General features: G+C 41.2%; 2 protein-coding genes across 2 annotated transcripts; one reads left to right on the forward strand and one right to left on the reverse strand.

Annotated features, from left to right (window-relative positions):
- Positions 1 to 3,371: 3,371 nt before the first annotated feature.
- kat80 (katanin 80) lies at positions 3,372 to 48,041 on the reverse strand. The gene is made up of 6 exons (XM_065234369.1): positions 47,749 to 48,041; positions 38,365 to 38,492; positions 36,812 to 38,296; positions 33,791 to 34,503; positions 33,655 to 33,729; positions 3,372 to 4,229 (listed from the first exon to the last, which is right to left on the reverse strand). Exons 1-6 carry the CDS (start codon positions 47,786 to 47,788, stop codon positions 3,992 to 3,994), a joined length of 2,679 nt encoding a protein of 892 aa, XP_065090441.1. The 5' UTR covers positions 47,789 to 48,041; the 3' UTR covers positions 3,372 to 3,991.
- An 8,048-nt stretch (positions 48,042 to 56,089) lies between these two features.
- Positions 56,090 to 57,612, forward strand: SerRS-m (Seryl-tRNA synthetase, mitochondrial). The gene is made up of 2 exons (XM_065234382.1): positions 56,090 to 56,664; positions 56,731 to 57,612. The coding sequence occupies exons 1-2, from the start codon at positions 56,161 to 56,163 to the stop codon at positions 57,550 to 57,552; spliced, it is 1,326 nt and encodes a 441-aa protein (XP_065090454.1). The 5' UTR covers positions 56,090 to 56,160; the 3' UTR covers positions 57,553 to 57,612.
- Positions 57,613 to 72,089: the final 14,477 nt, after the last annotated feature.

Consider the following 72,089-nt stretch of genomic DNA (forward strand, 5'->3'; position numbering starts at 1 on the left):
GCTGGGTTTAGACTAGGCAAGTCAAATGATCAACTCAGTTGAATTCAATTGACTTGAAAAGTTGAGCCTGGTTCAACTTTTTTTTCAATTCAAGTGAGTTGATCAAGTCAGTTGAATGGCATGGTTTACACGTTCAATTCGCGTTCAAGTCAGTTGAATTCTAAACCCAGCTTTAATGAAGAAAATTCTGTTTATTCGGCAACAGTCATGCTACCCATATAATAATACCTGTCCCACGTGAATAGGAATCCAAACAGGGATTGGATATTTTCATGGGAAGCATGCCTTTGTTCAAATTGTATGAGTAGCCCCAATAACGGTGAAGTCTGTTCTCCGGAAGATATCGCTGGAGAAAATTCGTTAAAAAAAAAAAGAAGACAGAAACGTATCTGACTCATTACAGGTGCCGTGCGTGACGCGAGGACCGTTCGAGGGGTGCGCAACAACGCGCGAGTTGTGTCGACCGCGAGATGGCAATCGGAGTGGGAAAACTCCACAAAGGGGAGGTGGACTTACCGCTTGATACCTTCCGTATCAAGCTGGGTCAACAGGCGCCATGGGGAAGTAAACTTCCACCTGACACAGTTCCTGTCAGGCCATGGCTGCTTTAGGAGCTACCTGCATAGGTTCGGACATGCAAGTACTCCCATCTGCCCCACGTGTGCTGGCGTCGAGGAGACCGCCGAACACGTTGTGTTCGCCTGTCCACGCTTCGAGCCAGTATCGAGCGCTATGCTAGCGATATGCGGAGCGGATACCAGTCCGGATAACATCGTTCCTAGGATGTGTGGTACCACCGATAACTGGAGCGCGGTCACCCACATAGTTTCGGAATTACAACGACAGTGGCGTGCCGAGTAGCAGTTGCCTACTGCCCGACTAGATCGATAGAGTATTGCTAGAGAGGCGCCATACCCGAGCAAAGTCGGTTAACAAAATGAAAGCAAATCTATATTAAAGTTTGCAGTTCCTATCATAATGAAAACTCATTTTGATTTCAATTGTCACGACATTAGTCTGATATCATATTGTGTTTTCATTATGCAGTCAAGACTTTTTAAATGAATGCAACTTAACTTGAAGTTCTGTTGTTAACGTCTTGTTTAAACTTTAATTTAAGCTCATCTGTCGTTGAACTAACGCTTTTAGTTCTAACACATTTTAGATCATTCTTTATTTTCCCGGGGTGAGATTTGAGCTCAATTCTTTCAGCGTGAGATGCATGGAAGGTTACGATTTACGCCAGACCCGTATTCAGTTAAACATTATGAATGCAAAATCAGACATCAAATTGATTTCATTGAAAGCAAGATTAGTTTTCCGTTTGATTCAACAGTGTAAAAGTTTGCTCTCATTTTTGCTGTGTTAACCGTTAAGTCAACCAAAATTAGATCAACTGGAGTATTCAAAATAAGTTACATCATAACAGCACATTTTGATTTCAATTTGATCTCCAGCTTTGCTTGGGTAGCGCTACAGCGGCCCCTCCCACGAAGTAATGCCTTCGGGCGGTTCCGGGGAGGTCAAGGGCCAAGCGCACAGGGTAAGGTTTAGTGGGTCGGGAGTGAAATTCTCCAATATCCACACCCTGAGTTCCTTCTCAGGTGTCTGTGAGCAGATTCCCCCCTGTATAAAAAAAGGTGCCGTGCGTGACACGCAAATTTTCGGCCCTTGATTCCTCTTTTCGTTTACAACTAATAATAAACTTCAAATGGTATGGCAATGTTACGAAAGTAGAAAGTAGGGTAGGGTGGGGCAAAACTGCTATCCCCAATCATTTTGAAAATAAATGCTTTTTCAATGCTTAATCACCCTTGAAACTATGAACGGTGTTACTATACAGCATTATAGAAAGTTCTGTTCGAAATGAAGTGTGTGTTTACAATCTACCTCCGACTGTCTGGCAGTTACATTATGGTTATTTCTTATGAATGCAAGAAGCTTGAACCCGGGAGTTAGAAGGAGACAGCTCTACCACCAATAGCCCAAACGATAAGCCCCGCTATACATTGCACTAGTTTACAAATAAAAGGAAAACAATGAACTTCAATGTTTGACCGATGATTCTTATGTAAAATTGTGCGCTGAATCCAAAAATTTAGTCATGAAAAATCTCAGTAGGATAGTTTTCTAGATACAGCTAAAAAATGAAATTTCACTTAAAAAAAATGTGTTTACTAAAACACAAATATCTCCGGCTGGTGGCCGGTGGTCGATGAGTTCGTGTATTTGGGCTCACTGGTGACCGCCGAAAATGATATCATGACGCATTATGGCAGGGAATCGTGCTTACTTTGGACTCCGGAGGACGACCCGGTCGAATAAAATTCGCCGCCGCACGAAGATGACTATCTACCGGTAATCCTCTACGGTCACGGGACTTGGACTATGCTCGTGGAGGAACAACGCACCCTTGGTGTTTTCGAACGGAAGGTGTTGCGTACCATCTACGGTGGAATGCAGAGGGATGACGGAACGTGGAGGATGCGAATGAACCACGAATTGCACCAGCTGCTGGGAGAACCATCCATCGTTCACTTTGCAAAAATCAGGTGACTACGGTGGGTTGTGCACGTCGTAAGAATGCGGCACGACGACCCAGTGAAAATGGTTCTCGAAAGCAACCCAACATTGGCAACGAATCCAAACACATAAAGCAACCAACTATACACACAAAACGGTTGCAATGACTACCATCACAAAACTCGCTCTGTAACATAGCTCGATCGGAGTGGTAGAAGGATAATGATATATTGCTTGCCTACTTTGTTGCAATATACTTGGATGAGGACATAGCTTGATCTCAATCGAGAAAAGACAGGGTAGATTGACAAACATGAGACGGACCGAAAAGTTGTGGTTCACCTGTGCTACCATGCTCAACACCCAAAGGGCTCAGTAGTTAAACAAAGTTCTAAAAGCCGGATGAAATTTTAACCCCAAACAACCAGACTAATCTGAAACAGCTTCAATTCATCAGTTTTAGAAAGTTACAAAATTACCATAACGTTTATGATTTCCACACTTTTGTGGTCAGTCCAAGGGCGAAAATGATATGAAACCGAAAAAAAATCTAATACTGGAAAAAGAGACCGAAAAACCGGGATACTGATGCTGTAGCAAAAATCGGTAGATTACTGCTATTCATATACATTCACGTTACTACTGGGATAAATGCATTTTCTTGTAATTTTGTAATACAATACTCCTCGAAACTCGGCAGTTCGCAAATTTAGAAAATGAATTTATTCGATGATGAAACCGGTTAGGAAAAACACAAAGGAAAGGAAGCGAATGGTGTGTTAATCACAATTATTGCATGTCGCTTTGTAAAGCACTAAGTAAATCACCATTTCGTAGTTTTTCGTTAGTTCTTCTTTCGCTTTGCTAATGCGCGGATGGGCGAACATTCTACATAATTGAGCTGAAATGTTCGTCCAATCCAATTCAAGCCGTAAATTTGGTTACTTCGCTTGCCTAGGATGATTTTGTATCTGTGTCGCTTATGTTAATAAAATCTATTATCGTAGCATTATTATTATTAGGATGATTTTTTGCAGGTTCATTTTTTTATATTCAATTAAAATGTTCAGTCTTATTATTAATCTGTATCGACGTAAATGTGTATTTCTCTTCTTCTTGCTTCAATGTTTTTCATTAGTTAAAACAAAATATTACGTTTGACTCTACAGTAAAACCAAAAAATAAGTTTTAAAATTTAAAATCATACATTGCTGCTATTTTATCGCTCGCAAATAAATTAGTGACGTTAGCAGTGATTTGTTTTTTTTTTATTTAACTGTGAACAAATGGTCCACTGTTGATCGTCCAAGCTACGACGAGTTTAAAACTCTCATTTTTCACATAAATTGGAAAACACGATCGAATCGACCAAAAACGAAAAACGGATAGAATAAATTAAAATTACACAAGCAAAGGAAAAACTCGTCGCTCACCTAACATTCTCGCAGGCGCGCGCGCTCGACGCGGTTCACAGATCGACCATCAAGTTTTGCAGCTGCTGCAGATTGGTACCGATTTTAAGATTCTCCGGCAGGGTCCGTATCCTCAGCAGCCACGTTTTGCATTCCATACATTTGCTGACACGTTCCTCCCGGCTGACGTCCACACCGATGGTGCAGGCACCCCACGGGTCGGTGTTTTCGCGGATCACCGGCAGGAACGTGGTCAGAATCACTCGCAACGTATCGCAGGCACGGGTACAGTGGCTGTAATGGGAAGGTAGCAAAATGGAAAATAATCAATATGGTGGCTGGAAAAGTTTCACGTAAAAGTCAAATTGCAGAGAAGGTCTGAATCACCCGAAAACCATATCAAGCATGTTTGTAGAGGCAAACTAAGGCTAATATTTTGCAGGGAATCTGGAAAAGTCATCCACTCCCTAACATTGCACATGAAGTTTAGTTTTTTTTATTGATGAAGGTAAAAGGAGGTACCTTTCTAACTGGATGAACATAAACTTCATAGATGTTGCGGTACTATTAATGCAATTTTGTCATGATTTTGCAAGGTTATATTATCATAAGTTTGGGTACCCTTTTAAAAAACATGCAATTGTTTTTTGGTCACTTCTGCCATTTTACGAGCGATTTCCAATCTTTATAGGTCACTGACTGAAATTTAGTTCGTTGTTAATTGGTTTATTATACTTTACAAGTTTTGAATTTCTCCTAAAATTACAACATATTCAAAATTCGTACTGAATACTCATGACAGAATTGGTTCTGTTTTTCTATACCCATCGAGATACGTTTGTTAAAATTTAGTTGAAAATTTAGAATATACTTTTTAATCAATAAACTAGTTATTCAAGTCATTGATCAAAGGTTTGAGGTCATGCCACAAAAAAATGGCAGAGATATAAACAAAATAACATTCGAAGGTTTTGTTTTGAGGGTGACCCCATACTCTTGAGCGATTACACCTTACTGTGACTGACCTTGGTTGGTCTTTTTGTTCAGTAGTTGAAAGGCAATGAATGTAGTAAGTTATGTTGGGATGTGGCTCAACATATTTATTCCATTTTTGTAAACTAAAACTACAATGATACTTACAACAGCGACAAACCATACTATGGGTAGGCCCCAGACTTTTGATCGATGACTTGAATTACGTTTTTATTGATATAGCGTTAGCGTTAGCGTTGTTATGATATACTTCGTAGATTGGATACTAGCGACACTCACGTCTTTTCTAAAATTCTCAGTTAGACTACTTTCAGGAATAATGCTGGGGAGTAAACATTGGTTCCAATCTAAACAAGAGTAACAGAAGCATCACTGTCGCTATTCCCGGCCACGCCCATCTTTACCATAACTAGGGATAGGGAAGGAAATGTTGATGTAGTACTTACTTAACGAGAGGCCACCGACTTAGCGACACCCTCATAAGTGCTACGGAGTTGGAGGGTTGGGTAGGGTATTCGGTTAGGATTCACCTCAAGTTGGCGATGCAACCAAAAGTATGTATTGTTTATTTGTTGTTTATTTAATCTCTCGATAGCCGGCTATCGAAAGAACATATTCATTTTGTTTAGTGATCATGAATTTTAAGAGTCATGACGGAGAGCTTGGGATTAAACCCATGATTTTCTGCTCAGTAAGCAAACACGATCCCTCCAGGGTCATCGAGCATCTCATAATCCACAGCGCTTCGCGTCAAAGTACGAATATATGGATGAACTATCTATTATTGAATAACTATTATTTACGATAATTACATGAAAGAAATAAAATATAAACTACAAACAAAACGTGACTACTAAAATCTCAAAAAGATATTCTCACAAATATATTTCACGCAACCAAGAATTTTAAAACCATTAGACAATGATACTTTGCACATGTTAGACACAAGAAGAGGCAAAAAAACAAGCGTCCGACACACAAAATCCGCCAAATCCACTTGCAGTCACAATCAACGATTCTACGAATCGCGAGCGCTCACGAATCATAAAACCGCCGACTGCGGCACTCTGAAATCGAAATTGACAGGCGCTATGCGTCAAACACCCGCCCTCCAATCTCCTCCCGCATCCAACATCACAAATCTCCATTACAACATCTAACGAATTCAAAACTCCGAAAATCACTCATCTATAGCAAGTGAGTGGAAGCAACACTGCATGCAACCATTCTTCATGATACACTTTTTCTGCCTATCTTTCTATTGGGCCTGTGGACATGCGTTAGCTTCGAAACTTCTATCCAAACTGGGAAAATTTTCAGATCACAAAAAAAAAACTTGAAAATAAAACTTTCAAAGGTAAATACAAGCAAATAAATATTGATTATTTAACGCAAAAACGAGCAAGTAATATTAAATCTCTTGTATCGTATGCTAATGCTAATTGACTGTAACAAAAATAATATGCTTAAATAAAATAAAATATTAATAAAATGATATGCAAAATTTACTAGAAGATCATTACTTTATTAGTGAGAGGTTTGCTCAGTCTGCATGAAGCAGCCGATTTCATCATAAAAATTGTATGGTTAATTTGCTTAACGACGTGTTCTGGATATCATCCAAACCATTTATGGAATAGTTCAATGATTTGGGTTATCGTTCGTTTATGGTTATTTTTTATTAAGGGAGGCATACTGAAGCATTAAGAAGGTGATATGTGTCACTATAGGAAATCATCATCGTTGCAAATATAAAGAAATTAAATATAACCCTTTGCTTCAGTATCGTCAACCTCCATGTCCATGGGGAGGGGGTATGCAATTTCAGCCTCAGCGTGCTCAACAAAAACTCTTCAGACCCACCATGATCACAGATAAAGGGAACTTTAAAGTACAAAAACAGAACTGAAGACATCAAACGTCTAAAACCAGAAACAAAAGCACTTGGATGAACTATCTTGACGTTCCCACTCGATTTCAACATGTGAAAATTGTGCGCTCGATAAATTACAGTATGAACGTGGCTCTTCGAAAAGATGTCCAAGACAAAATTGTAGAAAACTGATACATGGTATCGAAACAAGTGAAAAAATAAACAGGAACGAACTCACCAAATGAACGATGGTTTGCACGTGAAGCCAATACTTGAAAGACTGTTGCATCTCCTAATTCTAGCTTAACATTTCACAACATTCCGTCGGATCTTCAAAGAAGCTCTTGCACCTGCCTCCAATCAGAATCATCTGGCCAGATTGCCAATCGCCTAATAAAAGTTCTGATGAAAAGGATTATGATAAACGAAAACACTTTCGAATGCATTTCCAACCAATCACTTTCACTTTCTTGCACTAAAATTAGAAAACGCCAAGAAAAAATAAAACCGTAAATTTGACACTCGGAAATTTTTCGCGTCCACACAGAAGCAGAGCACACTTCGATCAACTAGTAGAAAAATAAAACTAATATATAACTAAAAGTGCAATGGATAAGTGTTAGTTCCGGGATCATTTTAGTGTTAGTAGTTATGTTAGTTTTGATCCGTATTCAGCCCTGCCGGCCCCTCCAGCACTATTTGCAGCAATTGTGATAAGATTATGCGACACTGCTACTACTACTATGTTAGATGTATGACTTGTCAATTTTCGCAACGCAATGTCTTTCAATAAATCACTCAATCAATTTGATGTTTGAAAATTTGCTCAAAAGGGCTTTGTTGACACATCATACCTTACCGAAAACTAAAGCACAACAATCCTAATTCTTATTTCAAACCTATCAACATATTTAACACATCTTTCCTAAAACTTCACTTGTTCGTAAGCGCCTGGTTGAAGATATGACTTTCGCTATTGACATTGTCTGTACTTAACAAATACACTAAATAGGAAGATTTATTATACAACTTCATAGGCTAGTCGCCTCCCTAAGCGGACCCCCCGCGTCCTATCTCTTATGTTAATTAACTTTCTGAATTCTATAATTGAAGTTTATTTAATAAATAATAACTGAAATCTCTAATCTACCTACACAATCATTACCCATGCTTTTAAACTACAATTTAACGTGTTTCAAGTACTTCTGGCTTTTACATGTATTAATTATATCTTTTTTCGTCCCAGATGACACCTTCAAGTGACTCAAATGCTTCACTTTGTTAGTTTCCAAGCTAATTTTAAATTGTATATTGTATAGGGTAAATGTTCCAACTACGCTCTCACGCTTCCACTATGTGGCACCACAAAAATACATATGGGTATGTAACAATAGAAGCACACCACAGTGGGAATCCCGAGCCATAGTTCAAACACTTATCCCAAATCAAAATGAAGCACATATAAGATTAGTTACAATACCATGTACAAAAATGATGTTTAACATTGTTTCCTGAGTAATAATTAAATGAAAACAACAATGAAAGCTTGTCACGCAAATAGAAGGAGCACTGCTGGGCACTTTCTGAAATATTTCAATAGTATAATTCCCTTGCAAACCCAAATGAATCTATCTGCGTAAAAATAAATAAAATAAGAGTGATTTGCGGCAAAACCCGCCAGTATCACACCCAACGTCAGTGCCTATACGTAAGCGTACTACGACGCGGCTCTCAATTAAAGGAGTAACAAGTGTGATACTATCACTGCTAGACTAGATCTTTGGTTCTCTCATACAGTGGTTTATCAGAGAGGGGAAGCTCAGTAATCTCCATTGCCTGCCCATGACGCCATTCTATCGCGGCATGAGCCAGCAACGTTGAATTACGTTTTTATTGATATAAAGCTAATTCTAAAATTTTCAACCAAAATGTTGTAACTTAGGCTCAGGAAAAGTTTTAGTTTTGAAATGTCAGTCAATACCATTCCAATGACCTATAAAGATCAAACACATGGGTCTTCCGGGCATGTTGCAATGCCCCCAGAAATGTCCAACAAGAACCGTATCAATATTGATTATGCTCTCGCATTCAGAACTTGCGTCACTATCCATGATAAAAAAAACAGCTGAACACATTTGGCACACAAGACTAAAACGTCGTCAATCTACAAACAACTCGAATGAAGTCAAATTTCACATAGATCCCTACGCGAAACTAACCCTAAATCTCCCCATCTCTTTTCCTCACCCGCAAAAATAGACAGTTATGCCGGGTTTGTTTTGGTATCCATTTGTTCCTATCTCTTTTATTCTCATAGAGAAAGGAGGAAAGAGGACGGCAAAAGAGAGGTTAGTTTTTGCGTGCAGTGCTTTATTGAAGTTCTGATGCTAATTTGACAACTCCTCTGGATCGTTTACGACTATGCTTGGTTTATGTCGCCCGCAAAACGTTAATTAGACATAGTATTCTAGAGTGATTCACGCAAATTTTACGTGTCAACTCTTACAATTTAATTAACTTTTAATTACCTTTGCGGACTAATATGAGTGCTTTTGAGGGGGTATACGACTTTAGGCGTAATGAACATTAGGCATAAAGGACGTTAGGCATAATCTATTCGATGAATCGCAGAAGGATGATAATGGGGACCGTCTATTGATTGCTGACAGCGGTGACAATAATGAGAGAACCTTAATTTTTGGGACTCATGAAAACTTGCGACGTCTTGGACGGAATCCCTTTATGAAGAGCTTTGAGTGGGTTGGTTTATTTCCTTTAAATTCCGTTATAATTGCTTATCTTTTGACAGATACGCGTATTTCGTCTACTACTTGCAGACTTCATGAGTGCCAAGTACTCAACACCATTGCCAGATTACTTAACCGCTATCGCTACTAATCTTGAATCTAAGTAAATATGTAGCTATGTCACTTATGATATGATAAATAATAGATTCCAAACTGTGTTTGTATACCTTGTATTATCTTTTATTCAATGTTTAGCCTAATTTAAGCATTGTTTACCATGCTCGAAACAGGTTTCTAGAGTTGCACAGCAGCAAGGTATTTTATGCCTAACGTCCATTATGCCTAATGACTTTATGCCTAACGTCCGTATGCCTAACGTCTGTATGCCTAACGACCGTATGCTTAACGTCCGTATGCCTAACGTCCGTATGCCTAACGTCCGTATGCCTAACGCATTTATGCCTAATGTCATTTTGACGCTTTTATCCCTGCGCTTCGGTCAGAGAGCGTATAGGGCGTCGATGTGCCAATTTGGTCGTGGCACATTTCGAGTATGAGATAGTAATTGCAGTTAGATCAAAAGTGCCTGAGAAAAATGCAAATACTTTCGCAGATTACCCGAAGTTGCGATAGTGAAGGTATGATCACAGACAAGAAGACATAACACTCTTAAAACCTTCATCGAAATCGTTTATAACGGTCAATTTAAATGTTTCTTAGTTGTTAGAACCGCCACTTGTGGTGCACATAATCAATTCCCTTGCGTTTGACGTTTACACACTACAGCCTTCTGTAGATGGCGGTGTGTTTACAATGAGAAATGTTCAATGTGTTGTGTCTGTTTGTCTGTGATATAACATTTAGGTAACGTTAGGATAAAATCAAAACATTGAGAAATATAACGCATCACTTTCAGAAATATTTCACTTCGCAACCGATGAACCATTCTGACGGCCATATGAGTACCCAAGTAACCATATATTCGCAATATAGCTTGTATATTCTTACTTTGCTTGACTATGGTTAGTTGGGGAATCTGATGAAACTGTCACTTCTTGAAACTGATCCCTTTCGAATTTCTTTCATTCTCTTTTCGCACACGGAACGCTCGGTGGAACAGCGACTTTGGACGTGAGCCTCGTCCCAGATCACCATGGCAATTCATTTCAATTCAATGAAACCGACCAAAAAAGGCGGAATCATATTAGAACCAACCAAGGACGATCTACGGAAGGAAATTGCCGGTGAAGTACGGAATGAAATACGAAGCGTTACAGAAAAAGTCCAAGGGAGTCCAAAAGAAGTAAGGGGCTATTCATAAACTACGTAGACAGTTTAGGGGGGGTTGGCAATCATCCACGACCCATACAATTTTTTTTTGTATGGATGACTGTCTACGCAGGGGGAGGTGGGTTAAGAATCCCAACAAAATTGTCTACGTAGTTAATGAACAGCCCCTAATCAACGACGGCGGAAGAGCAGAATATGGTGAGAGCTTTCCAATTATTAAAAAAAATATATCAAAATTAAACTAAATACATGCCAGGTTTGAAAAAATATATTTTCAAACCTGGAAGCGTGTATGTAATACCAATACAGTGGTGACCCGATTTTGTCAGCCCCCGATTTTGTCAGCCCCCGATTTTGTCTACCCCCGATTTTGTCTACCCCCGATTTTGTCAGCTTTTTGACCCGATTTTGTCAGCCTATATGATTCAATTAGTTTTGGTTGAGGTGAACTGTTTTTTACAGTCGTATTCGTATTTTATTGATTGTCTAGCTCAATAATGACATTTTTCGAGAATTAAATGTGCAGTGGTGGCAAAATCAAAGCAGGGGAAGCAGGGGTTGAGGGGCTAGTTGAAAATGATGTACGTTATGCATGTGTTTTTTTTTTTTTTTTTTATAGTAAGGTTTAGGAAAGCTTCAAGAAGCCTAGCCTGTAGTGAAGTTGGCACGGTGTGGTATCCACTAGTTGCCTAGTACAGCTTCACTAAAATCCATTCCTTACTCTCTCCTCTGCCTGGATCCCCACGGGACCACTGTAAAGCGACTACTTCGAGGGGTGGCTGTGCTCATGCACTTGTCGTACTCTCAGCGCTAGCTGACGTTGCTAGATCGCTGCTCTTCTCTCCATTTAGGCTGCAGCTCCGACATAATCTGCGTGACTGCCCTGCTGACCGTTCTCCGTCGTGTTCCACTCCTGTTGCCACTTAGCCAATGACTCCACTCTCACAACTTTCCGTACTCTTCCGGCTTCTCTCCGCCTGTAGCACTCGCTGTCCTCCGCCAGGGTGATGCCGATTGGGATCATACCGGCGATAACGCATACTGCTTCCGACGAGATGGTTCTGTACGCACTCACGACTCGCATGGCCATGAGCCGGAACGTACTGCTCAATTTCCTTTGGTTCTGCTTCGTTTCCAGCGCTGGAACCCAGGCTGGACCTCCATATCTCAGTATCGATGATGACACGCTGGCCAGAAGACGCCTCTTGCTGCTGCTGGGACCAGCGTTGTTTGGCATGATTCTAGCTATCGCGTTGATGGCCTTTGAAGCCTTCTCACAGGCATATCCGACGTGGCTGTTGAAGTTTAGCCGGTCATCGATCATCACTCCCAGGTATTTTAACACACGCTTCGAGGCTATGGTGTGCTCCCCGACGGTGATTTCTGCCCCCTGTACCGCTTTACAGTTACTGACCAATAACACTTCCGTTTTGTGGTGGGCTATCTGCAGCTTCGCTCCTTGCATCCAGTTACCAATCATGTCGATTGCCTCGGTTGACAACACTTCCACCTCTTCCAGCGTCTCGCCTGTTACCGTCAAGACGACGTCGTCCGCAAAGCCAACGATCTCAACTCGTTTGGGCAGTTTCAGCGTTAGCACGCCGTTGTACATCCCATTCCAGAGCGTTGGACCAAGGATGGAGCCTTGTGGAACTCCCGCTGTGATCCTAATCGATCTCAGTCCCATGTCTGTCTCGTAGACCAGATCCCGGTTCTGGAAATAACTCCTCAGGATCCTGCACAGGTAGTCAGGGACCCTCATTCTATGCAGTGCTTCGGCGATGGTCTCCCAGCTGGCGCTGTTGAACGCATTCTTGACGTCGATCGTTATCATGGCGCAATATCGATCTCCTCTCCGCTTATGTTTAGACGCCTTCTCAGCTCTCTCGACCACTATCCGAATTGCATCCACCGTCGATCTCCCTTTCCGGAATCCGAACTGACTCTCCGACAATCCGTGCTCACTCTCCGTGTATTTCGTCAGCCTGTTTAGGATGATCCTCTCCAAGAGTTTTCCGAGTGTATCCAGCAGGCATATAGGCCTGTACGATGCTGGATCCCCCGGCGGTTTTCCTGGTTTCGGCATCAACACTAGCTTCTGTATCTTCCACCTGTCAGGGAAGTGACCCTCGTTCAGGCATTTCTGCAGCACCATCCTGAACATGTCCGGGGATGACTGGATCGCCGCTTTCAGCGCTACTTTGGGGATTCCATCTGGACCGGGAGCTTTCTTCACCTTCAATCCTTTCGCCACTGCTACAAGTTCCTCGTTGGTGACTTCGACGTAATCTCCCTCTCCTTCTCCGTACGGTGTAGGTGGCCAGGTTGTTGGGTCGTGCTTTGGGAAAAGTCCTTCCACGATGACTTTCAGCTTCTCTGGACACATTTCAGCGGGCATCGTTGGACCTCTGATCTTCGCCATCACGACTCGGTATGCGTCGCCCCAGGGGTTGGCATCAGCGTCTCGACACAGTTCGACTTGCTCTGCTTAATCTCTCGTTTAAGTGCGGCCCTGGCCGCTCGAAACACTTCTCTTCGTTCCTCTCTGTCTGCTTCCGTTCTTGCTCTCTGAACACGTCTTCTGGCTCTGAGACAACTAGCGCGGAGAGTGCTAAGTGCCTCGTTCCACCAGTAGACTGGACGCCGTCTGTAATTTGGCTCCAGTTTCCTCGGCATGGTCGTGTCACATGCTCTCACTAACGTTTCTGTCAGCTCGTCCGCATTTAGATCTGCGGGACTCCTGTCCACACGAAGTGCCTCAACGAACAGATCCTTGTCGAAAGCCTTCGTCTTCCACTTTCGGTCACAAGTTCTAGTAGAGCCTATGGCAGAAAATGCAGAGCAAAAGAGAAGAGTGCGACAGTAGAGAGCAGAACCATTCATTCTGTGAACAATTCCTCGAATTTCGTGGCTCGAAATGTTGGTAGCGTAGTTAGGGACGATTTTCGCCCATGAGATGAAATGGTCAATTGATTATTTAACCATATTCAATAACTTTATGAAAATTTGTGTGTGTGTGTGTGTGTGTGTGTGTGTGTGTGTGAGTGTGTGTATGTGTGTGTGTGTGTGTGTGTGTGTGTGTGTGTGTGTGTGTGTGTGTGTGTGTGTGTGTGTGTGTGTGTGTGTGTGAGTGTGTGAGTGTGTGTGTGTGTGTGTGTGTGTGTGTGTGTGTGTGTGTGTGTGTGTGTGTGTGTGTGTGTGTGTGTGTGTGTGTGTGTGTGTGTGTGTGCAAAATCTCTACAAATTTCATTCAGAGAATTTTAATATGGGGTCCATGGGACATACGCAAGTCTTTATTATGCACTATGTATTATTATTGTTGTCCTTACTGAAAATGCTTAACAACATATGCATTGAGTGGCCATTCAATTCTTACCTAAGTTCATTTAGAACCACCCCCCCCCCCCCCTCCACACCATCATTGTAAGAATGTCTTTCCTTATATGACACTTACGAAAAGTTTGAAATTCCAGCTCCCTCCGCCCCCCTAAATGGGCTCGTATATATTTAATGATTCCTAAAACATAAATCTTGCATTATCAAACAGCATTTAAAGATATTATGTTAAAAAAATTAAGCGAAAAAAAATGTCCCGATTTTGTCAGTGTCCCGTTTTTGTCAGCCCTAAATTCATCAGGGGGCTGACAAAAACGGGGCATTACTGTATCCATTTGATAACGGTGATGTATACATGCGGGGCTTATTGTAAGTGAAAGTAACCTCGGAATGGGCGTGACTCTCCAGAAATTCTGAAATGGGTTGCTTCTAACTCTCGGACTAAAGCTGTCTACAATGATCATAAATGCGACATTGTAGAGAGAGTTCTTCCATAATAACACTGCCGGCCAGTGGGGGTTAGATTGAATACACACACACACACACACACACACACACACACACAATGTCATTTTGACGCTTTGCATGACATTATTCAAGGTCTGACCCAACTAGGAACAAGTCCAATTAGGTTCAGTGGTTGTTGGGCTTTATATCCTAGGCACGGTATTACCAAGCCGAAGGCGGCTGGTTCGATTCCGGTCGAGGGAATCTTTCGGGTGGTAAATTTTCTCGACTATCCTGGGCATAGAGTATCATTGTGCTTGCCACACAATATACAAATTCAGCCATCGGTATTGGCATCGAAAGCTTTCAATTAATAACTGTGGAAGTGCATTTAGTAGAACTCTAAGTTGAGAGCACGCAATAAGCTAATATGCACTAAGCAATAAGCTTGAAATGCAAATAAGAAGAAGAAGGTTGTCGAGAAATGTGGACTCTAAATAAGGCTATTACTGGCTGAGTTCTTCAAAATCATGAAGTTTGATGTGTTGCACGACGGGTTTTGGTTCTTGTCGAGAATCGGCCATCTCCTCGGGGGCATCAACGTATTTTTCTAAATTTTGTGTTGTTTTGCCACTGTATGTTATTCAGTCTACTGTAAAATCAGAAACAATTGCAACAACGCTTGGGCGTGACCTATGCGAGTCTGTGAACACTGAGTATTCAATAGCCGTATGAAATTTTTCATTCTTCCATAATGGAACTGCTGCTTCTACAATACAAAAATCTTCTAAACATAAAATCCAAATATGAATTGAGCTCGTTACGAACATGGTTAGTTTGATGAAGTCCTATTGTGCCATTTACGCGAAGGAAGAAATTTTCATTGGACAACATAAGATTGAAAGGCACACTTTTGGAACTTTCTAATGCTGTCAAATGTCTTGGAGTAATCCTTGATAGTAAACTTAATTAAAATATGCATCTAAAGCAGGCAGTAAACAAAGCTACTTATGCTCTATGGATATGCAAAAGAACAATCGGTAAACAGTGGGGACTGAAACCGAAAATGATCCATTGGATTTACTCTGCAATTGTGAAACCCAGGATTACTTATGGTGCATTGGTCTGGTGGCCAAAAACAAAAGAGAGTGTTGCTCAGAGAAAGTTAGAAAATACTCCAAAGGTTAGCAACTCACTCAATAACAGGTGCAATGAGAAGTACACCATCGAAGGCATTTGTACAATTAGAAGCCAAAAAGTGTGCTCTAAGGATTACAAGGTCAGTAAAACTCTTTGAAGGAGACCTTAGAGGACATCTTAGGATTCTAAAAACGGTTAGTATCAACTCTCTAGTAAGGAACAACGAAGACTGGATGGAGAAAAGATACAATTTCAATCGACTTTTTCAAGTATTTAACCCTGGGCGTAATTCATGGCAATTTGGTAGCCCGGTTCTTCGTCCAGGATCGATTGTTTTTTATACAGATGGTTCAAGATTGAACAATCAAGTGGAAGCAGGAGTAACTGGCCCAGGGATAGAAATATCCCCAGACAACCAGAAGTCGTATAACAATGTACAGACAGTATCGTAAATTGCTACAGTTTAAGTCAAAATCGCATATTAGAATGGCATACCTCGCATTATGTTTAAGTTAAATCGTATAGAATGCAAATTTCCGACTTATATGCGATGACTCATTTTTCCGTCGTACTGTATCACAAATTTAATCGGATTACATCGTAAGACTTTTCAAAATGGATTTGTTATTACAGATCAAATTACATATGATGTTAAATCAACTCGTTTAAAATCAAACGAAAATATGCACGTATATGGCCTCCACTTTTGTACGTATAAGCCATTTCTTTGCATTCTATACGACTTGTTTGTTTGTATATATGTTTGTATATCACGAAAACAACTTTGAATATACGTGCATTCTGGTTGTCTGGGTCGGTTCTTATGGGCAGATGGCCAACTGTGTTCCAAGCTGAAATCCAAGCAATTTTAGAGTGTTCCATTATATGTTTGCGTAAAAACTATAAGAGTTCAAATATATGCGTCATGTCCGACAGTCAAGGTGCTCTAAATGCTTTAAAGTCGGCGACATGTACATCAAAACTTGTCTGGGAGTGTGTTCAATCACTTCAAAAATTGTCTTGTCATAATCAAGTCAACTTATATTGGGTTCCTGGTCATTGCGGGATTGAGGAAAATGAAAGAGCTGATGCACTAGCAAGACTGGGATCTTCTCATAAGTTCATCGGGCCAGAGCCCTATTGTGGATTAACGGCTGCAAACCTTAGAATGGAGCTAAAAGCATGGGAATCTTCAAAAGTGGAGGAAAACTGGAAGAACACTTCTATTGCTAGACAGTCGAAGCGATTCATTAATCCGAAAATTTCTGTGACCCACAAAATCCTGGAACTTTATAAGAAAGATCTTAGTATGTAATCAGGTCTTATAACAGGTCATTGTCCGAGCCGTTATCACTTGAAGCTGATTGGAAAACTTCAAGATGATGTATGTCACTTCTGTGGCATAGAAAAGGAAGACTCGTAACATTTGCTATGCCACTGTCCGGCAATTTCCAATAAAAGGCGTAAGTTCTTCGACAAGGGGCTGATAGAACCCTTTGACATTTGGAGAACAACTCCCAGTACGGCAGTGCACTTTATTCGAAGTATAATGCCGTGCTGGGATAATGCTTTTTTTATCTAGTTCGTTTATTTGGAAGGCTCAATCGCGTTAGCTTTACGGAGCCGATAATTCATTGTTCACTGTGTGTAACAAAATTCACTTAATTCTATGTCTAGTAGGAGTTGGGCCGATTACTCGCGGCTTACTCGAGGTTAGAAGGGTACATTTTCGAAGGATAGGATCAGGGGAGGAGCTTGGGGTAGGGTTTCGTTGTCTCATCAGAGCGTTGTCGCCAGTATGAACGGTAGTTCTGTTCTAGCTTCGTCCGGAGTTCGACCGGCTATGGTGGGTGACCAGTGGGCGACGATGAGACTCATCGAGACGGGGGGACAAGACAAACAAAAACTAATAAAGAGAGACAAAAGACAAAAGGAATTAAATTCTTATACTAGACATTTGAAGAAAAACATAAACGGACTGCATATAGCAGAGATCACGGGTTGCCAACACGTCTCTGATAGGAACATAGGGTTGTCTTCCTTGGGCCTCGAGGGTATTCAAAAGTCGCTCTCTGGCGGCGTCATTATCCGTACATTGCCAAACTGCGTGTTCGATGTCATCGTAACCGTTTCCACACCGACAGATGTTGCTGTCCACGAGGTTTATTCTATTGAGATGAGCATCTAGCGAGTAGTGGTTGGACATAAGTCTACTCATCACGCGAATGAAGTCACGACTTAAGCCCAAGCCTTTAAACTACGCTCTCGAAGAAACATTAGGAATAATTGAATGTAACCACCGTCCAAGATTTCCAGTGTCCCAATCGGTTTGCCAACTCGAAAAGGTACTCTGACGCACTAAATGGTAAAATTCATCGTGTGAAATTTGCCTGTCATACAATTCGCCTTCCTGCGCGCCCACCTTTGCGAGAGAGTCCGCCTTCTCATTGCCTGGGATTGAGCAATGTGAGGGGACCCATACAACGGTAATCATATATGATCTTTCGACCAGTACACTCATCTGCTCCCTTACCTTTGAAAGGAAATAAGATGAGTGCCTACCTTGTTTCATCGACCGAATAGCCTCAATCGAACTGAGACTATCCGTGAAGATGAAGTAATGGTCTGCGGGCATGTTGGAAATCATCCCCAATGCGAAGTTGATTGCTGCCAGCTCAGCAACAAAAACGGAACAAGGTTCCTGAAGTTTGCGGAAGGCGCTAGAGTTTTCATTGAAGACACCGAAGCCAGTGGATCCATTATTGAGACGGGACCCGTCTGTAAAATATCTTTTCATGCAATTGACTTGTTGGTACTTTTCAGTAAAAATACGCGGAATAATAATAGGTCGAAGTTGATCGGGAATCCCATGAGTTGCTTGTTTCATGGTCAGATCATATTCAATTGAGGAACTGCGATTGGTGAAGTGAACACGGTCTGGAGTATAACAAGGAAGACACATATCTGATGATATGTAGTGGTGGTAGATTCTCATAAATCGAGATTGTGTGTTCAGCCCAAGAATTTCTTCAAAATTAGCAATTATAAGTGTGTTCGTCACTCCGCATTTGATTAGTATTCTGAGAGAGAGCTCCCAGAAACGGTTCTGGAGGGGTGTTACTCCTGCCAGAACCTCGAGACTCATGTTATGCGTTGAGTGCATACAGCCTAGAGCAATACGCAGACAACGATATTGAATTCGTTCCAATTTTATTAGGTGACTTTTTCTTGCCGAGAGAAAGCAGAAAGAGCCGTACTCTAGAACAGAGAGAATAGTTGTTTTATAAAGCGTTATGAGGTCTCCCGGATGAGCACCCCACCATGTGCCGCAAATTGAACGGAGAAAATTGATCCTCTGCTGACATTTTTGCTTCAAATACGTAATATGGGCATTCCAAGTGCACTTTGAATCAAACCAGACCCCAAGGTACTTGAAAGACAATGATTGGGTAATGTTTCTGCCCAAAAGATTAAGCTGCATTTGGGCTGGGTACCGCTTTCGAGTAAACACTACCAGTTCAGTTTTCTGCGGCGAGAATTCGATCCCTAGATTCATAGCCCAAGAAGACAAGTTATCTAAGGAATTTTGCAATGGTCCTTAGCGTGCATTGTTCTGCCAAACAGTTGTCGATATATTTGACATAAAAGTTATAAAGAAGAGGACTGAGACATGAGCCTTGGGGCAGGCCCATGTAACTAATTCTGGAAGTTGTCAGTTTTCCAAGAGAAAAGTTCATTTGCTTTTCTGACAACAAATTGTACAAGAAATTATTTAAAATTCCAGAAAGTCCACATCTGTGCAGATTGTCTGACAGAATTTCAATGGAAACTGAATCAAAAGCCCCCTTAATGTCCAAGAATACTGAAGCCAATTGCTCCTTGTGCTCAAAGGCCAGATGAATATCTGTGGAAAGCAGCGCTAGACAATCGTTTGTTCCTTTGCTCTTGCGGAACCTAAACTGTGTATTTGATAGCAAGTTATTTGATTCGACCCAGTGATCGAGTCTCCGAAGAATCATTTTCTCCTAATGCACGAAAGCATAGCAATCGGACGGTATAAGTTATGGTCAGACGCTGATTTGCCAGGTTTTTTTAATGGCTATTACTTTGACCTGTCTCCATTCAGGCGGTACAATGTTGTTTTCTAGCAAGGAATTGAATAAATCTAGCAATCGTCTTTTAGCGATATCTGGGAGATTTTTCAGAAGATTGAATTTAATCATATCGCTTCCCGGTGAGGAGTTGTTCGATGAAAGAAGAGCCATAGAGAAATCCAGCATTGAGAATGGTCTATCCAGAGAGCCGCCGCTAGGAGACGCTTCTCGAAGAATATTTTGTGCTGGAACTGAGTCCGGACAGACCTTTTTAGCGAAATCGAATATCCATCGGTTGGAGTATTCTTCACTCTCATTGAAAGATGAGCGGTTACGCATGTTGCGAGCCACCCTCCACAAGGTGTTCATTGAGGTTTCTCGTGAGAGTCCCTCGACGAAATTGCGCCAATAACGCGCGTTTTTTTGCTTTGATTAATTGTTTCAGCTTTGTTTCAAGCTTTGAATATTCCTCGAAGTATGTGGAGGTTTTGTGTCTACGAAAAGCTTTGAAAGCATCAGATTTTTCTACATACAATTTTGTGCATTCTTCGTCCCAACCAGATGTGGCTGGTCTCCTTTTAAAGGGTGCACTTGGAACTTTTCTTTTTTGTGCTTCCAGTGAGCTTTTGTAAATCAAATCGGCTAGGAATCGATATTCTTCCAATGGTGGAAGCGCATCTATTGATTCGACACCGATTGTCACCGCCGTTGCATATTTCTGCCAGTCGATGTTCCTTGTAAGATCAAATGGAACCCGAGATGGTTCTGCAGAGTGAGGGCCACACTTTATTGAAATGATGATTGGCAAATGATCGCTACCATGGGGATCATTGATAACCTTCCACTGACAATCCAATGATAGCGATCTTGAACACAAAGATAGGTCGAGTCGGCTTTCACGAGCCGGAGGTTTTGCTATACGTGTCGCTTCACCAGTGTTCAAAATAGTCAAATTGAAATCGTCACATAAATCGTAAAAAATAACCGCTCTATTGTCGTCATATAGATCGCCCCACCCAGTACCATGGGAGTTCATATCACCCAGATTTAATACAGGGGATAGATTCCAGAGTTGATTACGGCTAATGGAGGTTCTTGGTGGAACGTATACTGAAGCTATGCAAAGATCTTTGTTCTTCACATTTATTTGGCAAGCAACGATTTCGACGCCGGATAGAGCAAATTTTGTAGAAAGGGTAGCACTTTTTGATCCCTAAAAGTACTCCTCCATAAGAATCGTCTCTATCCAGGCGTATAATGTTAAAATCGTGGAAGTTGAGTTCTTTATCGGAAGAAAGCCATGTTTCACAGAGAGCAAATATATCACAATCAGAATTGCGGAGTTAAAATTTGAACGAGTCTAGTTTAGGCACTAGACTACGGCAGTTCCACTGTAGCACAGTGATCATATCTTCAACCTCGTTCGACGAATTATCCATCGAAAGATATGATTGATGCAAGGAGGGATAATGCTATTAGTCAAACGATCACTCCTAATAATAGTAATACGGCAGAAAAAAAATGGGGAATATATCACAATAGATCAGAAAAATGGCCGCAGTGATAAAAATACCCGACAAGGAAAAAAAAAAGTGGTTGCTTTTATCAAAGGTGAATTGAGTATCGTTTTCAGCTACAATTGGTAGCAGCAGAGAATCATTATCACTATCCTGTATAAAATAAACAGTTTTCAGGTTAAAATAGGCTGTAGTATAAAAGAAAATGATTTACTTAGTTTGGCAGTTGCACCATGACGAAGCGAAGTGGCAGCGTATTCGTGATTTGTCCCACGCGCAAATGTCGCAAAAAGACATTTCAATCGCCGTGGGAGTGTCCCGGTGGACCGTCAAAAGGGTTTTAGACCGAGAAAAGAAAGGACAACTATCCGCGAAGGTGGCCACAGGTCGTCCGAGGTCAGCTCGGGTTCCGAGGGTTATCGCTGCTATCAAAAGGAAGATTCGGGTGAATCCAGTGCGTTCAATAAGGAAAATGGCAAAGGAACAGACTTTACGGCACGGAAGATCGCACGAAAAAAAAACTCACATGATTACCAACCGCTTCCGGGAGGTACGAGTCGAACGATGCAAGCCTGTTCACCGACGAGAGCATGTTTACCGTCGATCCCGTATCAAATTCCAGAACCGACCGGTATATTAGTTCTCTTCCGGTAAAAGACGTGACCGACGATCACAAGAACGTGTATCTAACCAAGCATCCTGCTAGCGTTATGGTGTTAGGATTGGTGGCTTCCGATGGCAAAAAAAATGGACCTGGTGTTCATTCCAGAAGGCGACAAGGTCAACACGGAGGTCTATATCGGGATCTTAAGTAAGTATGTTCTTCCGTGGATCAAAGAACAGTACGGTCCGAAGCCAAATGTTGTAATTCAACAAGATGGGGCTCCGTGCCACACCTCGAACCGCACTCAGAAGTGGTTGCATATGTGGCCGCCATCCAGCCCCGATCTTAATCCGCTGGATTACTCAATATGGCGCGTCATGAAGGCCAAGGCCTGTTCTAAACGCCACCCGAGCCTCAGACAAACATTGATCCGTACCTGGAGAGAAATGGATCCAGACTACATTATTAGAACCTGCCGTGCATTCCGGAAGCGTGTGGAGGCCGTAATTGCAGCAAGTGGAAACTCGATCGATGATTAACATAGTTTAAGACTCTGAGAAACATCCCCCTTTTGAATAAATAAAAAAAAAAATCGAAAACGAAATTTTTGAGAATTTTTTTAAATTTTGACATTGCTCAATGGTGCAAACTTTATCACGCATACGGTAGTGACGAAAGATTTACTCTTTCGAACACGTGCAAATGCTTGCCAAACAAGCTATTTTTTTGGGAAATTTCGCTGTATTATTCGTCCTGAAATACTCAGCTGTAGCATTGTATTTATTCATTTCGTCAAGCCAGTGTAGACTACATACAATGATTATTACAATGTTTACTTACATCCTATGCATTAATTCTATTCTGTTTTAGCTTAGTTTTTATTTGCTGCTTGGACATAGTGATGTCAATAGTTCCGCAATGCAAATTATACAGGCGCATCTTTCCATTGATTAGGCTATTTTTTGCATAGTTTGTTCTGTACGATTTTTCAGAAAATAAATTCCGTGTTCTAAGATATCGACAAGGTGTGTAAACGTTTAATAGTGCGAGAATTTCTGCCGAATCTATGCGTATTGAAATAATGTCGTTGATGAAGAAAAGCATTGCTAATTGACGGCACTCCTTAAGTGTTTGTATATTGATGAGCATGCAGCGCGCTTCATAAGATGGTCATGGAAATGCAGTCCAATTCAATTCAATTGCATCTTTTTGGCCATAGCAGAATAGAAAGCCACTGAAATAACTATTTATGCAACAAGTTGCAAAAAGAAGATTCTGTTCAGCACGAGTCGTAATTTAGCCAACAAAACTTACCGAAATTTTGCTGAAAAAAAAAACGAATTTTGCAACGAGTTCCATAAAACATTTTTGCACTCAAAAGAGTGTCGAAAAGTAGAACTGTTCGACACTGTTATTTTAGTTAGGAAAAGTAGGCCATTTTGTCATTAAAAACAGTGTCGAAAAGTGATACTTTTCTCAGTGCCAATAATATAATCTCTCTAATCTCTATATTCTCAAGCAAGTCAACATCAAAGATGCGTGTATTTATGGTCGTTTTAAATTTTTCCCATCAAATCGCATATAATTTGCAAATCCAAGATGGCTGCCTCGCGACTAGGGGGCCGTCACTCAAAAATGCTAATATAGCACTTTCAGGCCAACCCCCGGGAAGGGAAGGACAGCAGTAATAACAGCCCGTTGTTCACAACCCTCGACGGTGTAATAGATACGTTCTCGTCTAGAAACACAATCAGCAACAACGAAATCAAATATAATCTTTCATCGCCACTCGAAAATGTAGGGAGGAAAAAAAACTAACGTAACACGTTTTTTCTTCTTACTTCTATTTGCCACGAAGGCACTCCAAGCATTATTCATGAATGAAACGGTTCTCAAGAGGAACACCCTTCGGAGCATATGACTGTTAATAACAATATAAACAAGCAGCTTTCGCACCCGGCGCATAACTCTCAATTTGATTTGACACTCTTGTTGCGCCTAAATGCCTCCTCTACCTTCCTGGCGGCAGCCGATGATATGCCCTTCAAACGGATGATGACGGACGGTTCAACAACTAAAGAAGATCGAACAGACAGTATGTAGGCATAGCACAGCAACAATAAAGAAAGGGAAATTCAAAAACAGGGATAACAAAAATATATACAAACTAGATCATAATCGCATTAAAAGTGTCTGCTTTGAAGCTGAAGCATGAAACGAAACGTATCGAATGTCAAAATCACGCTTGAACTTTTCCCTGCTACTGAATAATGTTAGATGAACCGGCGGAAATGTAGGAAAAAAAAATCAATAAAATTTGAAATTTTGGCAATATGTTTTTCTGATCAAGATGTGTATCACAAAAAAAAATCTATAAAAAATTAATAACCTGTTAAACAACTTTCATCCAACTATTATAAAAGAACAGTAAGCTTAAAAAAGCAAACAACCTATCATTCCATCGCTACTGGATTTATTGCATAACACCATTTGGGAGAAGCGCCTCTTTGTCCCCTTTTACAAAACTAAACATTGAAATAATAATTAATTTCCTTCAACTGCCACCATCATGCATGAATAACCGACTCACATAAAAGCTCCATCGGAATTAACGCGAGCACCCCTCTTCTTGTCTTTATATGTAGCTTCCCATTCTACCGTAATGATCAATGGATACGGTGAGTTTGACTGACTAGTTGTTAAGTATGCATTTAAAAGTAGGGACAGTAAGTTAACTCAATGCTGTTATGCTGTATATAACACAAACGCGGGGAAAATTGAGCATACCGGTGGTACATAGCGAAAGCAATAACAACAAGCTCCGCCCATCACGATGCACTGATGCATATAAAGGGAATACGGAAAAAGAGGGGAAATGTGTGCTTATGTTTAGCTGATGTAAACATGCTTATAAGGCAGATTGTATAAGCAAACAATACAATATGACATGTTATTGAAATTACAGAACTAGGAAGCGTTTGAGGAGAATGAGCACTATTCAGTGAGCTGTAAAACAATATTTAAGAAAAAGGCAATACTGGGACTAGTCAGGCGTACCTTGTATCCGGATTTAATACGTAGGAAGTTGTTCATAGACTACGTAGAAATTTTAGGAGGGGAAAGGAGTTGACTACCCGAGCAAAGCTGAAGATCAAATTGAAATCAAAATTTGCTGTTATGATGTAACTTATTTTGAATACTCCAGTTGATCTCATTTTGGTTGACTTAACGGTTAACACAGCAAAAATGAGAGTAAACTTTTACACTGTTGAATCAAACGGAAAACTAATCTAGATAGAGCTGGAATTAGGGCGTAACAGCTTTTGTAAACAATGACTTCTCTTGTTGATTTCTCGGAATTCAAGGCACGCCTACACAAACCAGCATATCAATCGGGTAGGAGAAGTCTTCCTCTACTCGATGGTGATGTCGATTTACTAGGGAGAGCCATGATTTCCGAGAAATCATCGAGAGAAGTCATTGTTTACAAAAGCTGTTACGCCCTAATTCCAGCTCTATCTAGTAATAATGTTTAGCTGAATACGGGCCAGGCGTAAATCGTTAGCATCCATGCTTCTTACGCTGAAAGACTTGTGCTCAAATCTTACCTCGGGAAAGTAACGAATGATCTAAAATGTGTTAAACAAAACAAATAAACAATAATCGTTAGTTCAACGACAGATGAACTCAAATTAAATTTGAAACAAGACGTTAACATCAGAACTTCAAGTTAAGTTGCTTTCATTAAAATGCATAATGAAAGCACAATATGATATCAGACTAATGCCGTGACAATTGATGATGTTGAAAATGAGTTTTCATCATGATAGAAACTGCAATCTTGAATATCGATTTGCTTGCATTTTGTTAACCGACTTTGCTCGGGATACGGTTCATACATATGGGCAATTCCGCGCCAAATGACCGAGAAAAAAAAAAGTTAAATGGACCACTTCCGATTTAGGGTGTCCTCGGTGATCTTCTCAGCCATAAATCCGAAGTACTGTTCGCTTGCCATCTCGAACGACTCACCCAGCTGCTTCTTGCGGTCATTGAACGGTAGTCGAACCGTATAGCGTCCGTCTTCTTCTCGTACGTGTGTCTTCTCAAAGTGTTCCTCTACCAGCGCTTCAGCAACGGTCATGCTTGACTCCGTACCAACGTTCTCGATCGCCCAAAACCGCATGAGCGTCTTGTTCCAACATCTCGCCTTGGTGGTTCAGTTAACACACACGCAAGCATTCCTTGGACTTCTTGGTCTGTACTGATCCTCCAACGACTCATCCTTATTCCGTCTCTATCAATGTTGCTTCGTTCTTACCCAGCTTTAGACGACCTTGCTTGATCAGATCGAAGAAGATCTCGTTGCCGATGATGAGATCAATCTCACCGGGGGTGTGCAACGATGGGTCAGCTAGCTTGACGTTTGCTGGTAGCAGCCAGGATCGGCAATCCATTTCAGTGACGGGTAGGTTGGATGTCACCTTCGGTACAACGCGAAACGATGTTCGTGCTAATGATATACAACTCGTGACTGGATATCGTTGAGGTCACTGATAGGTAGATCGACTTGATTTACTATCGGACCCTGCATTTAATAGCGCTCGAGATTTGATAGTGGTATCAATGGTACCTACTTTTCCCACCACCAACGCCTCCGCTATAGACAAAAGCACGTGTCGCTGAACCGTACCGCCGTGAGTGCTCAACGTGGTTACGATTTCTTTCTGTGGACTGTTTTCTGACGACTCCGGTTCCTCCATCGACTTTGATGGCGGCTTTTCTGGTTTGCTGGATTCTTTCTGTACATCGCTGGGATAAAGCAAGCTGTGGAGCTTCCTACCGCACCCTCGGATTTTGCATCCTTGTTCGGACGGACAATCAGCAACTCGGTGCTTGGAATTTAAGCAATTGAAGCACAAATTCGCGCTGTCCCACATTAAGCTCGTGCACTTGTATATAGTATGCTCTTCTCTGCAGCAAGGGCAGTTCTCCTTGGTGGTCTGGACGAACGATCTCGACGAAACTGACACTGACTGCATCTGATTCAACGCTTGGCGTTGCTTGTTTAGGATGGTTGACTGCTGTGAGCGATTAGTCCGCTGCAGAACGGCTCCCATTTCCCTCAGGAAATCCATGAACTCGTTTAATACTGGCATCTTACCGGTGTCCAGTTTCAACTCCCAATGTTCTTGAGTCTCTCTTTCCAGCTTCTTATACAGAACGTTTACGATGATCAGCTCGGATAATCCTTCCAGGGCGTAACCATGGCCCTTAAATGTTTCAGCATACTTAGCACAAACTTCGACCAGCTTCGAGATTGTCTTACCACGATTTTCCTTACTGATCTTCTTTTTTTTTTTTTTTGTTTATTAATTTATTTGATAAGGCTCAACCGAATTAACTTAACAGAGCCGAGGATTCTTGGTCACTATACAATACATCTTAAAGCTATAGTCAAAAGGTACAACACAATAAACACTTTATCTTCCGCTATCCAAAAAGCCTCCTCCATCAGAACTGGAGCCGCTTCCAGTAGTTTCATTGTATGGCAAATTGTTGTACGCCAACGAGGGTCAGAGCGCGTCCATTGCAGCAATGGACGCAAAATGTGGTCAACACTCACACACTCATCACGAAACGGTTGCTTTCCAAAGTCGACGACGCATCGACCGAAAGAACTGCTGATGAAGAACAATGAGGAGGACCACACAATGGTTGCTGCCGAGTAAACAGACGATCGCGTAGCACACATCGAGAGTGGCCTGCTTTTGTCGACAGCCGAGTGAACACTGTTACTGATCTTCTGAAAGTCGAGAATCGCATCGATATGCGTGTCCATAATCAACCTTTTATCGTCGCTTTGCCAGAATCCAAGCGACAGATACAGTAGCACTGCGCTTGAGTGAAGGTGGAAGCAACGCATAGACAACTGAGCAAATACACAAACCGTTTGTCAGCGGCTGTAATCTTTGCTATAAAATTCGTTCGAAGCATTTACTTTTGAGCGGCAGATGACGCGATTGTACCTGTCTCATAGCGTTTGTATGAGAAAATAGAAAAGTTGCCAGTCTTCTTGATTTGTTGTCTTCGCTTTTATCCTCGTACGCATCCTTGAGGGTTTTCCAGGCCATGTCGTAATCGTTGTTGTTTACAACATCCTGGTCAATCTTGTCCTTCGCCTCACCAGTCAAGCAGTTTCGCAGATGCAGGATCTTCATCGCCGGGGTTTTGCTCGAATACTTATCCATGATACTGAAAAACAGGCTCTTGAAGCTATACCAATTTTCTGGATTCCCGTCGAAAGTGGGAAATGGTGCATGTAATTGCGGAACTTGATGTTGCACGTACACCGGCGGCTGCGGTACAGCAACCTGGGTTTGGCTTGTCCCTGGGGAAGCTGCATCGATCTTCGTGTTTAGACAAATATACAGCTGATTGTGCAGCTCTTCGAAAATAGCGTACTCTCTCCGTTGCTCTGCACGTTCATCCCTAGGAAGCATGGTACAAATATCCGCATTTATCCTCTCGTAGCCGTCAGCACACCTACGAAGTGTTTCCAACTGGAGCTGGAGCAAATGAATGTCAACATTATCTACCCACAGCGTCACGTTCATCCGCAACAGCTTATCAACCAGGATATCGTGCCGATCGTATAGCACTTCCAGATTTTTCTCCATGATGCTATTCTCTTCTTTCTTCTTCTTCGCCGTTTTCTGATCGGCAACCGTCTGCAGTAGATTTTTGCTGCTGCTCCCCGTTAGAGCATCCAAAATATTCCGGCGAGATACTCCCGAAACGTTTCCACGCGGAGTTTCCTAATGGGACATTCGCGTACTGTTTTTGTTTTTTCCGACGGCAATATGAATTGCACTAACGCACTGTTAATTTTCTTTTTGTTTGCAGGTTCTATTATTGTTTACATCGTTCGATTGCGACGTTGTTTTCACTAGCCAACAAAATGGCGATTTTGTTCTCACGAAACGTGCTCACACTGTTTTGATTTTGATTTCAGCCAAAATGGCGTCACTTTTCTTCGTGCCTCGGACAAACACTTTTATTGGTGGCGTAGCCTTGGGCCACCTTCCACCGTTCTTCTTGGCCTTGCACCTAATTTCGACGCGTCACGGACACTCGCTCTCACTAGTGACGTAGCCTTGCGCTCAGTACCACTGTGCAAACTCATGCGCTTGTGCTCATATGGGAGACGGCTTGCGTAAAGGGCAGACGAATTAGTTCCTTTACCTACTATGAGCGCTTCTTATATGCCTTTAACCGAAGACATCAAATCCAGAAGACTGGCAACTCTGCCAGAATCCAAGCGACAGATACAGTAGCGCTGCGCTCGAGCGAAGGTGCAAGTAACGCATAGAGAAATAAGCAAATACACAAACCATTCTTCCAATTCGTTCGAAGCATTTACCTTTTAGCGCGTAAGTTCAAGCTGAACATTCGCTTTGATCTTTGTGCACAAGCTCAACAATGGTAGGTTTTCGTGAAGACTGCTGAACAGAGATTAATAATAAATTTATTTTTACCGAAAAACCGGTTTTCAGAAAACATACCTGCTAATGACAGGTTCATTACTTCAACCAAATGATTTGCGACATTATGAGTGAATTTGTACCTCTTTCTCGCCCTACGCCGACCATGGTCATGGTAGATCGCCTTTTCGTGGTACATTACGGGATGCAAGTTCTACCACCAATTCCTAGTCCTGCCTACTTGAAACTAAGGGAACAGGATTTTCCAGTAATCAAAGGAACACATCTCAATCCTTGTTACTTGTTATGCCTTGTTAATAGTGATAAGTCCTCGGGTTACCTGGACCGAGGATGATCTTGAAACAAGGCAATAATGAGTTAGTCTTCGCCTATATGATTCCTAATCTTCTATTCGTTGTTGCCTAGTTTTAAGTGGTTAAGACTAGGGTTCTGGTGCATGGTCATTATCGGTGTCATTGCTTAATTTTTTATGCTAAGGTATCCAATTTGGACTTTGGAGGGTCACAGGTAACAATTTGATTCTCGCAGGGAGCCGAGGGTTGTCCGCCGGTTCTGGTTCTTGAATGACGTCCGCACCGACCGGGGCACTGCTTCCCCACGATCCAACCGGATAAGTCGATACAAATCGTTTGTTTTGATTTCCAGAGTTTACCAACGAGTGCCGGGGGTTGTCTGCCAGTTCCGGTTCTACATTGACGTCCGCACTGACAGGGCCCCGACTGCCCGAGGCCTTATCTGGTATGGTAGGGGTGTTTGGTAGAGAGACAATGATTGGCGAGCTGGTTGTATGGTCATGGTTTTGACTAGAGTCCTCCTTAGTAGCTTCAGTTTCATCACTGTTCGAATGGGTGACGAGTCCATTGATTTGAAAAAGAATGCGGCTTTCTTTGCGCTGGTGTAGGGGAGGACTGGATGGCAGTTGGGTTTATGGTTCCATCAGTGGATCCTGACTGCCCCGCATATCATCATCAGACGAGACTGTGAAGTCCATGGATGCTGATGGAGAGTCAGTGATATCTTCATGGTTTTCTTCTGAGTCTGAGATGGTCGGAGTAGAGTTATTTCCCTTGATTCGTTTGGTTACGAGGTCGATGCTATGCTGTTTTCTGATTGATTTCTTTTTGGCTCCTGTATTCTGAGAGAGTTTTGTGTTTTGTTTTGAGTCCAGTTTTGGCTGATCCGGAGTTGTTTGCGTAGATTCTAGCTGATGCGGTTTTGTTTTTGCTGGGTTTTTCGGTAACTGTTGTTGCTTATCATCTCTGCTTTGTGTTTGTGCGTCAGATGGGGTAACTGGTTTCTTGGTACTGTTTACGGAGCGAAGCAGGAAGATCTCCCTATCTTTTTTGGCGACGGTTTCTTGGAGGTGTTGTACTTGGATAGTCTAGTCTGCTGTCTCTAGAGCCTCGATTCGATAATCTTTCCTTTGTAGTTCTATGCGAAGGTCAACGATTGCTTGTCGCAGCTCGTTGATGACGTCAACGTTAGTGGTGGTTGAGCCTTCATTCAGTTTTAGCTCCAGGGCCTCATTCTTGCGATCTTTCTCAGTGAGTTCACGTGTGACATTGTCGAGTTTGGCGGATAAGTCGGCAATCGCTTGGTCCTTGCTAGCGTTAAGAACACCGGCAAAGGACTTATTTCCAGTAGCGTTAGCGTTGTTATGATATACTTCGTAGATTGGATACTAGCGACACTCACGTCTCTTCTGAAATTCTCAGTTAGACTACTTTCAGGAATAATGCTGAGGAGTAAACATTGGTTCCAATCTAAACAAGAGTTACAGAAGCATGACTGTCGCTATTCCCGGCCACGCCCATCTTTACCATAACTAGGGATAGGGAAGGAAATGTTGATGTAGTACTTACTTAACGAGAGGCCACCGACTTAGCGACACCCTCATAAGTGCTACGGAGTTGGAGGGTTGGGTAGGGTATTCGGTTAGGATTCACCTCAAGTTGGCGATGCAACCAAAAGTATGTATTGTTTATTTGTTGTTTATTTAATCTCTCGATAGCCGGCTATCGAAAGAACATATTCATTTTGTTTAGAGATCATGAATTTTAAGAGTCATGACGGAGAGCTTGGCATTAAACCCATGATTTAACAAAGGACTTATTTCCAGTAGCTGCCTCAAACATTTTCCTAGCGGCAGGGTAGGGGATGCCCTTGTCAACCCTAATGGCATCTTCCGTTTGGTAAATCGGACAACTTCGACTCGCGATCGCATGGCTATTAGTGTTGCATCTAGTGCAGAAAGGAGGGTTCAAGCATCGGAGACCTTCGACATGTTGCTGGGAGCATTGTCCACAAGTTTGGGTTGGCTGTTGGCATCTCGATTTGGTATGCCCAAAGCTGAAACAACGGTAACATAACATCGGTGCCGGGTAATAAGGTCGAGTTTTGCATCGGTGATAACCGACATCGATGTATTCGAGGACCCTAGTACTATTTACAGTGAGAATTACTGTAGCTGTATTCACTCGATCGTTTCCGCTGGCTGCTTTCCTCCGGATTTGTGAGATGTTTCGTGTTTTCAGATACTCTAAAACCTCCTCATCTTTTACCTTCGCCATATCCTGACAACTAATCACGCATCGAACAGCATTGAGGTTGACATGCTTGGTAATTTTTATTTCCTTGCCATCGAGTAGTTGGGTCATCTCAAGGAGCCGGTCCATTTGCCATTTGGAACGTACTTTGAATGCGTATGACTTTCCTCTGGCCTCAGAGGTAGCGCCGTCGATTTTTCCTTTGATCCATGACTCGATCGGAGCACGGATTAGGAAGGGATGTTCTGGAAGTTTTTGTGCGTCCGATGCTGCTTCCATCCTGAGAACAACAAGCTCTCTGTACAGGCCTTGTGGGTCCATGAAGATGGCAGAGTAGGACCAGCGGGTGATCCATCAATTAGGTTAGAGGGTCCTCCTCCAGGGTCACCCGGTAGAGGGGGAAAGCCCACATCCAGCGACATGGCTGGTGGGCAAGTAAAGATAGGTGTTTGGTAGTCAGCAGCTCTTCTTGTTTTCCACGTTGGGCTCACTCCTCGTTTGCCCCTGAATCCGTCTCGACGTACAGCGGGAATTAATAACCGTGCCCTCACTTGTAACGAAGGTAAAAATCACTATTTAAGGCAATCTGCGTCTGCAGGTTACCGTACTGTCGGTGTGTGTGCTTTTGGATGGCATAATTGGATTATTTGTTTGGTATGCGGTCTAAAAATTCAGTGTATATAAAGTGTATATAAACTGTGTATATAAACTGATGAACAGTCAAAATACAAGGAATACAATTTTTAATACTTCCGACGTAGTCGCAATTCACTTCTACCTTTAGCTATTCCTAAAAAAGCTCCTCTTCCTTGTCTCTACTGTGAATTTGTGAATTGGAATTTGGAAGAACTAAAATGCCGGAAATGCGACATTTAACAATAGTGTGCAATAGATTTCTATTCTTCTATCAGACTATCAAATGTTTGTAGCGCATTGCTGATTGTTGGAGTAGTGTTAGGTTAAAATCAGTCTGGGAAATATTGACGTTTTTGTAACCGAGTTATTTTTACGAAAAATAAATTATTGGCCTATTTAAAAATGGAACGAGATTTATTTCTTTATGGGCCGTCCTGTGGTCTTCTGCGCCACCTAGTTTGGATAGGAGATCAAGCAAAGAAACCACTTCACATGGTAGCACAGCTGATCCACAACATTTTAGTTTGTCTCATGTTCGTCAATCTACCATTAAATAGTCAGTACTTACAGCTTCCCGTGTGCTCATTTTTCTCGTCCATATATATGATTCAGACTTCAACTGAGCAACCATCGAAAAACAATTAAAATGCTATTGATTTTAAACAAAAACTTATTTGATGGATTCGATAATTTTAGACAATATGTGGATCATCTTTTGTTCTAGCACTTAAAAAAAACACATTTCTGCATCTCAAAAGTTTGTCGAGTTAACATCTGCCACACGCGCAGCAAACTGAAGCAATATTCAAATAAACCCCTTTTTGCTGTGATCAAATGTAAATCTGTCCTAAATGCGCTTACGCGGATCCGAACGCAAAACAAATGACAAGATAATTAGCTGAAGTAGACTTCATCTCCTTTTCGTAAAAAGCAATCAAATTGATAGACCTCCCCTCCGATTTGAATGGAGAGTGACATCAAGGGTACTTACAATTTGAATTCACTCTGCAGCAGGTCGTAGATTTTTGGCAGTAGCAGAACACACATGTCTAACGTGAAGTGTGAGCTGCAAAGAAAGATGAATTATTGTATAGATATGCTCTCAATTGTGAGCTGGCATACTTTACCTTTTTTCAAGTATCGCCCCTAGCAAATCAACCAGAATATGCTGATCGTTCATCCGTACCGCCACCTTGAGTGCCGTGTTTACATCTCCCGATTGCGTATAGTTTCGGATCGCCGAAAGCAGTGCCGTTCGATTGCAGAGAGCTTGGAAGACGCTATCGTGTTCGTTCATAAGAAGCTGGATTTCGTACTCCTCGCTGGAGGTCATTCCTGCGCCGACGACGCTGATGTTAGCGCCCCCGCCATCGTGCGACGAGTACCGAATGAGGGGGATGCTGTGATGCGTGGGGATCGAAGACGGAGGTGGAACCGACGGAGGTGGCATCAGAATCGAATCTCGTCCCATTCCACCACCTCCGGAATCGTTGATCCCTATGTGAGTTAGACTATGACCTCCGGAGTAGTGACCGTTGTTGTGGCTGTTGCTATTGTTATGCTGAATGATGCCGGCTCGGCTCATGGTAGCGCTGCTACTGTTCTGGTGCTCACCGTTGGCGTTGTTCCGCTGGCGCATATCCAGCGATGTTTTCGAACGGACCGGTTTCGTTACGATCTCGACCTTTACGTTGGCATTGTGATGGGCACTGTAGCGATTGGTGGCATTCTTCATGTTGTTGATTTGTGCAGAGCTTTCGCTCTTGCGGATCTTGCTGCTGAGGGCGGTATTGTTCCGGATCGGCGAGCTGCCACGGCTGATCGGCTTCTTGAAGGTGACCTGCATGGGTAAATTAAAAGTTATTTTAGACCTGATGAATACATTAAAACATCTATGTACGTGGGGATTAGTACCTCTTGACACAAATGTCTCTTTTCAGTTTAAGCAATTAGACAAATAAAAAAAAATCAAATAACTAGATGCCCTAACAGACTTATTTTTGGAGAAGAACCACCTTAGTGGAATTCGTTTGTTAAAAAACAAAGATGATCAAGGAGTCAAACGTATCTCAAAATGACAAAATGACAAGCGATCAACGAGCCGAACGAAACGTTTTGTCAGAAATGGAAAGCAATAATGATAAAATCTTCTTCTTTTTTTTTCATGACAAACTGCCTTTGAAATATAGCTCGCTCGGGGCGGTAGAATGAAACTACCAAATTGTTGGCAAACTGCTTCACGAAGTAAAGTCAAAGATGATACATGTGTGTTAATGAGAATTTTTAACCAACCTGCAACAAAGCAGGCAAGCAATATATCATTATCCTTCTACAACTCCGATCAAGCTGTATTACAGAGAGAGTTTATCGTAGCAGTAGTAGTAAGCGTTTTGTCGGTATCGCTAGTTACTTTATGTGTTTTGATTCGCTGAAGATGACTCCAATGGCAATGCTTTTTGGAGCAAGATGTTAAACCAGGCCTGCCTCATTTTGTGCGGCCCGCAACGAGTTTAGAAATAGTCCTCGCATCCAGCCCGCAGGTTGTTCTTATTCTCGTTCATCTTTGTCAGACGAGAACTTAGAATCATTTTTTTTTTTTTTTTTTGTTTATTGATTTATTTGATAAGGCTCAACCGAATTAACTTTACAGAGCCGAGGATTCTTGGTCACTATACAATACATCTTAAAACTATAGTCAAAAGGTACAACACAATAAACACTTTATCTTCCGCTATCCAAAAAGCATCCTCCATCAGAAATAGAGCCGCTTCCAGTAGTTTCATTGTATGGCAAATTGTTGTACGCCAACGAGGGTCAGAGTGCGTCCATTGCAGCAATGGACGCAAAACGTGGTCAGCACTCACACACTCATCACGAAACGGTTGCTTTCCAAAGTCGACGACGCATCGACCGAAAGAACTGCTGATGAAGAACAATGAGGAGAACCACACAATGGTTGCTGCCGAGAAAACAGACGATCGCGTAGCACACATCGAGAGTGGCCTGCTTTTGTCGACAGCCGAGTGAACACTGATAGAATCATGTTAAAAGTTATTAAAATTCGTCCTCAGATTTCCTTAGAATTTTAAACTAGAGCTTCAATTTTTTTTTCCGTAGAATTCCCATGATTCTCGACTAACAATTGAAAAGTGTTTATTTGGGGGAAATTCTTCCGTCGCGAATTGTTTTCAAATTTTGCTCAGAATTATGATGGAGTTCCCTCCAAATTCTTCTGGAATTTGCATGGATTTCTCAAACTTTTAATTTTGTCGAACCTCTTAACGGAATCCCTTTATGAAGAGCTTTGAGTGTGTTGGTTTATTTCCTTTTAATTCCGTTATAATTGCTTATCTTTTAACAGATACGCGTATTTCTTCTACTACTTGCAGACTTCATCAGTGCCAAGTATTCAACACCTCATAAAAATTCTCTAGAAATACCATTCGAAATGCGCTTGGAATTATCCTCGGAATTTCCTTAAAGATCTTCGCAGAATTATTTTGGAATTGTACCTTTTCTCGAATACTGGAACACTCTTGGAAGTTCTAGAAAAAAAACTCTCCTAGATACTTTCCTAAAGCTCCCCAGAAAGTATTCTCTGAAATACCTTTGTGTTATCTCTAGAATTCATTCTAAAATTTGCTCGACAAGAAAATTATTCCGGATTATACGCTTAACCAAAAGCTAATTCGCGGGCGGATTCATCTGGTAAGTTAATTCCATCTAAATTGCAATAGCAGCAACACTACAATATTAAAACTTCACTGAGAAGCAAATTTTACCATCTAACTAGGTTTACAATGAAGACCATGAATACTCAATAAAGCCTCTCTATGCTGCCAATGCAATGCTTGTCTACGTATATTTGAATAATTAGTCATTCAAAAAAGTGCTACTCCAAGCAATAGAAAAAATCCTCCCAAGTATGATAATTATCCTCTAGGTTAACATTTAGTTAGTTCTCTGAGCTAATCCATCTGTTAAGAACACAATAATGAACAATAACTAGAAGTATTCAGAAAACAAAATAATCTTCTCTTAAAGCTGGGTTTAGACATTGAAAGGAAGTTTGCCATTCTAACGAGCAAAATTGATGTGCACTGAAAGCACACCGACAACCCCGTGCTTAGCCAATCCAATCGCCTTACCTGCTCATCTTGCCCGAGCTTGTTGAGCTCAAGCGTACTCCTGGAGGTTGATATTTTCCTGGTCAAATTGCTGGACCCAAACGTATTCCTAGAGGCGGCAAGATTAGGCTGCGAAGGTCGTCTCTGCTGCACGCTGCTGTTACTGATCGAATCCGTCTTTTGTCTAACGAAAGTGGTTTTCGTCATAGTCGTGCTGCTGCTGCTGCTGCCGCCACCACTGGCTGTACTGGAGGTTGTCAACTTTGGTGCGTAGTCCGGGGCTTGAGCACTTTTCACCGGGAAGTCTTCTTTCTCCGCATCGGAAGGGTTGTTCTTGCAGGGGTAGTAATCCAGATCACTGGAATAGCCAGTCGAGGTGCTGATGTTGTACATTCTCATCTCATCTCTGACCTGATAGTTGCTATTGGATAGAGGACCTGACGGAGGTGTAACTGTTGCCACAGGAATTGCGGAGGAAGGTGGCGTGAAGGTTTCGTAGCTAACAGTACCGCTTCCGTTACTATGGCTAAAATCGAAAGTGTTTTTTTCCGTCAGCACCGAAGAACCTTCCTCGTCGATCATTTCTATGCTGAGGTTCGGAGACATCCCTCCATTGGTATGTTCTTCTATGGTATCGCTCGAGAGGGACCGATCTCCAATAGATAATCGAACCTTTCCGCTTCCACGACTAAAACTCTTCCTTGAACTTTGATGGTGATTGAAAGGCTGATTCTGAGGATTGAAGAATGGCTTCACCTGAGTAAGATTTAATGCATGGATCGAAACGTTTCTATTCTCGTAAGTTCCACAAATTAGCTTCTTCCCAACAGCTATCATATCTCCCAAAAATGTCCATGTCGAATCCACGTGATCATACTCCTGATCGGGCTCCCAGCCAATCACAGAAATACCACCAGCTGTACCAACAAACAGGCAAGACCCACCCTCGTCGAACGAGATGCATTTCACCGGATGTCCCTTGGAGCGGGTCTTGTCAGCTCTTGAAAGAAGCTGCTTCTTTTCCAGATCATACAAATCAACCGTTCCATCGTTCCTTCCAGCAGCCATCAGCAGATCTGATGGATGATACTGAACACAAATCGCCGGCGATTCTCTCTCAGTAAACTCCATAAAATGCTTGCTCATCCGGATATCCCAGATTATGACACATCCCTCAGTACCAGCCGAGGCGATCCACAGCCCATCAGGGGAAAATTTGACCGAATTCACGTGCGACATGTGCCTCCGGTATCGTTTGATGCAGGTATTTTGTCGGACATCCCACAGGCGAATGGAGGTATCGTGACTACCGGATACCACATATTCGCTGTAGGGATGAAAGTCCAACGTGCGGACCGTTTTCATGTGTCCGAAAAATGTCGTACATTCCGTGCCCGAGTTCAAATCCCATCGTTTAATCACACCAGTATCATCGGCCGAGTACACATAATCATCCGAGTATGCAAATTTGACGCAATCGACTGGAGCATTGTGGCCCGTTAAGGTCTGAAAAAAAAAGTCATAATCATTACACACTTGCTAATAAAATGGTACAAAACTATGAGCATACTAACCATGAAGCACTCCTTGCTTCCAAATGTCCACAGATTCACATTGCGGTCCTGACCGCCGGTGACCAGCACCCGTCCTGTAACTCCAATATCCAAACATGATACTTTGCTGCTGTGTGCTTGAATGTCATCTAGAAGAGAGAGAGAAAAATACTTGTGTCAAACGTCTTTTCCCTGTCAGTTATCGAAACACCGATGGTTATTTTTGCACGCTGCATCGCTTCTAGCTACAAACAATTGTTAAAATATTTCCATTCCGAATCCCCATTACCATGCAACGCAGCGCAACGAGAGATGCTGCATTCATTGGAAGGAGATCAATTTTCTCGCTTTACAAACGTTATAGCACACCGGCCCACCGCGACAAACTACGCTTTGTTCTTTGCCTTTGCTGTCGACATTAGCGCAGCGCAGCGGAGCAGAGTCCGTCATTTCATCCCACCAATCGCAACCCTTCTGCGCTTCCACTTTCCGCCTCCAGTACATATCGGCTGACGGTGGTATGGTGACCGGCCTCGGTCCATGTGCCTAATTTGGAACTGCGGGACGTTGTTGTAACCTTGTTTACGTCGTCTCTCGACAACGTTATTGACACGGAGCATGTCTTTTGCGAGTCATTCAACTGAGTCTCGAGGTTTGGATCCTTAATTTAATTGCTAGAGGAGACTTGGGTAGCAGTACTACGCCTTTGGTCCGCTTAAAAACCGTCATTAACTAATTATCCTACGTTGAAAAGGTTCAGTTTGCATGCAAAATGCCTACTAAGCATATTGCGAATTTTGCAGCAAAGTTGTAGGCTCCTGTGCTGAAAATATTTCCTCGATTTTTTTTCCGCTCTTACCAGAAAAAAATATATAATTTCTAATTTATTATAATTATAATTTAATTCATAATTTTCAAACTTCTACCACCGCTAGTACAGTCATCCATCGATTAAAACGTTAGATATACTTGGCAATCTTTTCACAGACTTTTAGTTGTTCAAATACCTAGATAAAGTCCTTTAGATATTTTGTGAAGACTTTGGGTTGATCATGTTTTATTCTGAAGATCTTGAATTAGTCCACATATTAAATCATGTCTCTTATCATATCGCAAGATAGCAGGATAATCAGGAATTATTTTTAAAATTAAGCCTAAATTTTCAAGGAAAAATATAAAAACATATTGCGTTCTCTGTCTAAAAACTATGGAAGCCCCTAAGCCTCTCAACGCAGTCGTGTGTACTGATTCCTGCCATCGTAGTCGTTCTGGCCCTGTGGTTGAGAACGGTGAAGGGGTCTTCCAACCTTCGATTTCAGGCAAGTATGCGTTTATTGAAACCAATTCCTCGCCTGATCAGCCTCCACGTGTCAGCGCAACGTCTTCTTCACCACCGACTGAACCTTGCCTTTCCGATTGCCAACCTATGTTATCCGATGGACTTGTGGTGTATTATCAAAATGTTCGTGGCTTGCGAACTAAAATTGACGACTTATTCTTGACTGCTGTTGAGTCCAACTACGATGCAATAGTTCTTACCGAGACCTGGCTAGATGATCGAATTCACTCAGCACAATTATTTGGCAGTAGGTTCTCAGTTTTTCGTAATGACCGTAACCGGATGAACAGTGCCAAATCACGCGGTGGTGGCGTCTTGATTGCGGTTTCCAAACGACTGAACTGTTGCCTCGATCCTGCTCCGGTTAGTACTTCTCTTGAGCAGTTATGGGTGAAGATTACGACGTCACACAACATGATAAGCATCGGCGTTATGTACCTTCCTCCTGACCGTAAATCTAATTTGAGCTGCGTTGAGAACCTATATCAGTTCCATTGGTGCTGTATTGTCCCGATTACATCACAACGATCTAGCTCTGCTATTTGGCGACTGTAACCAGTCTGGGCTTGTTTGGAATATTTCCGCGAATGATCATCCAACCATTGACATTCTTCGGTCGTACATGCCTGCTTCCTGCTGTGCTCTTTTGGATGGTTTACTGTTTGGTGTACCAAACAGAAACTCTCGGCTGCTTGATCTTGTGTTGGTGAACGAAGCCGCCGCACTAGAGTGCAGTGTCGCTGAGGCATCTGAGCCTCTGATACATCTAGACGCCGATCATCCAGCGTTGGAAGCATTTATCAATCGATCAGTTCCTGTTCTCTAAGAAAACACCGTTGATGTACAAAGCCTGGACTTTCGTAGAACTGACTACGTCGCATTGAATCACTCACTGGCCCAGGTAGATTAGCAGTCGCTTGACTTGTGTTCGTCCACTGATGAAGCCGTTAACTATTTCGACGAAGTTGTTAGCCGATTAATAATGGATTGTGTGCCTCTGAGGAGACCTGCTCCAAAACCTGCATGGTCCAATGCTCGATTACAACACTTGAAGCGTGTGAGATCGAAGGCTCTTCGAAAATACAGCCAGTCCCGTTATCCATTCACCAAGCGATTATTTTCGTTAGCAAGTAATTGCTACCGAATGTACAACCGTTTTCTATACAAGAAGTACTCAAGACGTATGCAGACCAATCTCCGGCGTAATCCTAAGGTATTCTGGACGTTTGTGAAGACAAAAAGGAAAGAGGATGGGCTACCGGTTGAGATTCATCTAAGCGATAAAAGAGCCAACACTTCTTTAGAGAAATGTAACCTCTTGGCTGAGCATTTCAAGAGTGTTTTCAACGATTCAACGGCATCGTTAAGTCAAGTTGCTGAAGGGATCAGAGATACTCTCAGTGACGCGTTCAGCTTTGATATTTTCACGGTCATATTGGACCTCGTCGACTCTGCCATCCAGAAGCTGAAATTCTCGAGCGCTGTTGGGCCTGACGGCATTCCATCGTCCATACTCAAAAGATGCTCAACAGAGCTTCCTCTCCGCTTTCAAAGCTGTTCAATATTTCGTTACAACAAGGTGTATTTCCCTCTCGTTGGAAATCTTCGTTCATGTTCCCAATTTTCAAGAAAGGAGACAAACAAAATGTGGAGAATTACTGAGGACACTTTGTGCCTGCTAGAAAGTATTCGAGATAATCATTTTTTTTCCTTTGGTTTGTTTTCCGTCGATCTTGTTTTCCGTGCTGAGCACCAATGCTACCGACGCGCCAGGAAGGCAGCTCCCACACCTGGACCCTACCTATCGACCCATCACAACTCATGAACCGGGGACCTCAGAACATCCCGGCGGCGCCGACTGGGATTGAACCCAGGCCTGCTGGGGTGAGAGGTAATCACGCTTACCACTACACCACCGGCGCCGTTGAGATAATCATCAACGACGCTTTATTTGCCAGCTGTAGAAACTACATTTCTCCTGACCAACATGGTTTCCACCCCAAACGTTCGGTCTCAACAAACCTCGCTCCTTTCATTTCCCTATGCCTACGGAATATGGAGGCAGGGGCACAGGTGGACGTCGTATACACGGATCTCAAGGCTGCTTTCGACCGGGTTGATCATGCCATTCGAATTGCCAAACTCGAGAAGCTTGGTGTTTCTCATGGACTCACTCGTTGGTTTGAATCGTATCTTACCAATCGAGAGCTTTGTGTGAAAATCGGGTCTGATCAATCGGAATATTTTTCAAACAACTCAGGCGTTCCTCAAGGCAGCAATTGGGACCGCTGCTATTCTCCATATTCATTAACGAAATCGGTTTGATACTTCCAACTGGCTGCCGGTCATTCTATGCAGACGATGTCAAGATGTACGTGGTTGCAGCACCTGATCGATAATTTCGAAGAGTGGTGCTCTAGGAATTTTCTCACGTTGAATGTTCAAAAATGCAATATCATCACTTTCCATCGCAAGCTAAAACCTATTGCATTCAATTATACGATCGATAACCAACCTCTGCAGCGTGTGGACAACGTTCGTGATCTAGGAATTACACTTGATTCTGCTTTGACATTCAAGCTACATTACACGGATATCATAACCAAAGCTAACAGGCAACTCGGATTCATCTTTAAGATCTCTGATGAGTTTCGGGATCCTACCTGCATGACAGCTCTATATTGTTCTCTAGTGCGATCGATCTTGGAATTTGGTGTAGTAGTATGGTGTCCTTATGAAACAGTTTGGATAGCGAGGATCGAGTCTGTTCAGAGGATATTCGTTCGTTACGCTCTTCGCCACTTTCCTTGGTACGATCATACGAACCTTCCACCCTACGAAGATCGTTGCCAACTACTGGGTATTAAACTCTTGAACGAAGGCGGAAGATTAACCAGGCAGTTTTTGCAGCAAAAGTGTTGATAAGCTAAATCGACTCTCCCGGGATTTTGGCTGAATTCGATATCTATGCACCTGAACGAGTTCTACGATCGAGAAGTTTCCTGCATCTCGGACCCCGTGCAGCTAATTACGGATTACATGATCCAATACGGTTCATGTCTGCCCGTTTCAATGAATTCTATGTTTTTTTTCGATTTCAACTGCACAGTGGAAACATTTCGTCAACGGATTCAACGTAGTCTGCTGGATAGGTGACGATACGGTTCGACACATTCAACTGTTTTCAATTAGCAAATTGTTGCAAGACGGTGAGTAGCTGTCCATTAATGTACATCTGATGAATTTTGCTAAATGTTTCCTTTTTTGTTCCCGCTCAACTCTGCGATGACGGCCTCGACTGATGCAAGGACAACTCCATGCCATAGGACGAGGCTATTTTTTTTTATGATGAAGACCATAGTATTATTATTATTATTCGGTGTTTATTTTTATAATTGATGTGTTATTCTGTCCTTTTTATATTGTCCCTTGTATTTTGAAAAGATATGGGGTTTTGACGCCTATTGCGCAAATATTTACCAAATAGGCTTTTCCTCATCAATCTTCATTTAGACAACGAAAGTTCGATGAAGAGAATAATAAATAAATAAATAAATAAATGAAAACCATATAAAAGCGAATAAAAAATCAACCTTCTAACGCGATGTTAAATAGCAGACACGAAAGTCATAGGGACTCGAGTGTCCCGATACTGGAACAACGCACATCATTCGATCCATCGTCGCCTTGACCAATCGCATCAGTTTATCCGGAAATCCGTACTCATGCATAATTTGCCATTTCGATCGATTGTGTCGTATGCGGATTTGAAATCGATGAACAAATGATGTGTGGGTACGTTGTGTTCGCGGCATTTCTGCAGAACCTGTCGAATCGCGAAAATTTGTTCCGTGGTAGCGCGGACACCCTTGGTATTGTCCCACGAACTCTCAAGCGGTCACTCCTCCGGTAATATCTCCTCCTCACAAATCTTGGCAATTACCGAGTGCAATGCTCTAGCCAGTGCTTCACCACCGTATTTTAGTAGCTCACATGGTAGTTGATCTACACCAGTTGTTTTGTTGTTTTCAACCGACCGATCCCCTCCTTAACTTCTTGAGTTCAGGCCAGTAGTAGCCTGTCGTCTTCTGCGCATGCTTTCAGGTTTGTTGCCGTGCCACCTTTGTGTTCTGCTGCATCACCGTTGAGGTGCTCGTCATAGTACTGCTTCCACCTCTACAATCACCCCATACTCGTTCGTGAGAAGGTTGCCGTCCAAGTCCTTGCACATATAACTCGGTCTTCCTTAGAAAAACCAAGTTTTGTCTGTCCCGCGCTTGTCTGTATCGCTCCACATTCAATCTCGTGCGGTGTTGCAGCATTCTAATCTAATCTGATCCTAATCTGCACCACAGAGAACAGACATGGAGGCTCGAACAAAATTTCTCTAAAAACTTGTGTAAAGATTCCTATTCGACTTAAGCGCCACTAACGGCGACTTCCCCACTTAAAAACCCTCTTTGACAACATGATGGCGCTGGCGTTGCACAAATTACACTAGACACTAAGTGCTAGTAGCGCCAAGTGGCAATTTTCAACAGAAAATTTATCGATACTAGCGCCAAATTGGTCGAAAGTGGAAAATTTAGAGAGAAAATCAGGAGATGCTAACACCACGTAACGGTGACGTTCCCACTTATTTTACACAAGTTTCTGACCGAGCTTCAACGTCTGTTCTCTGTGTCTGCACTGCGATACGTGCGAACGTTGATAATGTCAGAGAAGAATTTCCCGTCGATTAGAACGTGATCGATTTGGTTTTCTGTGTGTTGATCAGGTGATTTCCAGGTGGCTTTGTGGATATCCTTACGGGGAAAAAAGGGACTTCGGGCTACCATACCACGGGAGGCAGGCTGTTTGGCGCGATTGCTGATCTGTACATTACATCCCATCCTACCTGAGCGTTCATATTGCCGATGACGATTTTGACGTCCCGTTGCGAACAGCCGTCGTACCATTGCTTCAGCTCCTGTCGTCGGTAGTTGAAAAAACGACCCTTAATCCTCAGCTCGCGTTGATCAACTGTCAACCAATCAAGCGCATCTTACCCAGCACTGCAAAGCCGGTTCTCAGCTCGTTGGTGGTGCCATAGCAGCTCGATTACCGCTTTTCCATACCTTTTGTCCCATCGAGCAAAGTTCCTTTCTCGATTTTGTGTGGTTGAAAATCGTCATAGATTAACCTATCGCAACCCGGGATGCCGAGCGATTTGCAGTTCCATCTTCCGAGTTTCCAATCGTATTTCTTATTCAGTCGCGTAGGTCTGTGTCGATTATTGCGATCCGTATTTCTTTCTTCAGTATTTGCAATTTTATATTTTTTCCAGGGCGGTTTGTTGGCCCTGCCGTAACCCACTGTCCCGAAGCGGGACCGTCGTGCACAGCTCTGTTTAGAGTCCCACGCTGGCACTAGGACGGTGATCAACCGCTCCTAACATGGAGAACAGACGCCGTTTTTAGCCGCACCTCCATGGTGAAAGACGCTCGGGTTTGGTGAAGCATTTCCTCTATTACCGTACTATGGTTACCGTGCCTGTGTTCACGTCGCACCTCTTCACTTTGCTATTGCCGGACTGGCAACATTGCCCAGGTTACATTAAAGTTAGTTTTTTAAAATGAGTTTTTCTTTTTCAAAAGAAAAAAAATGTTGTTACAGTCCACTGACCGCTTAACAGCTTAATATTAATCAAACCGCGCGAACTTTAAATTTAAAACACGCCAAATTCGCACCAGAACATATGTGATAAGCAAATCCGCGCCATAAGAAGTCCGATAACAAATCCGCGAAAATCGCAAAAATCACGGAATCCGTGTTGTCATAACAACCCTATATATGTTCGTAATTGAACGGCAAATGACTGGTATAATGCACACTATTACACTATTGTGGTCCAGAATGAGAATTTAGCAAGGCTCTTGTCTTATGTTTTGGTGGGTTCTGTTCGATCTGGTTCATCATGCCTAAGAGATACAGATTTGAGTTATTCACAAAAATTGTAGCTGATATCAAAACCTACAAAATAGCGAGATGGACCAGTCATGGTCTTAGCCACAGGACTGCAACGTCTGTCATCTGCGAACAACTCGAGTGAAGCCAAATTTTTCTGGTTTCTAATTTGACAGCTCATCCTTTTCCTCTATGATTAAGCTTGGTGCATGTCCTGCCGCGTTGCGGAAAATAGATAGAGTTTTTGAAATAACGTTATAGGAAAGCATGATTCACGCAAATTGTGCTCGTCAATTCGAAAACAACTAAATCTTGTTGTATTGTCCATTGCGGGAAAGTAAGAATGGCTTTGAAGGCATTACATTTGTTGCCACCTTGCCGCATTTAATGTTACATGGTTGGAGCTTAAATATGTTATGCATCACCAGCGCTGCTGATGTTTTCGGCAGTTTCAAGAACTGGATTGCATTGCAGGGCGTTGGTCTTAGCCTGTCTAAGGTTCTAATGGATTATTTTAACTTATGGTTAAAATTTGACAGATGAAAAGTTATCGATTCTAGATAGAGCTGGAATTAGGGCGTAACAGCTTTTGTAAACAATAACTTCTCTCGTTGATTTCTCGGAAGTCATGGCTCTCCCTGGCAAATCGACATCACCATCGAGTAGAGGAAGACTTCTCTTACCTGATGGATACGTTGGTTTGTGTAGGCGTGCCTTGAATTTGGAGAAATAAACAAGAGAAGTTCATTGTTTACAAAGGCTGTTACGCCCCAATTCCAGCTCTATCTAGGATTAACCCTGCTATCCGAGCATAGTTATTTCTGACAGACAAGATGTTAAATTTTGACAACCGTGGCTGAGTTCTTCTCATGAACCGGTCGATCGACAGCACAGGGATTTTCGAACATAGAAAATAACTTTCGAAATGTCACTTTTAACCACAAGTTTAATTATTAAACTCGGCAAATGGTTCACAGCCTAAAAAGACAAAATTTTAATCCAAAGAAAAAAACAAAAGCTTCATAGGGGAAATGGATGTAATGTTGGCCTAAATGCCCCTAATTTGGGCTCATATATAAATTCAGCAATCGACTAAATTGTCAATAACGACCAAAAATATCCATTATAATTGATAAATAGCAGATTTTTAGCGATGGGTCCAATCTTAGATCCATAAGCCAACATTAGAGCCATTTCCCCTACTTCTTTTTACGGAATTCTGTTGATGAAAAAAATGCATGAAATGAATGTAAATGATACTCTGGAGCACCATGCCTTTTTTGACATGGTGAGCTAAAACTTTTTGAAATTACAACCGATTTTTGTAAACTGTACTAGTTCTCAAAAAAAAAAATCAGTCCCAATATGTCAAGATACTCCCAAGATACTGGTTTTTTAAATTGATTTTGCCAAAACCCTCTGGGCGGGAAAGGGTTAAATCACCGAATGGTTTTGTAAGTTTGCGTGGGTGCATTTTGATTCTGCGTAATTCCGGACTGATTCATGACTAGGCCATACATGTTTTTGTAAACAAACAAGTCAATTGCCGATTTCTTGCAAATAAAAGCTCTATCTTGGAAACTAACATCAGAAATAAATAGTAGTTGGTAGTATTTTTTGCGATATTGAGCTTTTATCCACGAGAAATCGGTGTTGGATCTGTTTGTTCACAAAAGCATGTACGCCCTAATAACGAATCAATCCGTAATGATTAACCCCGTCGTTCCCTATTTTGCGTACTGCTTGCACATCGGAGCAGACAAGCAAATCAGCAAGCGAGCACACACAGCACCACAGCTCAAAAGCAAGAACGATCAAACTCTCATGGAGGAGCAACAAGAGGAGATCCACGGAGGAAGCAACGAAGCGAGCGCGGTAAGGAAGGCTGCCGTCGTCGTCGTTGTCCGTATACGTAGTGCGCTGAAACCTTCATCTCAGCTGTGTCCAGAATTATCATTTTCAGGACCCATAGCTTCAATTTGTTGCTCCTGCTATCGGCACCGATTTCCACTCGGATGCATTTTACCGCGGGTCACCACAAAAATAGCTATTTGGTAATGGGAGGAAAGTTTTTCTTCGTTTATTTCCACCCTTTCCGAGTTCCCACACATAGCACTTACAGATTTTCGATGGTGTCTTTCGGGCTGCTGCTAAGGCCATAATCTACTCCGCACAGACGGGGGTGTTGAGTGAAAAGGCAATCCAGATATCACTGTTGTCACAATCACTAAATCGGGGGTTTTCTACACTGTGAACGGTATCCGTTCTTCATTCGCGTGGCCGGATTCGGGCGGAACGATGGGGACACTACTTTTCGGCTCAAAATTTTCACTTCACGTACGAACTTTTGTGATTTTTATTTTTTTCCACTTGCACCAGAGCAGTCTTCTCTTCTTTTGATGGCTACTGCTTCTTTTGCTTGTTCTTTTCTGTGGTGATCGCACGGTTGACAGTTACGCATCAGAGAGGATTTCAACCGGAGGGTCGAAACATCGCAAGTCGACATTCGTAAAGTTGCTGTTATTTTCGTTATTTTACGGTCGAAATGTGGGGTATCTCACGGTAACCGCAAATAAATACTAAATAAAGGCTATAAATTACTCAATAACGCCTATAAAGTGTACATTTCGAGGGAATAAATAAAACGAGTAAATTCGGATGATTGCATACAGGGATGATAAATACAATTGGGGATTTTTTTAAGTATCGGTTTGGGCCGAAGGTTCTCAGAATGCTATGAAATTTCGTACATATGTAGAGTTTATGATCAAATGGACGAAACAAAAATTCAAATAATAATTTTCCCGGAAAACAGTTGAAGTTTCTTCGGATTTTCCCCAAGTCCCTGGCAAGATGACAGATAACCTTAGTTTCACGTACCCACTTGCAAATAGTACATGTCGCCACACGACGGGATTGTGCTTCACCGCCGGAACGGTATTTCTCTATGGAAAACCAACTTTTTGTTTCACCATGTGTGGATGTCAAACAACAGACAAAAATGTCATGTGAAAAGAGCTAATTTATAATTTTCGTGGTGAAATGAAATAAATCCATACAAATTGAACCGAGTTTCATCTTCTTGTATCATCGAATGGCAATAAAAAATACTTCAGATTTCTTCAGTTAGTTTTTGATCTTGAATTTGATTATCCTTCAGAGGCTTGTCCTGACCCGTAAATTAAAAAAGGTTTACTTTCCCGTGTTTCTCTATGGGGTAAGTAAAGTAAATTGCTGAAATTGAAAATTAGTCAAATTACATGATATAATACATATTTAGCTTAATGCACTGTACTCTTTAAACTAGTACCTCAAATTGTACATTTTGCATTACTAGCTGCGTATACAGTATTTCCATAGAGGTAACTCTAAGACCAGAAGGTCCCGAAGAAACGTGCTCAACTTTTTGGCTGAGCTCTGATACTCCCTTCGGTCCCAAGCTAATCAATGTGCAACAACCCCAAATTCTAACATCAATCCTTATAGTGAATTATTCGTAATAATTCTATAGAATGTTAACATTAAATATCAATTGCAACAAGAATTGTATAACTCAACTAAACGCATAATTAACGTAAGTCACTTTGGCAAATTAGGTTTTATTTTCCCGCGCAATCTTTTGTGATCAATCTTTTCTAGATTAATCTCAAGCTCAATAAGTATAGGGGGATGCAACGCCCCATTTTCCGTAAACCCAAGATTCACTGACTCAGCGTAAACGTAAGCATAGAAAAGATTAGCAAATGAATAACCACCACACGCCAAACAGGTGGAAATGTTTTCATTCGGTTATGTAAACAAATAAACATTGAAGGGCAGCGTAACGTTCATAGTGGCGCTCCAAATGGGAACAAATAACAGGGCCATGCAGAGTAGCAAAATTAAATATCAATATAAACAAATGAAGACGCCAGAGTATATCGACGTTCGAACAGGGGACATGACTCATGAAAGAGACTAGAATATATGCTAATGAATTAATGAATGAACACTATGTACTAAGAATTAAGAGGCGGGTTCAAGTGACTTAAGAGAGGCGGTTTGGCCCGCTGAAAGCATGAGAGTACACATAGAGAGAGAGAGGAGTTGCATACAAGTTATGGCAAGAATTGTGGCTTGCTAGATACAGGTATGATTGAGAGGAAGGTTCTAGAAATAAAGAGAGTATAAGTAGTAAATGGTTAAGTACATGTGAGAAAAAGGAACCACTGTATCGTTGATTTTTATATGTACATACTGGAGAAAAACTATTGTGTAGAGTTTAAGTAACAAATTCATGTATAAAAGGTTTCGAAGAATAAAGAATCGGGGCAGTTGTTCTGATGAGTTTATTATCCGAGGTTTGCTAGGTGCGGACGAGCACAGTTCCAACCTCAGGATAACTGATTCATCAAAGAGCTTTTTCCATACAGTAGAAATGGAATTACACTGTTTTTCGTTTTACGGAGAAAGAAAGACCACGCGAGTTGTTGCTCTACGTTGGGCACTTCAACACGGGAGTGAAACATGGATGCGCAACGGAGTATGGGCGCTTCAAATGCACCCCTTGAAACATAGGAAAATTCACGAACCCTCCATTTAATCTGTCAAACTTTCATAACTAATCAAAACATAATAGTGTAGTACTAGAATGTCGGCTAGAATGGGGTACATTAATCAATTTGCTTGGAACCAATAGGCTAGGCAAGTAGTGAGCCAATTTAAAATCCGGTTGGTATCTCCCTACTCCGGCTCTCCTTTATTCGAAAGTACGGTCTCTTATGGAGCTTTTGTTTACATTGGTAACTTTGATTTGTATGGACTTGACAGTCAGATTATCAAGTTTGTCGGATTAGTGGGGGGATATTGTAATAAGTACGCTCTTACTCGCTACAAAACCATTATTTTTTTTGTGCATCATCGACGATAACAGTAATAGCAACAATCAATACGAAACTAACGATTTTAAATTGGCTCACCACTTTAGTAGCCTATTGGTCCCAGGCAAACGATTAACGTACCCTATTCTAGTCGAAATTCTAGTACTACGCAATGTTTGTTTTGATTCGCTATGAAAGTTTGACAGATAAAATGAGGGGTTATTGGTTTTTTCTATGTTTCGAGGGGTGAATCGATTAGCTTGGGACCGAAGAGAGTACCAGAGCTGAGCCAAAAAGTTGAGCACGTTATTTCGGGACCTTCTAGTCTTAGAGTTACCTCTATGGTAATAGCATAGAGGTAACTCTAAGACTAGAAGCTCCCGAAGAAACGTGCTCAACTTTTTGGCTCAGCTCTGGTACTCTCTTCGATCCCAAGCTAATCGATGCACCCCTCGAAACATAGGAAAATCCACTAACCCCTCATTTTATCTGTCAAACTTTCATGGCAAATCAAAACAAACATTGTTTAGTACTAGAATTTCGACTAGAATGGGATCCGTTAATCGATTTCCTTGGGACCAATAGGCTAATCAAGTAGTGAGCCAATTTAAAATCGTTAGTTTCCACCGGTTGGTAATAGCGTCGAAATCACCGATAGTATCCTCGCTCAATTATCATTTGTTTCGATAGCCCTTCTGAAACTTGTGAGTTTGACAGAACCACCAGCACCAAATTGTCGGGGTAGATTCACCGACGAACCGACATGCCACAGGAGCATTTCGTTTGTCCACAATTCAAATTGTCAAACGAGCGATTCGAACTTTCAAACGGGCGATCAGATCTCTCAAACGAAGTGAGACGCAAACCAAGGCAATATAAATTATACGTGGGTTCGTGTCCTTGCTCATGGTATGACGGGATCGGATGAGTAGATGTCGGTAGTGTTTAACGTATTTTAAATATGGCGTCTTGGGCACGAATTCAAAAATAGCTTGTATTAGCTGTCACGTCGGTTCATCGGTGGTACACTGGCAATATACTTTAGTTGTCAAGTTGCCCCCGGGTTGATTTCCCGGACAACACATACTTTGGAAATTCATAACTCATGAAACAAGCATTGTAAAAGAAATGTTCAATAGTACAATGATCGGCAAATTATCTCAGCAATCTATATAAAATATCTCGTTATTTTTGTAACGGGGATTGAACCGTAAAACAAAACTTTTACTGAAAATCCAGTTACAATCGACGAATAACCGACATTCAGTAAGTACAAACTGAGTTTCGGTAACGTTCGATGCAAAATACTGTACACAGAATAAACATTGACAGATTCTAAAGGGGTTAGAAGGAAAGGGGTGTAAGTGACTTTGATCGATTCTCTTCATCGATTTTCTGTTTCGTTAATAATTCAGCTGCAAACACATTCCTTGATTCGTGTGCCATTCTCGATGCTAGATGAGAAACTCCTTCATCAAAATATGTGGCAGAAATAACGCAAAATCTATATCAAGCTATATCAAAAGAGAAAGGCGATGAAGAGAATCGATCAAAGTCACTTACACCCTTTTCCTTTTAACCCCTCTTATATATTTGCTCATACACACGCTATTTTATGGTTACTGATTTTTGCGTCGAAAATCACTCAGTCCATCCTAAAGAGAAGTTACCCAAAAATGAGTAAACATGATTTTACTCAAATTTGAGTAAACGAGCCTACACTGAAACAAATCGACATGTACCGTTTATTGGATCCATCTTATAACATAGCAATGTCAGCAGATTTATTCATTCTATGTGATGATTGATAGATTCCATTGGATTATCACTTAAAAACTATGACTGCGATATGGAATGATTTCTATCGTAATTTCACATACTTAGTACTTGATAATACTTTGCTTCGAACGTGGTTAGCGAAGGTAAGAAGTATATGAATATTGTCTGATATATTTCATGGTGAAAAACTGTTAATATGTCATGGGTGGGAACAGACATCTAGAAACTAATGGAAAATCATATAAGTTTGCACTATAAGAAAATTCAGTAAAATATACCTGTTTTCATGATGAATATTGCTCACTAAAATATATATCTTATAAGATAATCATGTATATTTTATTGGAGTTGCTTTTACTGATTTTTGACGTTTGTTGATATGTCACGTGTAAATAGACATGTAGAAACTATTGGACTGTCATTTAACTTTGCAGTATAGGAAAACATGTATATCTCATTGTAATAGCTTGCTTTGATTTTTGACGTTTAAAGATTGTAAACAGATCTATCCCAATCATTAAATAGTCATATAGAAATGCCTTTTAAGAAATCCAACAGCAAGCATTTGTTTTTGCATGTTTTTCTGGGATGAATATCGCTCCCAATAAAATACATCTTACATGATTGTTCTTTATAAATTATTGAAACAATTTTCAACGATGTTAACGTACACTCATTAAAATGATTAGTTGAACTAAATACTACTAACAACAATGATACTGTATTGAATAATCTTTGTTTGTTATTGTTTCATATGATAATTGGTTCCAGAAAAGAATGTATTGAGATTGAAAAAAAAATGATTCTACTGTAATATTTACTTTGCTATGATTCTAATTGTAAGCCTTCGAACTTCATGAGCCAGTTCTATCAAATCATATAATTTAGTCGTTGATTTATTGCACACAGGTGCATTAAGAAAGATTTGAACAAACCACACCACTGAAACGGAACATAAATTTGTCAGTGCTATTTGTCTTCACTCTAGCAAAACGAGCATAAAGTTGCACTACATTCCATGTCGGGAGAGCTGTTCTTACTTCATGCTATTTGAACGAGCTCAATCTTGAAGTCAGCCGTGGCCCAGTGGAATCGAGTACAGACACCGAAAGCATCACACCTCAACAGATCTTGATCGAATCCCAAATCAGCTACAATAAAAAAAAAGGCACAACTGTGAAAGCTCCCACTGCCTGATGTTTATTTTTCGAATTTATTTTTAGAAATCGATTAAATATATGTGTCAAAAGAAGAAGTAAATTTCATGTTATTTTCACATAAACTTTACTTCGATTGATTTATGACACATATATTATATTGTGGTGAAAAGTATAGCTTATGCTTATGGGTTTCAAATCCATTTCAGTTAATTATTATAATTTGATCGATTTTCATTTATCATATGACGATCATATAAAAGTTACCAAATTATCAGCATTGTAAATGTATCAGATATTCATATAGAATTTACCTGACACATTTTCAATCATATCATTTTCAATGGATTATCTTATAGCGCAAATTTATTAGACTTCCACATAACAGGAATATGTCAAATTCGTTCAGTGTATGGAGGAAACTGGGTAACGGTTACTCAGATTATGACATTTGTCAACTGAGTAAACCTTACCCATATCGGTAGAAACGAATGAATGCCCCATGAATGCTTTATTAATAATTTGTTTCGTCCAGGAAGAATATTAAAAAATATTGTGAAAATGATAATTCTGTATTTATTGATACCAACGAACTATTTGTTAGAGTTGTATACGTAACCAACTAGCGACTGATAGCTTCCACCATCCATTTTATTACGTAGCTGCTCCATTTTCACTGTTTCACTTCTAAAAACTAATTTTAAACTCACTGCGCAAAGGGCTTAGGAACTTAGGAAAAATTGATATCAGAACCATTTACCCACAATCTGGGTAGATCCAACTCATTGCAATAAAACCAGTTTACTCATTTTTTGACAACTCCATACACATGCAAAAATGAGTGCGATCTACCCAGTCACTGAGTAGCCCACAAATAGCGTGCACAGGAAAAAAAAGTTGTTGAATATATTAAATATATTCAACAACTTTTTTTTCCTGTGCACGCTATTTGTGGGCTACTCAGTGACTGGGTAGATCGCACTCATTTTTGCATGTGTATGGAGTTGTCAAAAAATGAGTAAACTGGTTTTATTGCAATGAGTTGGATCTACCCAGATTGTGGGTAAATGGTTCTGATATCAATTGACAAGCTGAACATTGCATTAGGTCTTAAGTAACATTAACAGATTATCTTCGTCGACTTTCTCTTTGTATCCCCACGGCCATATTAAGACATTCCCAGGTATTTTCAGCACACAGATTGATAAAAGAAGCTTTTATCTAGCACGTAATACGACAAACACAACAAGAAACAGTTATGTGTTCAAGTTATTAACGAAGATAAAGTCGACGAAGAGAATCGATAAATGTTACTTAGGACCTAATGCAATGTTCAGCTTGATTTGCTTGCATCGAAAATTGGACTACTCAAAAATCAAAAAGTGTGATAAAAGCGCACATGTAGGTTAAATTATCTTCAGGTCTTCAGGGCACTTGTTGTTTGCTTCATAAGGAATAAGTGCACCCAAGGCACTTTTATCCAAGGTTGCAAAGACTCATTTCAGCTAAAACAATGTTTTTCTAAATTATGAAATAATTAGATGCCATAATCAAATTTTGAATTGGTAGGATACAAGAAGAGGTTGCAAAGAATGTGTTTGACATATTAAACCTGTTTATTTCACTTCATGAGAGTCACAATCAGCGATTTTTCACAAACTCACTCACTCACTCACTCAGCGATCAGCAAATCGCTGATTGTGACTCATAGAAAGCAAAATTTACAGGTTTTATGTTTCCAACGCATACTTTGTAACCTCTTCTTGTAAGTTACAAGTAAAACATGCCATCATACCATCTTTTGGTTTTATTATTTCGAAAAACATTATTTTAGCTGAAATGAGTCTTTGCAACCTTGCTTTTATCACACTTTTTAATTATAAAATAGGCGCTTCTTAGTCCAACTTGGTGTGAAATGCGCAAAATAACATCCAAACAGCTGCACAGAAGTCATTCCGCAGGGTGTGTAATATTACGTTGTATGATGTACATCGATTTTGCGAACAAAATTACATCCATTGATGTAATATTGTAGCTATTTTTTGCATCATTATTTCATACATCAGCTTGAATTACGTTGATGAATAATGCCCAGCAGAGAAGTCATCGGACCGGGAGGGTCCTGGTTTGTAGTTGCGTCTTTACCGACTGTTGTTAACCTTGTTTGGATGATATAAAAAAACGTTTGCTAGAGTCGTGTTGATTGACTCTGGTGTCGACATCAAAGCAGCCGGACATTCTTTATCAGGATTTAATCTGAGAATAATACCGGTTGTAGCTTACCGCCATAGGGTTAATTTTTAGAGAACATTACCCGCAGCTTGTGTCACTTTTTATCGAGTGGGTAAACAAAAAATTCATGTGCACTCCGAGGTGCACTCCTCTACGCAACTGAAAATAGTTTTATGTCGACCACTACACCGAAAATAGAGGATTTTTTTAAAACTTTATTAAATCTCTTTAACAAAGTTAAAAAAAAAATCCTCTATTTTCGGTGTAGTGGTCGACATAAAACTATTTTCAGTTGCGGGAATAAAACACAGAACATCGCCCAATATAGCATCTGACGTTTCTGGTGTTCGAGTTTATTTTATTGTTTACTTTTTTACACTTCACCAACGCCGGGGCTACGAAAAAATAACGAAATTCGTCTAAATTGTTTAACATGTTATATAAAGAATAATCTGACAAAATTACAGAATAAAAAATTGAGTGATACATGTGCTAATCATAAAAAATGCTCATCTTGAAAAATCGATCATGGTTCCTAAAAAAGGTGTCAATTCCAGCTGATCTACTGACTTCAACTCGGTGTGTTCATCACAAATTTCACCTGGAACAACCTAATTACGACACAGATTACCTACTAAATCCAACAAATGCTCCGCAAATTGAAGCAAACATCGAGCATCGTAAGGGGGTGGGAAATATTCACTTGGTTCATCAGTTAAGCAACCGATTAAAATCCCTACCATCAGGCAATGATAGCGAACGAAATCGTTTGAATAATCAACTGCAAGAAGAACTCCGAAAGATACCCAACAAAACTCATCCGGATGTGCTGGCACACGGAACACAACCCAAGGTGGTGCGGTACTACAATGACAAGCCCAACTTTGAGGGTAGAAAAGTGTTTGAATTTTCCGAAATGGCTAAAAAGTTGAACGTCTTTCGAATGGAGAAGCTTGGCAATTTCACGGGACACAAATCGTACTACCTTACTGGTGATTTGGTGGAATTGGTAAGATTATTAAGAATACATTAAATTGCAAGGATTGTGGTGTGCAATTATTGGTTGATATTACAGGAACAAGCTCTCATTCAGTATGCCGTTACAAAACTGATCGCGAATAAATTCAAACTGATCACAGTTCCGGATATTCTGCCAGCGAGGATTATTGAGAGCTGTGGTATGAATACTCACGGAGAGCGAAACCAGGTTTATAAGCTGAACAATCCACACGAAACATTGTGCCTTTCTGGGACATCGGAAATGGCTTTGGCTGGATACTTTGCAGGTACGATAACCGATGAAGATCAGCTTCCTTTGAAACTCACAGCCGTGAGTCGTTGTTTCCGAGCCGAGACATCTGCCCTACAGGAAGAGAAGGGAATCTATAGGGTACACCAGTTTACAAAAGTGGAAATGTTTTCCGTCTGCCGGCCGGACCAATCGGAAGCAATTCTAGAAGAGTTTAGAGATATTGAGGTGGGTCTATTTGATGCCCTGGGGTTGCATTTCCAACTGTTGGATATGCCTGCTTGTGAGCTGGGAGCTCCCGCGTATCGAAAGTACGACATCGAAGCGTGGATGCCCGGGCGAAGCATGTATGGGGAAATTTCCAGTTGCAGTGACTGCTCTGATTTTCAAGCAAGGCGATTAGGAATTCGCTACCGGTCGAAAACCGACAACGAGCGGCTCGACTACGCCCACACGGTCAACGGAACTGCATGTGCCATTCCACGGATGTTGATAGCCCTGCTGGAAAACTTCCAAAACCCAGACTACACCATAACGATTCCAGAACCGCTCCGACCATTCATGCGAGGAAAGGAACGAATCAGCAGGAAAAAACTGTTACCCGAACTGAAGCTAACCAAGCGGTTAGCTCAGGAGGAGATTTGCTAAGTCGAATCGAGTAGGAATACTATTCAGAGCGAAATAGTTAATAAAATCGTTGGTTAGAAACGCAGAACGTTTTGAACTTTGAAGAAACACTCCCAACTCACTACATTGTATCCCTCTTTGGAGGACTTTGCCCTCTTATGGACAAGAACCAAAGTACTGTACCATACTGTCCTAGAAAAAATCCAAAGAATCCAACAGAGCGTAAAATATTCGTATAATAATCTTCATCTTCTTTCTTCGGATGCGCGAATTGAAAAAAAAAAATCACATTCAATATCGTAAGGTACGCTTAAGATGTGCGTTTTTCGTTCGCATAAAAGTTCTGCGAAATTTGACATGGTTCAGTGGCTTGCGTACGTTCCCCCACGAAAGCCTAACCTACCTTCAGCGGTAGTCAATTAATGGAATAACCAAATGATGCATGACCTGCCCGCTAGTCTCGGGTCTTCTGGTCGGTTGCAAATGAGAAACTTAGGAGGAAAAAAAATCTATTCAACTGTCGTATGTCGCGTCAGTTTAAAAACTGTTGAATGAATCAGTGCGAGCGTTATCTTGAGAAATGATCTCATGTTTGATGAACCGTTGTACCGTTCAGCAGGTTCTAAGATAAAATGTTAGTCAAAATGATGGAATTGACAGAAATAACGGAATCGGGATATTACAAGGAAAAGTTATGAAGAACCGACTACTTTTTCGTTCTGATTCCTGATTAGAACTTTATAGGCTTGCCCTCAACTAACGTGTTCTTTGAGCACTTTCACAGTTGGGAACTAAATTCCTATATAATAAGTCTATGACCATACATTTTATGACTTCCAAGCATTCAGTATTCAGGCCCAATGCATCGGTACTTGATATTTTGTGGCGAAATAACAGCTTTTGACTGTCAGATTTAAAGCAACGTATCGAATGCGGAAGTGCGAGCCTTAAGGGTACCGCCCGCCTGTAAGGGTGGCTGCTGTTTGGTGCTTAGGAAATCTAAGAAGATTACCTCTCAGCCGCACCCTTAATTCGTATCAAGACACCAGCGACCGTCCAAGTCCAAGAAAAAGTCAAAAGTTAGGTAATAGGTTTAAATAAAAGATGCAGAAGGTCTGAAAATATTTCATCGACGAAAATTGAAAATTAAGTGTTTTTAACACCATCGTATTATCTGGTGTGGTAGAATTTCGAGCCAGTCTGTGATAACCACTACGAGCATCCTGGACACATTCTGGCCATTTTTCAGTACCTTAGGACCAAAAAAAGAGTGAGAGGCTTTCCATAAACTACGTACACAGTTGGGGGGGGGGTCGGCAATTATCCACGACCCCTATAAAATTATTTTGTGCGTGTGGACAATTGTCTACGCAGGGGGGGGGGGTCAATAATCCGAAGAAAAAAACTGTCTACGTAGTTAATGAACAGCCCCTAAACAGATTCGTTAAAAAGAATGTATATATGATTTGAAGATGAAATTATCCAAATAGGTGCCCACACAAGGGGCACGCACTAGTCTTTCAATACTACACAGCGTGCTGACCATATATTTAAAATCTTGCTTGTACTGCATTCATTACTTTAAATACAGTCTTAATTTCATTAAATAATTTAATTAATGTCCAAATTTTAAATTTGAATTATTTTTAATACATTTAAATTATTTTTCATTACATAAATTATCGTTAATTATTTGTTGATCACTTTCAATCGCGATACAAGTATTTAAATTCATTACTGTCTTCAAAGTATTTAAATTACAACGATGTATTTTAAATATCACACACTCATACCTGGAAGAGCGTGCCCCTCGTGCCCGCATGACTGCGATTTGTTAATCTGAAGCATGGGCATTCTATTAAGTTTATACTACCTATGATCGCATATCAGTCCCATATGGATTTTCGTCAATTTTGAGATAACAACGCTATCCACTATCAATTGGCATCTACTTTTATATTATGTCATAAAACTACGGGTTGATCCTGAAAAATGCGAAAACAACATCAAATCAGTTTGTCCCATCAAGCAAAATAATAGCTTATCAGTCTCATCCCGGAATTCACGCATCCATAAGTTCAAGTTCTGTTTTTCGAATTGCCATATTTTTCGCTGATATAACAAAACATGCAAGCAACAATGCAACTGATTTTAACTTGAAGAAATTACCAATCAATTAACTATGATTTTTTAAATATTTACGTGGGAATTGCACTTCGTGACTTCATCTATCATTTTCTCAATGCCTACTTTTTCCATATGGGACTAATATGGGATTATATGCAGTATAGGGAAAAATACGGCTTCAGCACTTCCGGAGTGATTTGAGATTTGGGCGTAATTGCTTTTGTAAACAAACACGTCAATTACTGTCTTCTTCTTCTTATTCGCATTTCAAGCTTATTGCTTAGTGCATATTATTGCTTATTGCGTGCTCTCAACTTAGTGTTCTAAATGCACTTCCACAGTTATTAATTGAGAGCTTTCGATGCCAATACCAATGCATGAATTTGTATATTGTGCGGGCACAATGATACTCTATGCCCAGGGAAGTCGAGAAAATTTCCAACCCGAAAGATTCCCTCGACCGGACCGGGAATCGAACCCGCCGCCTCCGGCTTGGTAAGACCGTGCCTTTACTGACTAGGCTATGAGGCCCCTTATTACCGTCAATTACTGATTTCTCTTGAATAAAAGCTCAATCTCACAAACAAACTGTACCGAATGCTAGAGGAATCATTCCTCTACCTCATAGTGTTATTACTTTTCGAGATTGAGCTTTTCTTCGCGAGAAATCGGTGATTGACGTGTCTGTTTACAAATGCAATTACGCCTAAATTTCAAATCACTCCGGACTTCTTTACCTATTATTTGGTACAAACAACGTAAATATTTACCTTTTTTGACAAAACCCAGGTAATCATGACGTTTGATTATTGAAAACAATATGAATGAAGAAAAGATACCAACTGCTGTCATGATTACCAGAGATTTGTCAATTAATGTAAATATTTACATCGATTGTATCGAAGAATTATTGTCGTCAGGGGACTAAAAAATGAAGTTATAGCAACAATCAATACGAAACTAACGATTTTAAATTGGCTCACCACTTTAGTAGCCTATTGGTCCCAAGCAAACGATTAACGTACCCTATTCTAGTTGAAATTCTATTACTACACTATGTTTGTTTTGATTCGCTATGAAAGTTTGACAGATAACATCAGGGGTGTGTGGATTCATGCAGAACATGCAGGGGTGAGTGAAATAGCTTGGGACTGCTTGGGACCGTTGTTCTGGTACTGAGTGAGCCAAAAATAATAATGATTTTCTTCGGGACCTACTAGTCTTAGAGTTACCTCTATGGTTATAGTGGTCATTTTTTGCAAAACGATGCTCTGGAATACCTATTGACGTAGGACTACGTCTTTGATTTCTATATGGGGGCACACTTTGTGAAAACCGAAAATGGAACATGTAACAAATTAAGAAAGATTTTGAACGTTAATATTTCAGCTGCCCCTGGTCCAATTTCAATAATTTTATCACCAATCGATTAGAAATATGGCTACGCATCGATAACAATGCTTCCGAATGTTGATTTTCAACAAGAAACTATTGAAAAACTGGTAAATGTCCAGCATTGTTAAAAAACGTCGATTTAACTAACAAATCCACCAATTACCTACATGCATATGCTGCTTCCCCAGCACAGTCTTTAGAGAGTAGTAAGTAGACGAAACAAGTCGAAGTGGCATTCGCCTCCGATCCTCGGGCGCGTGCGAATAGGGAGGATGGAATTGTGTAATATTTTGCACACTCATCGCCATACTCAGAACCACACGCTGCCAACGACCACACCACTGTGTGGTGGTGTTCGGTCGTCGAAATTAGTAGCAGCAGTGGCAGTGCTTGCGGCGTGTGGCGTTGAAAATTGTTCTCCAGTAACAACGAAAGGCTGCCTGCAAGCAGCGAGCTGCAGAGCCACATAAGCAACCATCAAAGGAGGAAGAAGCTGCACCGCTATGCTATGAATCGGAATCAGTAGCTCTAACCCTCGCTCCAAACGACATACAACTCGACAGCCTCATCCATGTTGAACACCCAGCTCAGAATTACTGAACCATCACTACAAAACGGTCCTTTTCAGGGCCACCAAAATGTGTTAAAGAGTATTGTTTGGACATTGGTCAAGGTCATCAGTTCCCGCAAGCAGCTAGCTATCAAGGCTCAACCTGGTATCTATACAACACAGTTCGAAAAAGTAGTGTAAATTTCTGTTCAATATGATGCACATAAATGGAGCGTCACATATCATATACGTTTACATTACATATCGTGTTAAATTCTGACACATTTCATGCAATGTAGCAAATATTGCAAACAAAGGCGCATCTTTGTAAACAACATTGTTTGCAAGTTGCTCGGGTGCGTGAAATGAAATACAAGTCTACGTGAATGAATGTTTGCATCACAATTAAAATTCAGAATTTTTATCTGTGAAGGTATGGAATTGTAGGCTCGAATGTATTGGTGAGATTAATCATCGTCCGACCATTTCCCAGAACACGCTGGTAGGAAGTGTTAAAAATCCATATAGAATTTGAGAGAAGTGGGAATAATTCGCCTTGGGTGTATATTCAGTAGAGTGATGCAAATTTTGAAATTTTCGCTCCACAATACTTAAACGATTCCAAATCTAGGGTTACCATATGGTATCCTAAAGGAGGACATGTCCTCCTTTTTCAATAATTTTTCTACGTCCTCCTTTTGCCCCAAAATGTCCTCCTTTTTAATCGTTGCATTTTTCCAGTAACATATTAATAAAATTGTTTTCAAAAAGCGTTGTTTGCAGAGCTTATTTGTTTAATTATGTCGCAACTTTATCTTATCTAGCAAATGCCATTCGATGGTGGGACTAGGAGTATACTACAGCTGTCAACTCCCCACATTTAGGCTGCGATCAAGGTTGCTGTCCATTTCGTGAATTTAACCTAAATTTGACGTATGGATTTTTCTTAAATAAACCTGCATATTTTAGACAAACCAGGAATCAATTTTGACAATCAATTTCTCGAAAATCGGACGATCAACAACAGAGGGATTTTCGAACATTATATATTATTTTCGAAGAGTCAGTGAAAATTCATCAATTTTTCTGTATTTTACCTTAAATTTGACATTTTGAAAATAAATTATAATGTTCGATGAACTCTCTGGTAAATTTAACAGGTTGCTTAGATGTTCCATGTTGGTTTCAATCAGCGATGACATGTATCCTGATGTTTGTACATGATAAAGGCTGGGATGGTTTTAAGGCTGTAAAGCTGCAGTTTTCATTTCATGAATTCAATTGATATCTACCACAAGTTATGAACCATCTCAATTGAACCTTAGCAAATCATGAATTTTGTGTTAGCGCACATATTATTAAAACGTTTGATAAAAACTCATTGTCCTCCTTTAATGTTAAGAAAAGGAATCATTGTCCTCCTTAATCTCCAAACCTCAAATGAAATGTCCTCCTTTTCAAGTTTTTGATATGGTAAGCCTAGGATGATCCTGACTAACCTCTCAAAATTTGAACCCATTTGGTGAGAAACTGAGATCGCACAAACCATTTGAAGTTTGTATGGGAATTACTATGGTTAAACCAAGATTTTTGTTCATGTCTATCTAATAATTCACCATATCGGTCTGCTTTAAAAGCTTTCATTTATTCTTGTAGGAAATTTTCCCAGCTACAACTTTGCTCAAGATCACTTTTTCATTAAATGGAAGGATCGAAAGTAATCAATGGTTCAATGCGCTGATGTCTTATGATCATGCTCAATCAACTGCTCAGCAGGCAACATTGGTGTTTCTGGGGCGTTGAATAGGACACAAAAATCATGGCTACTATGTCACACTGCAAAATACAGTGTTGCCTACAGAGCAGCTGCTTGATCATGTCATAAGTTTACCAATCTCTTAAATAATTAATAACTTTTTCCTGTCTCGTTTTACATAGAAACAATCTTGAGCAAAGTTGTAGCTGATAAAATTTTCTATAAGAATGGCTGTCAAACTGTTTCGCAGCTCAATATGGAAAAAGACTAGAAGGCACTGAACAAAAAGTTGAGATTTCCCATAGTAATTTACATGCAAACTTTAAATGGCTTGTGCGAAGTCTGTTTCTAACCAAATGAGTTGTAACTTTGGGAGGCTAATCAGGACCCAATTTGAAACCATTTAAACACTGTGGAGCGAAAAAGTTAAATTTTGCATCAGTCTAATGCACATCATTCTGCTTTAACCTGAAAAGATATAAAACAGCGCTGCTGTCTAGCGTCAACTCATTTCGCTTCGGACGGCGTGGTGGTCAGCAATAGCAGCAGTAGGAAGGGTGTGGCTAGTCCACTCTTCTACATCCAATAAGTCATCGCAAAGTTCTTCGAGACCACCATCCGCCGTCTGGCTCGCCGTGTTGGTTTCAAACGTATCTCCAGTCTGATCTACGAGAAAACACAAGGTGTTCCTGGAAAATGTGATCCGTGATGCTATCACCTACTCTGAACACGTCAAGCGTAAGCGGCCATGGATGTCGTCTACAATAAAACAACAAGCTTATAGCAGTAACGAGTTGGAATATAATTTATCTGTGCCTGTTTGTCCATATTCAGAACCACAGGGCCCCAACGACCACACAAAATGCTCTCCCGAGTTGTAGTCTTGTAATCAAACTTAGTAGGGGCAACAATCAATACGAAACTAACGATTTTAAATTGGCTCACCACTTTAGTAGCCTATTGGTCCCAAGCAAACGATTAACGTACCCTATTCTAGTTGAAATTCTATTACTACACTATGTTTGTTTTGATTCGCTATGAAAGTTTGACAGATAACATCAGGGGTGTGTGGATTCATGCAGAACATGCAGGGGTGAGTGAAATAGCTTGGGACTGCTTGGGACCGTTGTTCTGATACTGAGTGAGTCAAAAATAATAATGATTTTCTTCGGGACCCAGTGGTCTTAGAGTTACCTCTATGGTAGGGGTGTGTTCCGTGCGAAACAAGCTATAGTAGCTTCCAAAACACAACGCAAACGATCGTCATTCAAACCACCCAGAATTCAATGAAAATTTGGGTGGATTTAGTTCATAGTGCATTATTTACATCCTGCAAGTTTTAAAGTCCTGTGATCAAAACTCGCGGAAATGGAGTCGAAAGAACAGCTCGTGCGTGATAAAATCTTGCGCATTCATCACGAGAACAAGGATCTCTCGCATCGTTCCATCGCTAAAACGTTGGGAATCGCGAATTCCACGGTGTCGCGAGTGATTAAGCGGTTCGAGGAACGGTTGACCACCGATCGGAAGCCCAGAAATGAAGGAAAAAGTATTCCGTACAACACCAAAAATCACAACCGCGTAGTTGGGGCCTTCATTCGTTTATTTGGAAGGCTCAATCGCGTTAGCTTTACGGAGCCGATACTTCATTGTTCACTGTGTGTAACAAAATTCACTTAATTCTATGTCTAGTAGGAGTTGGGCCGATTACTCGCGGCTTACTCGAGGTTAGAAGGGTACATTTTCGAAGGATAGGATCAGGGGAGGAGCTTGGGGTAGGGTAACGTTGTCTCATCAGAGCGTTGTCGCCAGTATGAACGGTAGTGCTGTTCTAGCTTCGTCCGGAGTTCGACCGGCTATGGTGGGTGACCAGTGGGCGACGATGAGACTCATCGAGACGGGGGGACAAGACAAACAAAAACTAATAAAGAGAGACAAAAGACAAAAGGAATTAAATTCTTATACTAGACATTTGAAGAAAAACATAAACGGACTGCATATAGCAGAGATCACGGGTTGCCAACACGTCTCTGATAGAAACATAGGGTTGTCTTCCTTGGGCCTCGAGGGTATTCAAAAGTCGCTCTCTGGCGGCGTCATTATCCGTGCCAAACTGCGTGTTCGATGTCATCGTAACCGTTTCCACACCGACAGATGTTGCTGTCCACGAGGTTTATTCTATTGAGATGAGCATCTAGCGAGTAGTGGTTGGACATAAGTCTACTCATCACGCGAATAAAGTCACGACTTAAGCCCAAGCCTTTAAACCACGCTCTCGAAGAAACATTAGGAATAATTGAATGTAACCACCGTCCAAGATTTTCAGTGTCCCAATCGGTTTGCCAACTCGAAAAGGTACTCTGACGCACTAAATGGTAAAATTCATCGTGTGAAATTTGCCTGTCATACAATTCGCCTTCCTGCGCGCCCACCTTTGCGAGAGAGTCCGCCTTCTCATTGCCTGGGATTGAGCAATGTGAGGGGACCCATACAAAGGTAATCATATATGATCTTTCGACCAGCACACACATCTGCTCCCTTACCTAAATAAGATGAGTGCCTACCTTGTTTCATCGACCGAATAGCCTCAATCGAACTGAGACTATCCGAGAAGATGAAGTAATGGTCTGCGGGCATGTTGGAAATCATCCCCAATGCGAAGTTGATTGCTGCCAGCTCAGCAACAAAAACGGAACAAGGTTCCTGAAGTTTGCGGAAGGCGCTAGAGTTTTCATTGAAGACACCGAAGCCAGTGGATCCATTGAGACGGGACCCGTCTGTAAAATATCTTTTCATGCAATTGACTTGTTGGTACTTTTCAGTAAAAATACGCGGAATAATAATAGGTCGAAGTTGATCGGGAATCCCATGAGTTGCTTGTTTCATGGTCAGATCATATTCAATTGAGGAACTGCTATTGGTGAAGTGAACACGGTCTGGAGTATAACAAGGAAGACACATATCTGATGATATGTAGTGGTGGTAGATTCTCATAAATCGAGATTGTGTGTTCAGCCCAAGAATTTCTTCAAAATTAGCAATTATAAGTGTGTTCGTCACTCCGCATTTGATTAGTATTCTGAGAGAGAGCTCCCAGAAACGGTTCTGGTGGGGTGTTACTCCTGCCAGAACCTCGAGACTCATGTTATGCGTTGAGTGTATACAGCCTAGAGCAATACGCAGACAACGATATTGAATTCGTTCCAATGTTATTAGGTGACTTTTTCTTGCCGAGAGAAAGCAGAAAGAGCCGTACTCTAGAACAGAGAGAATAGTTGTTTTATAAAGCGTTATGAGGTCTCCCGGATGAGCACCCCACCATGTGCCGCAAATTGAACGGAGAAAGTTGATCCTCTGCTGACATTTTTGCTTCAAATACGTAATATGGGTATTCCAAGTGCACTTTGAATCAAACCAGACCCCAAGGTACTTGAAAGACAATGATTGAGTAATGTTTCTGCCCAAAAGATTAAGTTGCATTTGGGCTGGGTACCGCTTTCGAGTAAACACTACCAGTTCAGTTTTCTGCGGCGAGAATTCGATCCCTAGATTCCTAGCCCAAGAAGACAAGTTATCTAAGGAACTTTGCAATGGTCCTTGCAAGTCCACGGCATGTGGACCTCTTACGGAAACCACACCGTCATCTGCAAGTTGTCTAAGCGTGCATTGTTCTGCCAAACAGTTGTCGATATCTTTGACATAAAAGTTATAAAGAAGAGGGCTGAGACATGAGCCTTGGGGCAGGCCCATGTAACTAATTCTGGAAGTTGTCAGTTTTCCAAGAGAAAAGTTCATTTGCTTTTCTGACAACAAATTGTACAAGAAATTATTTAAAATTCCAGAAAGTCCACATCTGTGCAGATTGTCTGACAGAATTTCAATGGAAACTGAATCAAAAGCCCCCTTAATGTCCAAGAATACTGAAGCCAATTGCTCCTTGTGCGCAAAGGCCAGTTGAATATCTGTGGAAAGCAGCGCTAGACAATCGTTTGTTCCTTTGCTCTTGCGGAACCCAAACTGTGTATTTGATAGCAAGTTATTTGATTCGACCCAGTGATCGAGTCTCCGAAGGATCATTTTCTCCAACAATTTCCTAATGCACGAAAGCATAGCAATCGAACGGTATGAGTTATGGTCAGACGCTGGTTTGCCAGGTTTTTTAATGGCTATTACTTTGACCTGCCTCCATTCAGGCGGTACAATGTTGTTTTCTAGCAAGGAATTGAATAAATCCAGCAAGCGTCTTTTAGCGATATCTGGGAGATTTTTCAGAAGATTGAATTTAATCATATCGCTTCCCGGTGAGGAGTTGTTCGATGAAAGAAGAGCCATAGAGAATTCCAGCATTGTGAATGGTCTATCCAGAGAGCTGCCGCTCGGAGACGCTTCTCGAAGAATGTGTTGTGCTGGAGCTGAGTCCGGACAGACCTTTTTAGCGAAATCGAATATCCATCGGTTGGAGTATTCTTCACTCTCATTGAAAGATGAGCGGTTACGCATGTTGCGAGCCACCCTCCACAAGGTGTTCATTAAGGTTTCTCGTGAGAGTCCCTCGACGAAATTGCGCCAATAACCGCGTTTTTTTGCTTTGATTAATTGTTTCAGCTTTGTTTCAAGCTTTGAATATTCCTCGAAGTAAGTGGAGGTTTTGTGTCTACGAAAAGCTTTGAAAGCATCAGATTTTTCTACATACAATTTTGACGTAGAACTACGTCTTTGTCGACTATACTGGGGTGCAAGTCAAAAAATATGTGTGGTGAAGGAGTGTTAGGTTTTGAACGCTTGTAACTTTGTCATTTATAGATGAAATTAAAATCCAAATACGCCAATCGATAGGATATTACATTACGAACCTGTTGAAATAAATATTTTTCCAATTTTTCTGTAATTAAACTTTTGAAAATGTACAAATGATAATTTTATCACTGTTTTCATGAAATAAGCCTTTTTCGCAAACCCAGTCATCATAAACGAATACCACTTGGTTGCACATCATTCTGCTTGAATCTGAAAAGATATAAATCAGCGCTGGTCTCATGCCACTGCTCATTAACGCTTCGGACGGCGTGGCGCTTGGTCCTGCAGTAAGCAGGACCAAATCAGCAGCTTAAGGTGGATCACGGCGTGACCACAATGAGGAAAAGCACACACGCCCTTCACATCAATCTCTCGGCCCCCCCCTCAACAACCTCTCCTACCCTCCCCCACCATCAAACCTCTCCTACCCCCCCCCCCCCACCATGAAACCTCTCCTACCCCTCTCCCCACCATCAAACCCCTCCTACCCCCCCTCAAATACCTCTCCTAAACCCCCCCCCCTCAAATACCTCTCCTAACCCCCCCCCTCAAATACCTCTCATACCCCCCCCCCTCAAATACCTCTCCTAACCCCCCCCCCCCCTCAAATACCTCTCCTACCCACCCCCCCTCAAATACCACTTCTAAAACCCCCCTCATCAATAACCCGAAAACGAGACAGACTTTAATGATCCCTTTTTTCCGGGAAATAAATTTTAAACATACCACAATCATTAGTAAAACCAAGTTTTACCAAATTTGAACAAAAAATTGCATTGAAGACATGTTTGATGACATTCAGTTGGTGAATTACACACAACTGACGGTAAAACATATCTGGTGCCTCTATATATGCAATTATATTAACATCCAAAGTCCATCCTATTTTACATATTCTGCACAAAAGAAACTTTCTGCTCCGCCCCATTCATAAAAAACTGCGGGAAATCCTATCAGGTTCTGAACCTGAAAAGATATAAAACAGCGCTGCTGTCATGCTTTTGCTCATTGTCGCTTCGGACGGCGTGGCGCTTGGTCCTGCAGTAAGCAGGACCAAATCAGCGACTTAAGGTGGATCACGGCGTGACCACAATAATGATGAAACCCCCTTCCCCTTTCACAACAACCTCTCCCCCTCCCCCTTCACAACAATCTCTCCCTCTCCCCCCTTCACAACAATCTCTTCCCCTCCCCCCTTCACAACAATCTCTCCCCTCCCTCAACGACCTCTCCTAACCCCCCACCACCACTCATCAACAACCTTTCCTAACCCCTCCCCCACTCATCAACAACCTTTCCTAACCAACCCCCTCCCCACCCCTCAACAACCTTTCCTAACCCCCCCCCCCACCCCTCAAATACCGCTCCTAACAAAACAATATCTATGTGTCAGCCACATAGGGGAAATGACGCCTTCGGCTTGCAAGACTATTTTCGGCAACCCAAATTGAAACACTATTTTCACTGGATTTTCTTACGAAAACACTTCGCTGAATGCATGCAAACGATTCTTTATGCTTTCAGCTTCAATTTGACTATATTTTTACCACTGAGAAAAAGCAATCTAGCAAGGTTTTCTTGAAATGAAACACACACACTACAAATTGTAGCTGATTTCGAGTTGCCGATAATAGAACAGCAGATTTACATGCAGTTCAAATGGAACGGTTGCCGACAATACTCGCTCTCACTAGAGAAGATTGGAGCTTTTTAAAAGCGTTTCAAAACAGTTTTTGACAATTCTTTCGACTGAAATTGTTAGAGCAGCTGGCAGCAAAAGATTGTAAACAAACCAATACTGCATATGTGTGCGTTCCTCAGAGAAAAAGGCTATAGAAAGAAGGTCGCTGCTTAGGTTGCCGAGAATACGTAAATTCCCCTACTTAAAATATGTACATTTAAAAACCATGCGTGACCACTAGACTGATGCAAAATTTGAAATTTTCGCTCCACAGTGCTCAAATGGTTCCAAATTGGGCCCTGATAAGCCTCCCAAAATTTGAACTCATTTAGTGAGAAACTGACTTGGCACAAACCATTTGAAGTTTATATGGGAATTACTATGGAGAAACCATAATTTCAGTTTATATCTATCTCAAAATTCACCAGTTCACTCTACTTTAGAAAATGATAGCTGAACTTGTTGAAAACCACTTTTCGATCAAACGTAAGGAACAAAAATTATTAATGATTCAAGTCCCTGATGTCTTATGATTATGCTCAATCAACTGTTCAGCAGGCAACATTGGTGTTTATGGCGCGTAGAATAGAGGACAAAAATCATGGCTACTATGTCACACTGCAGAATACAGTGTTGCCCACAATACAGTTGCTTAATCTTGCCATAAGATTATCAATCTCTTAAAAAATTAATAACTATTTAATTTGACGTTTGGATGAAAAATGATCTTCTGCAAAGTTGTAGCTGATAAAAATTCCCATAAGAATAGCAATAGAATGTGTTAACAGTACAATGTGTAAAAAGGCAAGAAGACAATGAACAAAAAGTTTTGTTTTCCCATAGTAATTTCCATGTAAACTTCAAATGGTTTGTGCCAAGTCAGTTTCTTATAAAATGAGTTTTCTCTTTTGGAGGCTAATCAGGACCCGATTTGGCACCGTTTGAGCACTGTGGAGCGAAAATTTCAAATTTTGCATCAGTCTAGTGACCACACATACTATTCATTTGCGTGTAAATTTCATGTGTACTTCTGAGTGGATTCTGTTTATGTGTGGTCAAATGAAAATCATGTGGAATTTCACATGGATATTTGTAAAGAAAATGTGTAAATTGTTTTGAATCAACCATAACCGAAACATTGAAATACTTGAAAATTTTAAGATAAAGTATAATAGTCAAAAATGCATGAAAAACAACAATTTTGTGTGGTTCTACGTCATACTGCGGTCGTGTCTAGGACACAACCCTTTACTTTTTTTTTGCATTCTTCGTCCCAACCAGGTGTGGCTGGTCTCCTTTTAAAGGGTGCACTTGGAACTTTTCTTTTTTGTGCTTCCAGTGAGCTTTTGTAAATCAAATCGGCTAGGAATCGATATTCTTCCAATGGTGGAAGCGCATCTATTGATTCGACACCGATTGTCACCGCCGTTGCATATTTCTGCCAGTCGATGTTCCTTGTAAGATCAAATGGAACCCGAGATGGTTCTGCAGAGTGAGGGCCACACTTTATTGAAATGATGATTGACAAATGATCGCTACCATGGGGATCATTGATAACCTTCCACTGACAATCCAATGATAGCGATCTTGAACACAAAGATAGGTCGAGTCGGCTTTCTCGAGCCGGAGGTTTTGCTATACGTGTCGCTTCACCAGTGTTCAAAATAGTCAAATTGAAATCGTCACATAAATCGTAAAAAATAGCCGCTCTATTGTCGTCATATAGATCGCCCCACCCAGTACCATGGGAGTTCATATCACCCAGAATTAATACTGGGGATGGAAGAATCTAAACTAGATTCCAGAGTTGACTACGGCTAATGGAGGTTCTTGGTGGAACGTATACTGAAGCTATGCAAAGATCTTTGTTCTTCACATTTATTTGGCAAGCAACAATTTCGACGCCGGATAGAGCAGGAAGGGAAATTTTGTAGAAAGGGTAGCACTTTTTGATCCCTAAAAGTACTTCTCCATAAGAATCGTCTCTATCCAGGCGTATAATGTTAAAATCGTGAAAGTTGAGTTCTTTATCGGAAGAAAGCCATGTTTCACAGAGAGCAAATATATCACAATCAGAATTGTGAAGTAAAAATTTGAACGAGTCTAGTTTAGGCACTAGACTACGGCAGTTCCACTGTAGCACCGTGATCATATCTTCAACCTCGTTCGACGAATTATCCATCGAAAGATATGATTGATGCAAGGAGGGGCCATGAAACAGTCAATTGCTTAAGATATGATTCTAACGTTGG

This window comes from Ochlerotatus camptorhynchus, unplaced genomic scaffold (genome assembly GCF_037179485.1).
Source record: "Ochlerotatus camptorhynchus isolate MF236.1 unplaced genomic scaffold, CSIRO-AGI_Acam_v1.1 ptg000433l, whole genome shotgun sequence".
NCBI lineage: Eukaryota > Metazoa > Arthropoda > Insecta > Diptera > Culicidae > Ochlerotatus > Ochlerotatus camptorhynchus.

What these genes read in the sequence shown, in the direction of transcription:
- kat80 (XM_065234369.1), bottom strand. Translation starts at nt 47,788, where the DNA reads ATGGCCTTAGCAGCAGCCCGAAAGACACCATCGAAAATCT. An exon ending in AAAGACACCATCGAAAATCT is followed by an intron (nt 38,493 to 47,748) that starts GTAAGTGCTATG and finishes TCTCTCTTCTAG; the next exon opens with ATGACATTCAAGCACACAGC. An exon ending in CTGCAGAGTGAATTCAAATT is followed by an intron (nt 4,230 to 33,654) that starts GTAAGTACCCTT and finishes TTCCCATTACAG; the next exon opens with CCACTGTACCCGTGCCTGCG.
- SerRS-m (XM_065234382.1), top strand. Translation starts at nt 56,161, where the DNA reads ATGCTCATCTTGAAAAATCGATCATGGTTCCTAAAAAAGGTGTCAATT. An exon ending in CTGGTGATTTGGTGGAATTG is followed by an intron (nt 56,665 to 56,730) that starts GTAAGATTATTA and finishes TTGATATTACAG; the next exon opens with GAACAAGCTCTCATTCAGTA.